This window comes from Procambarus clarkii, chromosome 73, assembly GCF_040958095.1.
Source record: "Procambarus clarkii isolate CNS0578487 chromosome 73, FALCON_Pclarkii_2.0, whole genome shotgun sequence".
Classification (NCBI taxonomy): Eukaryota; Metazoa; Arthropoda; class Malacostraca; order Decapoda; family Cambaridae; genus Procambarus; species Procambarus clarkii.
The window spans coordinates 26098992-26171080 of record NC_091222.1 but is presented as its reverse complement, the minus strand read 5'-3'; the positions used below and the strand labels follow the sequence as shown (position 1 = coordinate 26171080).

Sequence of the window (72089 nt, the reverse complement as noted above, 5' to 3'; positions counted from 1 at the left end):
ACAATTATTAAACAGTTAATGAGCTCCGAAGCACCAGGAGGCTGTTTATAACAATAACAACAGTTGATTGGCAAGTTTTCATGCTTGTAAACTGTTTAATAAATGTAACCAAAGCCGTCAAAGATTGAGGAAAGGTGTACTGGTTCGTAAGTACTTGAGTAACTGCTTCGTGAATCCGGGTCCGAATCCGTGACTGGGGTACGGCAGTTACCATTCTAACCGTGAACAGGACAGACGTGTCGCGTTAACTGTCATCCCTAAATCTTGTTACAGAGTTAAGACAGCACAAATCGACTCCGTCGTTACCAGGGAAGGCGTTATATATTCTTAAAGTATATTAAATGATTTCTTACGAGTTATTCATGCCCGTGCCACCTCTTGGGTGGCTTAATCTTGATCAATCTGATTTATTGAGCAATTATTTCATGATGTAATTTTCTGCTATGGTTACTCTTGTATAATCAGTGAGCAATATTATCATCTTTAATGGAAGATTATTACTAATCTACACGTTAAGATTCTATATTATCATCTATATATAACATAAGAATCTATATTATTATCTATATATAACATAATATATTATTAATCTACATGTGCTGGAAACATTATTGTGTACTCTTGTTGGCAGGTGATTTGAGAAGAGGTCATTAATGAGGAACCAATCAGCGAGGGAGACCGCTAGTTAGTCGCCCAATTGCTACAGTAACCACACGCTTCAGTAATATAATAACGGAACCGTCTTAACAGATAAGGCTTGCCCATGTGTTAACTAATCCATTGTAGTTGTAGATTAACACGTAGTATTGATATTGTAGTTAATGTCTACCAATCTAGGGAGCCGGTCGGCCGATCGGACAGCACGCTCGACTTGTGATCCTGGGTTCGATCCCAGGTGCCGGCGAGAAACAATGGGCAGAGTTTTTCACCCTATGCCCCTGTTACCTAGCAGTAAAATAGGTACCTGGGTGTTAGTCAGCTGTCATATGCTGCTTCCTGGGGGTGGAGGTCTGGTCGAGGACCGGGCCGCGGGGACACTAAAGCCCCGAAATCTCAAGATAACCCCAAGAATCTATGATTGATAGGCTATATATATAATTTAATAAACCCTTAGAATGTGTAGAAAATGATTTGTGGGAATTTAGTCCACTTTAAACATAATACAGTCCGCTATCGAAATTAACGTAAAAAAATAAATCATTAAATTTATATAAATTAAAACCCATGAGTTGATTTTCCTCAAAGCCACTAGTATGCATAAGGGTTTCGGGCTGGTCTTTAATCTTTAGATTTGAATCGACTTGAGAATGGTCCAGGACGGACCGAAACGTCGTCGTCCCTTAACTTTCTAGTGTGGTCTGGTCAACCTTTATCTTAGAATTCCCTGGAATACGACCCGCCAAATTGTTTAACCACCAGGTACCCATTTTACTGCTGGGTGAACAGAGGTGTACAGTTTAAAGATTGGCACCCAGTCAATCCTCCCCGCCCAGGATACGAACCCAGGCCTAAACGCTCGCGAAGCGCCGGGTGAACGCTATACCACTCCGCTATCAATTACTGCAATAACATAAAATATTCAGACATCTTAATCCAAGAAGCTAGTCTAATTTCTAGATATTTCTAGCAAGAAAAAGTACTATTGAGAGACATGAGAGTACTGTGCCCTTGGCAGAGTACTGTGCCCTTGGCAGAGTACTGTGCCCTTGGCAGAGTACTGTGCCCTTGGCAGAGTACTGTGCCCTTGGCAGAGTACTGTGCCCTTGGCAGAGTACTGTGCCCTTGGCAGAGTACTGTGCCCTTGGCAGAGTACTGTGCCCTTGGCAGAGTACTGTGCCCTTGGCAGAGTACTGTGCCCTTGGCAGAGTACTGTGCCCTTGGCAGAGTACTGTGCCCTTGGCAGAGTACTGTGCCCTTGGCAGAGTACTGTGCCCTTGGCAGAGTACTGTGCCCTTGGCAGAGTACTGTGCCCTTGGCAGAGTACTGTGACCATTCCATCATATGATAAATACCGTTAAATGCCTTACACACAGCCTATTGTAATTACATCGCTCTCCTAAACCCAACAGAAAGCTTAAACACCTAACGTTATCAAACCTATATGTAACTATTCAATACACATAATATAACTTTATATGTGAAAAAACACTAAGGACAGAGTCCGTTTAAATTGATGAATACGTAAGAATCACAATAGTCTGATGCATCAATTGAACAATTACACAAGGGCCGTGCCGAGGATTCGAACCTACGTCCGAGAGCATCCCAGAAGTTACCAAGAGTATGAGTTGCAATAGAGTTATGTAGTATATTTTGCATTAAGAAACTGAGGCTTTTGGCGGCTGCATTAACTAGTATTTAGGTAATATTAACATCTTTATTGATAAAAAATGAATTATAATTTTTCCTAATCTGAGAAATTCAATTAGGTCTTATTAAAGTGAGGATAATGCTGGTATAAAATTATCATTCAGGACAGAGGGTCATACACATGACAATAGGCCTAAACTGTAGGCTGAAGCACATGTATATCATGGTTACAATCAACTATATTAGACAATATACATATTTCAATGCACGAATATGTAAATCCAACTTAATATTGTGTACTGCCACACAAGGGCAGGGATGGATTTACAAGATACAGCTTAAAAAATATAACATTGTTCTTCATTCTTTAAAATCGATAAGCAAATTTAGGATAGATTAGGATATCGTCCAGTACATCAGATTCAAAGAAATAGTTACATAGTTGGTGGTACAATAGGCCAGGAAGGGAACTATGGGAAAGCGCCAAGCCATTACGACTATATAGCACTGGGAAGGGGTCAGGATTTGGGATGGGACGGGGGAAAGGAATGGTTGCCCAACCACTTGTTGGGACGGTCGGGGATTGAACGCCGACCTGCATGAAGCCAGACCGTCGCTCTACTGTCCAGCCCATGTTTATAAGGCGGCGTAGAACATGAGATTCAAAGTTAGGTGTAAATCACGCACCGAATTACACATTTTAAATACATTTAAAATCAAAACTCGATATAAAAGTTTTACAGAAAGCTCATAAATCAATATTGTTTCAAATGGACACGAAACAGAAGTGTTATTAAAATTATTTTGTCCATTATCAATTTAAAAGGAAAACAAAATGAAACTAGTACAATAGCCTCTTAAGAGTAGGCTTCATTCTTGCAAAATTAAATATTTTGTTTTGTAATGCAACCTGGCAACTAACTATCTTTCAATAGAGCAAAGTTAAACTACACACATACTCGTTTACGATAGAAGATAGTTAGTCCTTAAATTACCTGAACTATCTCTAAATGATCGTTCCACAACTGAGCTAGTTTTTAGTCACTTGGGAAAAATCTAATTTTTTTAATCATACGAGTTAAAAATTGTTTAAAATGGTGCCACCTTTTGAAGAAATGTGTTCAGGGGAGAGTGATTGTCTCGTTCGCGTCCCTTACCACATGAGGAATGAGTGACTACCTGGAATTGACCGCTGAAGTGTTCGCGGGTTGTATTGAGACATTTGAACTGGCCTGTGTGCTGGGGTGGCCCTCTGTACTGGTGTGACCTCTGTACTGGTGTGACCTCTGTACTGGTGTGACCTCTGTACTGGTGTGACCTCTGTACTGGTGTGACCTCTGTACTGGTGTGACCTCTGTACTGGTGTGACCTCTGTACTGGTGTGACCTCTGTGCTGGTGTGACCTCTGTACTGGTGTGACCTCTGTGCTGGTGTGACCTCTGTGCTGGTGTGACCTCTGTGCCGGTGTGACCTCTGTGCCGGTGTGACCTCTGTGCCGGTGTGACCTCTGTGCCGGTGTGACCTCTGTGCCGGTGTGACCTCTGTGCCGGTGTGACCTCTGTACTGGTGTGAATTGCTTTGAAGACATAATTATGTAGCCATATTAAAGTGAACGCGTCTAATTAGTCCTCTTAGGCTAGTCAAGAAAGACACAATACTGGACAATGCTGAAATTAGTGATATGGAAAGCCGAGTCATGTAATTACCTAAGTGTAGTTACAGGATGAGAGCTACGCTCGTGGTGTCCCGTCTTCCCAGCACTCTTTGTCATATAACGCTTTGAACCTACTGACGGTCTTGGCCTCCACCACCTTCTCATGTGTCAGCCGTCATAAAACTATAATATAGCCGTAATTAATAATCCAGAAAGTCTTAGTGAAATTCAGTTGTTTGTAAAATTAGTTTTGCTTGTGTAAACAGCCTATTCTCCTTTTTTAGTAGTACTTAGAGTAACGATGAGGTCTATAGTACATATACCGACATATTAACGAAATTAAAAAGTAGAAATCTGAACTATTAAGTTGAACAGTGGAAAATAATTTTTTTTGATGGTGCTTTGACAAACTAACCTATCCTAAGGGATCTGGTCGGCCGAGCGGACAGCACGCGGGACTTGTGATCCTGTGGTTCTGGGTTCGATCCCAGGCGCCGGCGAGAAACAATGGGCAGTTTCTTTCACCCTATGCCCCTGTTACCTAGTAGTAAAATAGGTACCTGGGTGTTAGTCAGTTGTCACGGGCTGCTTCCTGGGGGTGGAGGCCTGGTCGAGGACCGGGCCGCGGGGACACTAAAGCCCCGAAATCATCTCAAGATAACCTCAAGATACTATCATTAACCTCTACACTTGTGTTAGGGTTGTGGGAGAACTGAAATCTATTCAGTCCACTAGGCTATCGAAAGAAATAATAAGTCAATTGTATATTATAAATTATAATACATTAAATCAATTAAAATAAAAAAATAAATTCCTAAGAGTCAGAATTCCCCCCCCCCCACAGTTGTCACCTAATTGTGTGAGGGTTGAGCTTCAGCTCTTTGGTCCCACCTCTCAACTTCCAATCAATTACTGTACACAAAGTTATGGATGTCTAAATTAATGTTACTTTTTTCTGGGGTGGGGGTGGGGGGGTCACATGGCTCTTGCTTTAATGTAATTCCCCCTTTCCACTGCATCTCTCCCTCCCCCTTTCCACTGCATCTCTCCCTCCCCCTTTCCACTGCATCTCTCCCTCCCCCTTTCCACTGCATCTCTCCCTCCCCCTTTCCACTGCATCTCTTCCTCCCCCTTTCCACTGCATCTCTCCCTCCCCCCCTTTCCACTGCATCTCTCCCTCCCCCTTTCCACTGCATCTCTCCCTCCCCCTTTCCACTGCATCTCTTCCTCCCCCTTTCCACTGCATCTCTCCCTCCCCCTTTCCACTGCATCTCTTCCTCCCCCTTTCCACTGCATCTCTCCCTCCCCCTTTCCACTGCATCTCTCCCTCCCCCTTTCCACTGCATCTCTTCCTCCCCCTTTCCCGTGCATCTCCCCCCCTTTCCACTGCATCTCTTCCTCCCCCTTTCCCGTGCATCTCCCCCCCCCCCCTTTCCACTGCATCTCTCCCTCCCCCCTTTCCACTGCATCTCTCCCTCCCCCCTTTCCATTGCATCTCCCTCCCCCCCTTTCCATTGCATCTCTCCCCCCTTTCCATTGCATCTCCCCCCCCTTTCCATTGCATCTCCCTCCCCCCCCTTTCCACTGCATCTCTCCCTCCCCCCTTTCCACTGCATCTCTCCCTCCCCCCCTTTCCACTGCATCTCTCCCTCCCCCCTTTCCACTGCATCTCTCCCTCCCCCCTTTCCACTGCATCTCCCCCTCCCCCCCTTTCCACTGCATCTCCCCCTCCCCCCCTTTCCACTGCATCTCCCCCTCCCCCCTTTCCACTGCATCTCCCCCCCCCTTTCCACTGCATCTCCCCCTCCCCCCTTTCCACTGCATCTCCCCCTCCCCCCCTTTCCACTGCATCTCCCCCTCCCCCCCTTTCCACTGCATCTCCCCCTCCCCCCTTTCCACTGCATCTCCCCCTCCCCCCCTTTCCACTGCATCTCCCCCTCCCCCCCCTTTCCACTGCATCTCCCCCTCCCCCCCTTTCCACTGCATCTCCCCCTCCCCCCCTTTCCACTGCATCTCTCCCTCCCCCCCTTTCCATTGCATCTCTCTCTCCCCCCCTTTCCACTGCATCTCTCCCTCTCCCCCTTTCCACTGCATCTCTCCCTCCCCCCCTTTCCACTGCATCTCTCCCTCCCCCCCTTTCCACTGCATCTCCCGTTCCATTCCTCCGCGGAAAGCCATCTCCATATTTAATAATCTTGCTCAGACTAGGAGCAGGGAACAGTACCTGTGGACATTCCATTGTTGTTCAAGATTCGCTACGTGGAACAAAAAGTTCCAAGTAGCACGGGCTATGGTGATCCCGTTTCTGGGTAAAGACATTACAACAGGAATGTAGGAAACATATATTCTTAATTTAAAGGTAGCTGGAGTAGATTTTTGTGTAGCAATCCTATACTGAATAGGCTTTGAAACGTGTGTACCTGAATTCCACTCTAGTGGCTTCGATGGGGACTGAAAGCCGGGTGCTTGTCGAAGATAGTGTGTATGATGGTATATTGGTTGTTTGTGTTAGGGGATAGTGGAGGTGGTTCAATTTATTGTCGAGGGACAGGCAGCCAGTGTGTGTGTATACATGTTAGGCTTATATAGAGCCACCACCACCACCTATCTTGAAGTTATCTTGAGATGATTTCGGGGCTTTTAGTGTCCCCGCGGCCCGGTCCTCGACCAGGCCTCCACCCCCAGGAAGCAGCCCGTGACAGCTGACTAACACCCAGGTACCTATTTTACTGCTAGGTAACAGGGGCATAGGGTGAAAGAAACTTTTGCCCATTGTTTCTCGCCGGCGCCTGGGATCGAACCCAGGACCACAGGAGCACAAGTCCAGTGTGCTGTCCGCTCGGCCGACCGGCTCCCCAGAGGCTGGTCGAATCTCCACCTCCACTAGGGGCCTCGTAGCCTGGTGGATAGCGTGCAGGACTCGTAATTCTGTGGCGCGGGTTCGATTCCCGCACGATGCAGAAACAAATGGGCAAAGTTTCTTTCACCCTGAATGCCCCTGTTACCTAGCAGTAAATAGGTACCTGGGAGTTAGTCAGCTGTCACGGGCTGCTTCCTGGGGGTGGAGGCCTGGTCGAGGACCGGGCCGCGGGGACACTAAAGCCCCGAAATCATCTCAAGATAACCTCAAGGTCGAATTACTATTTCAGGATGCATCCCCTCAGGCTAAATAACTCCTGGGTATCTAGTTACGGTTAGTTAAACTAGACACTAATGAACAAATCCCAACCCGTCCTCGACTCAAGTCCATTACATTCAGCGGTCGACCCCACAGACGCATTAATATATTTTAACATGCTGTTTATTCTAAACGGGAATTTTCTCAAGTATAAATTAATAATATAATGGCATATTGTGTATATATAGGCATAGGATAGGTTAGGTTAGGTGTTTAGGTTCTGTTGGCGATTATTTGTATTTGTAGTACGTGGGTGAAGCATTTATAGCGTTGTGATTCGAATACAAGTCGTCAGTGAAGCACTTGTTCCGGATATGTTCGAACGTCAGCAGTTGTGAGTCGTGTGTAAACCGTTTTTCATTCATAAACAGGGGGTTTGGCGGGTGGATGGAATCACTTTTGGATCTTTGTTTCGAGGACGGGCTGACAAATCCACAAGGGCCGTGACGAGGATTCGAACCTGCGTCCGAGAGCATCCCAGACACTGCCTTAAACACACTAGATGAGGGGAAACGTGCCTTTCCATTTCTGTCTCACCTGGATTCGAACACGGAATTCTAGATTGCGAGTCCAGAACGAACCCAACTAACGACAATTAATCAGAAGAAAGGCCTACGGGCTCACCATAGCCCGTGCTACTTGGAATTTTGCATTCCAGGTAGCGAATCTTTAACATCATCAATTAATCAGAAAATTACGTGTTCGTAAAGGGGGTAGAAATAGCCTAAGATACTCAATCGCTTTGAGATGTATTTCTTATCTCAAACATACTTGAACTTGAATTACGTGTTCTTTCAGTTAGGAAATACTTAAGTAGGTGTATGATGTTGAGCTCAGATGCAATATTTGCACTACAGTAAAATTATACAGCAATTAACAGGAATAGAGTAGATTTTGATTTTCTCAATTTTTTCTTATATTTCTCTTGAAGTAAGTTTACTCTCCAAAACTTCATTTTTACTATTTTATTTGGCCTGATGTGTTGCGTTTCATTGAGTCTTGTTAGCATTGTCAAAGGCAGAGTAGGAATGATTACAAAGTACAGGCGAGGAGTCACAATAACGTGGCTGAAGTATGTTGACCAAACCACACACTAGAAGGTGAAGGGACGACGACGTTTCGGTCCGTCCTGGACCATTCTCAAGTCGATTGTGAGAATGGTCCACGACGGACCGAAACGTCGTCGTCCCTTCACTTACTAGTGTGATTTGGTCAACATGATTACAAAGTGATCGATTGATGAAGATTAAGCCACCAAAGAGGTGGCACGGGCATGAATAGCCCGTAAATGATAGATTTTTTGGAGTGAATGTGTATTGTGTGCTTAGGTCGCCTTCAAATAGTTATTCCTTACTATGTCGCTGCTTTTGCTGGGGAGGAAACTGCATGACAGTATTTGAGAGCCCCCCCCCCCATTCTCCTCACGGGAGACATCTCCTGTCACGCAGGGTGCAGTCGCACCTCCACAGATCTCCAGTATCATCTATTGATACTGGTAATGGCTCAAATGGGCCACCACTTACGGGCTATTCATGCCCGTGCCACCTTTTGGGTGGCTTAATCTTCATCAATCAATCAAATCCATTCTCCTTATCCTGCCTACTCCCCCCCCCCCCATGATAATTTTGACTTAGAATAAAGATACATTTATTTAGTAAATGTACATGAATACAACATGATACAAGTAGAATGTTGTGTTTCTAAATAGAGCAAGTATATATTATCCCTAAAGCCACTAATACACACAGCATTTCGGACAACATGTGAGGGAAAAATTGAAAAACTAAGACTTAAAACAAATTGAGATCAAAAGCAAGAATTGAAATAATTAAAAAAAAATTACAATTACATGTTGAACCGAACAGAAATTGCAACTGAACAACATAGTAATTTTAACTAAATGAACAAACTACAATTTTCTTTTAAATTCATACACGGCAGATATCAGCAGTTTTAAAATTTAGTCATTACTCATTACTGTTTGATAATAGCAAGGCATAGGTTTTAATTTAGTGGGCAAGGTAGGTTACATAGTCGATTACCTTACCTTGAGGTGCTTCCGGGGCTTAGCGTCCCCGCGGCCCGGTCGTCGACCAGGCCTCCAACTTAAGATATTAGTTTTTCTCTTAAACTGTTTGAGGGGGAGGGGGCAGTCTTTGTCGTGATTGAAAGGTCATTCCACATTATTGAACCATTTGATTTGCAAAGCATTTCTACTTTGGTGGAGTCTCACTCTTGGAATATACCATTTTTATTTACTTGGCTAGGCTACGCCATGTTGAAATTTCCGTGTCAATAAACATTACCCGAATGTCCTTGAAGGAAAAATCATTTCACTTCCAGTATTCCTCGGAGCCGGTTGGTGTTGAGCAGTTTGAGTTGTCGATTAGTCAAAGCAGTTTTTGGCGCGAAATGTCGCTGGTATAGAAGGAAAACCCCGCCATTGACATCCCGCGCATTGATACGCCTTCAAATATAGCGGGAAAACGTTCGAATTCGTGAATTTGTTGATCGTGAGGTTTTTCCTCCGTGTTACATGGCTCCTCTATGTTGACATTGCCTTGTTGGAAAATGTTTCATGTACTTGGTATTTTTCTCTGGGAAAAAAGCCTCTTATTTTACTTACTCTTACTTTTCCAGTTTGAGTAACTTTTTTTTAAGCCGGCATCCGAAGCTGACGGGCAGAGTGTAGAACGCACGCCAGGCAGCCATTCAGGCGGGTGCGTGTTCCCGCCTTCCTGTGACTGTTGAAGAAACTAGATCTAAAACCACGTCGCATTTTGACGTATACTCTAAGGGGGCTTATTACCGGTTTCGTAAAAATTGTTCAATTTGTTTATAAATTTATTTATAAAATGGTTATAGAAAGAGCTGCAACTGGTCCAAGTTTCACCATCACACCCTAAACAGAAAAGGAGAAAAAAATACACAACGTATTATGCAACGAATTTTCAACATTTTCAAATAATTTCAGGGAACACATGTGTCAACTAAAATCATTTCTATAACACTCAGATATTAAATTAACACATAATAAAGGATTGTATTGATCAGTTTTATCAAAAAAAGTGTTTAGTGCAATAATTTAATTATTCAAAGTTACCCTTCCAAAAATATGCAATATATGATGTTTATAAATTTTTATAAAATCAACAAATGGACTTTGGACTAAAATGTTTAAATAGGTTTGTAGAAGCACAACCTCTACATATAAGGTGTAATTTGCATGTAAATTGATTAATAAATGAAAGCTAAGAAACACCTTGAAGTTGTAAATTACTTTCCAGAGTAAAATAAAGATCCAAGTTCGGCCACCTGTAGCTGAGCTTGACTTCGACAGATTTCGTTCATAATTGGCACCCTTGCAGATAGGCATCCATTGAGCAAGGTGTGCAAGTTTCATGCAAATCCCTTGATAACAGAGAAAAAAAATTGGGGAAAAAAAAAAAAAAAAAAATTACATATAAATATATTGCACATACATATTACAATTATTACAAGAGTTTGTGCTTCTACAGCACATAGTAGACATTTTAGTTGACACATGTGTTCCCTGAGATTATTTGAGAATGTTGAACATTCGTTGCATAATACGTTGTGTATTTTTTTTCTCCTTTTCTGTTTAGGGTGTGATGGTGAAACTTGGACCAGTTGCAGCCCTTTCTATAACCATTTCATAAAAAAATTTACAAGCAAATTGAACAACTTTTAATTTATACCGATAAGCCCCCTAAGGCTAAAAATTGTCGTACTAGAAAATGGAAGAGACTCACGAAATTGACATGCAGGCGAAGTCACAAAAACTTGGCAATATTAATAGGGTATTAAAAGTATCAACACAAGACAGAACACGAAACAATGGGTATAAATTGTATAAGTTTAGATTTAGGAAAGACTTGGGTAAATACTGGTTCAGTAACAGGGTTGTTGATTTGTGGAACCAATTACCGCGTAACGTGGTGGAGGTGGGGTCCCTCGATTGTTTCAAGTGCGGGTTGGACAAGTATATGAGTAGGATTGGGTGGGTATAGATAGGAGCTGCCTCGTGTGGGCCAATAGGCCTTCTGCAGTTACCTTTGTTCTTATGTTCTTAAATATGTTGTCGTCCCTTCACTTTCTAGTCGACGTTTCGGTCCGTCCTGGACCATTCTAAAGTCGATTTTGGTAATAGTCAATCGACTTGAGAATGGTCCAGGACGGACCGAAACGTCATCCCTTCACTTTCTAGGGTGTGGTCTGGTCGAAATTGACATACTGTCCCGTTTTCTGTTTTGGGTCATCTGGTTGGTTAGGATAAGGGCACTTTAGTACGTCATTTTCTTGACGTTGGGGAACGGGCTGGTTGACGATGGAACTCTTGTGTAGACTTGCATCCTCTTCTTCTGCACCTCATTTTAAAGCCGTATCCATCTTGTTTCCCTAGATCACGATCTGCTAATAGTTTTACATCCCGGGGCCAGATTTACGAAACAGTTAGGCAAGCACTTACGAACCTGGGGTTAGATTCACGGAGTTACGCCAGCACTTACGAACCTGTCCATCTTTTCTCAATCTTTGGCGGCTTTGTTTACAATTATTAAACAGTTAATGAGCTCCGAAGCACCAGGAGGCTGTTTATAACAATAACAACAGTTGATTGGCAAGTTTTCATGCTTGTAAACTGTTTAATAAATGTAACCAAAGCCGTCAAAGATTGAGGAAAGATGTACACGTTCGTAAGTACTTGCGTAACTGCTTCGTGAATCAGGTTCGTAAGTGCTTGCGTAACTGGTTCGTGAATCTGGCCCCAGGTTCTTAAGTGCTTGCGTAACTGCTTTGTGAATCTGGCCCCAGGTTCGTAAGTGCTTGCGTAACTGCTTCGTGAATCTGTCTCCAGGTTCGTCAGTGCTTGCGTAACTGCTTCGTGAATCTGGTCCCAGGTTCCAATTATTTTCGGGTAGATGGAGCTTATCAGTTAAATAGCTGAGCCCAAGTGTCACACCCTACCCAGGGGCCACACTAGGACTCAATTTCATTGAGTCTGGGGCCAGATTCACGAAGCAGTTACGCAAGCACTTACGAACCTGGAGCCAGATTCACGAAGCAGTTACGCAAACACTTACGAACCTGGGGGCCAGATTCACGAAGCAGTTACGCAAGTACTTACGAACGTGTACATCTTTCCTCAATCTTTGACGCCTTTGGTTACATTTATTAAACAGTTTACAAGCATGAAAACTTGCCAATCAACTGTTGTTATTGTTATAAACAGCCTCCTGGTGCTTCGGAGCTCATTAACTGTTTAATAATTGTAAACAAAGCCGCCAAAGATTGAGAAAAGATGTACAGGTTCGTAAGTGCTTGCGTAAGTGCTTTCGTGAATCTGGCCCCTGGTGTCTAAGACGGATGCTTGATAATCTATCATAAATTTGTATATCCACATTTATTTTTTAATTCCTGAATTCTAGATTAACTTTTGTATCAACCACTTCACTGTCTTGTGTGGCAGTGAATATGAGCAGCATCCTCACTGTCCTGTGTGGCAGTGAATATGAGCAGCATCTTCACTGTCCTGTGTGACAGTGAATATGAGCAGCATCCTCACTATCCTGTGTGGCAGTGAATATGAGCAGCATCTTCACTGTCCTGTGTGGCAGTGAATATGAGCAGCATCCTCACTGTCCTGTGTGGCAGTGAATATGAGCAGCATCTTCACTGTCCTGTGTGGCAGTGAATATGAGCAGCATCCTCACTGTCCTGTGTGGCAGTGAATATGAGCAGCATCTTCACTGTCCTGTGGCAGGGAATATGAGCAGTATTCTCACTGTCCTGTGTGGCAGTGAATATGAGCAGCATCCTCACTGTCCTGTGTGGCAGTGAATATGAGCAGCATCCTCACTGTCCTGTGGCAGTGAATATGAGCAGCATCTTCACTGTCCTGTGGCAGTGAATATGAGCAGCATCTTCACTGTCCTGTGTGGCAGTGAATATGAGCAGCATCTTCACTGTCCTGTGTGGCAGTGAATATGAGCAGCATTCTCACTGTCTTGTGTGGCAGTGAATATGAGCAGCATCCTCACTGTCCTGTGTGGCAGTGAATATGAGCAGCATCCTCACTGTCCTGTGTGGCAGTGAATATGAGCAGCATCCTCACTGTCCTGTGGCAGTGAATATGAGCAGCATCCTCACTGTCCTGTGTGGCAGTGAATATGAGCAGCATCCTCACTGTCCTGTGTGGCAGTGAATATGAGCAGCAGCATCACTGTCCTGTGTGGCAGTGAATATGAGCAGCATCCTCACTGTCCTGTGTGGCAGTGAATATGAGCAGCATCCTCACTGTCCTGTGTGGCAGTGAATATGAGCAGCATCTTCACTGTCCTGTGTGGCAGTGAATATGAGCAGCATCTTCACTGTCCTGTGGCAGGGAATATGAGCAGCATCTTCACTGTCCTGTGTGGCAGTGAATATGAGCAGCATCCTCACTGTCCTGTGGCAGGGAATATGAGCAGCATCTTCACTGTCCTGTGTGGCAGTGAATATGAGCAGCATCTTCACTGTCCTGTGTAGCAGTGAATATGAGCAGCATCTTCACTGTCCTGTGTGGCAGTGAATATGAGCAGCATCCTCACTGTCCTGTGTGGCAGTGAATATGAGCAGCATCTTCACTGTCCTGTGTGGCAGTGAATATGAGCAGCATCCTCACTGTCCTGTGTAGCAGTGAATATGAGCAGCATCTTCACTGTCCTGTGTGGCAGTGAATATGAGCAGCATCCTCACTGTCCTGTGGCAGGGAATATGAGCAGTATTCTCACTGTCCTGTGGCAGTGAATATGAGCAGCATCCTCACTTTCAAATCAGGCTGATTAAATTACTATGGCCAAATTGGATAAATAGTTGATAAAAAATTTAATAAACAGCCTAATTACATCTTGAGATATCCATTAGTTATCGCAATATCTTTCAAATAACCCTTTCCACAAACTCTGACGTCAGCATCTCTTGATAACATCTTGTTATCTTAGTTTATCCAAGCTCTGTTATCCAGCATTATTCCTGGCTGTTGCCTTTTCTCATATCTAACCCTCGCCCCCTTCCTGTTGGTATCTTTTTATTCAAGTTTTTCCGTATTTTTTTCATGCAACTTTCCTATACATCATATTTATCTAACCACATTGCTTTCAATAATTGTTTCTGTATGTCTGATAACTTTTCTTTTCACATTTTTCTGCCTTGAAGCCCTTTGCTGCGTCGTTTCTCGTTTAGTGATTTTTTTTTATCTTTAAATGAGGCTTCGGTTTATTCAAAATGTCATTGATATTTCTAATGGAACTGCAAGGTTTGAGGTCTTATTCTACATCAGCTTATCTGAAGCCTGATTCTATAAACGCATTCGATGAGCTTATTTGTTTCCATTAGGAATCAGCTTTATTAAGTGAGGAGTAAATGTTTGTAAGGGGATGAGCTAGATTCTCCTCTGTTCCAGAACCTTCTCGTGGACGGTTGACTGAATTTAAATGAAATCCAGTTGGTGACGGTTGAAATCCAGTTGGTGACGGTTGAAATCCAGTTGGTGACGGTTGAAATCCAGTTGGTGACGCTTGAACTGCAGTTGGTGACGCTTGAACTGCAGTTGGTGACGCTTGAACTGCAGTTGGTGACGCTTGAACTGCAGTTGGTGACGCTTGAACTGCAGTTGGTGACGCTTGAACTGCAGTTGGTGACGCTTGAACTGCAGTTGGTGACGCTTGAACTGCAGTTGGTGACGCTTGAACTGCAGTTGGTGACGCTTGAACTGCAGTTGGTGACGCTTGAACTGCAGTTGGTGACGCTTGAACTGCAGTTGGTGACGCTTGAACTGCAGTTGGTGACGGTTGAACTGCAGTTGGTGACGCTTGAACTGCAGTTGGTGACGCTTGAACTGCAGTTGGTGACGCTTGAACTGCAGTTGGTGACGCTTGAACTGCAGTTGGTGACGCTTGAACTGCAGTTGGTGACGCTTGAACTGCAGTTGGTGACGCTTGAACTGCAGTTGGTGACGCTTGAACTGCAGTTGGTGACGCTTGAACTGCAGTTGGTGTTAGAAATCTGTGTTAAGCGACCATGCTACAAAATCATTGACTAGTAATGATTGAAACCTGATTGAGTGATGCTCTAGATAATACCATAGGCAGTATATGGCTTGTTGATGGTTGAGCCCCCTGATTGCCGCCATCTGATTGGCCACGAAGAATCAGGCGGGAAATCTTGAGAACATTGACCTAATACGCGACAGAAAGATCACCAAGATTGAAGACTCTGGTTCACTCACCAGTCCAAGCATTCTCCAACCATGTTTCTTGATAGTAGGTGCAGTGTGCATGAAGGCTTTGTCCCCCCGATAACGGTATTGGATGTACAATTAACTTGCCACCTCTAGCATCAACAAAATATTCAAATACTCTGGTCCTCTGGCTACTGACTCACAGCAAATGGCACGACTTTCCTAGCAGCATAGTCCTCCCTCTTGGTAAGCTTTCTGTGACAGCCGTGGTTTTCTAAAGAGTAATTTTAACATTCTAGGTGGCTTTATGGACCCAAGAAAGAACGCCAGCCCTGGAAACTGATTGACAAAGTTGCTCGCTCTCCCTTAGACAAATGACCGAGGGGCGCTGCCTGCAGCCACCTCTCCCTCGCAAAAGTTTACGCAGAAATAAAGGAAACTATTACATTTAGTTTGTAATTCAAGAGTTGCGAATTATGTCCTAAATTTAATGTAGTTTATATGGTAACCTCTGACGCTCGTGAGGGGAGACTTGTGTAAAAGTACCAAGCTACGTAATACATTTTACGGGTTATTCATGCCCGTGCCGCCACTTGGGTGGCTTAATCTTTATCAATCAAATCAATCATGATACATTATCATTTAAAGAAAAAATAGCAAATCAGCTGTCAAGCTAAAGCGGAGGGTTTCTATAATATTAACATCTTTAGTCAAAATTTAATTACAATTTTGCCTAATGTAAGGAATTTAATTCGGTTTTCCTTGAGTGAAGATAATGCTATTCACTGTAACTCAGGACAGAGGGTCATACACAATCTTATCTTGAGATGATTTCGGGGCTTTAGTGTCCCCGCGGCCCGGTCCTCGACCAGGCCTCCACCCTCAGGAAGCAGTCCGTGACAGCTGACTAACTCCCAGGTACCTATTTTACTGCTAGGTAACAGGAGCATCAGGATAAAAGAAACTGCCCATCGTTTCTCGCCGGCGGGCGGGACAGAAATGGTTGGGCATATTGCCTTTCACCTAATGCCTCTGTTCACCTAGCAACAAGTAGGTACCCCCCAGGAGTTAGTCAGGGGTCAGTAATTTCACCCTGGGAACGACCTCGATAAAAGCCTAATGTGTTTGAATACACTCTGGCTCCCTGTCCCCGACAGTGACTTGAAACAAAATTATGAGATGCATTAAAAAAAAATGAATAAAATTGGTCTTTATTCTTTAAAATGGACAAGGAAAGTTAGGATAAATTGTTAGGATGTCGTCCAGTACACCAGATTCAATTATGTAGTTGGTGGTTCAATAGATCAGGAGGTCTATTGAATGTATTATACAGGTCTATTATGCCGTTGGTGGTTCAATAGACTAGGAGGTCCATTGAATCTATTATGCAGTTGGTGGTTCAATAGACCAGGGGCCAGATTCACGAAAGCACTTACGCAAGCACTTACGAACGTGTACATCTTTCCTCAATCTTTGACGCCTTTGGTTACATTTATTAAACAGTTTACAAGCATGAAAACTTGCCAATCAACTGTTGTTATTGTTATAAACAGCCTCCTGGTGCTTCGGAGCTCATTAACTGTTTAATAATTGTAAACAAAGCCGCCAAAGATTGAGAAAAGATGTACAGGTTCGTAAGTGCTTGCGTAACTGCTTCGTGAATCTGGCCCCTGGTCTAAAATCTTTTACGGTTTCACAGTCAACTATATAGTGTTCAAGTGAATGCCTTAAAGGTTTGTCACATAGTTTACGAGCTGAATATTCTGGTAGTGACACAGCCTCGCTATCCAAAGAATTATTTCCACCGTTCAAGACTGTTACTGTTTATATTAGATTTATATTAGATTTATATTAGATTTGGATTTAGATTTGGATTTAGATTTGGATTTGGATTTCGATTTGGATTATTTATTCTGGTAAAGGTGCATACATTGAGTAACGTACATAATGTTGGATTTAGAGAGATAGTACATACAATACCTACCTTGACCTTGAGGTTACCTTGAGGTGCTTCCGGGGCTTAGCGTCCCCGCGGCCCGGTCGTCGACCAGGCCTCCTGGTTGCCGGACTGACCAACCAGGCTGTTGGACGCGGCTGCTCGCAGCCTGACGTACGAGTCACAGCCTGGTTGATCAGGTATCCTTTGGAGGTGCTTATCCAGTTCTCTCTTGAACACTGTGAGGGGTCGGCCAGTTATGCCCCTTATGTGTAGTATGTGTTAGACCTAAAGCCTAACGTACGCATAACGTTTCGGGCAATTAGATTCTCTTTACTGTTTCCATATTGTCGTTTGTGATATCCAAAGAACACCAGATAACATCCAGTAGCTCAATCTTGAACAGTTCCTAACAAATTGCTCAAATACGGATTCTAAAAAGGTTTAAAACAGATGCCGCTTGCGCGAAACGCTACGCGTAATAGTGGCTTTAGGTATTGTATGTACTAGCTCTATCTATAAATCCAACAGTATGTTTGTAACTCTGCATTTATGTATACTTTTCCTGAATAAAATATAGATGACGCCCATGAACAGGAAGTACAGAACACATTGAGCTCGCTTACAACCTGGGGCCAGATTCACGAAAGCACTTACGAATCTGTCCATCTTTTCTCAATCTTTGGCGGCTTTGTTTACAATTATTAAACAGTTAATGAGCTCCGAAGCACCAGGAGGCTGTTTATAACAATAACAACAGTTGATTGGCAAGTTTTCATGCTTGTAAACTGTTTAATAAATGTAACCAAAGCCGTTAAAGATTGAGGAAAGGTGTACACGTTCGTAAGTGCTTTCGTGAATCTGGCCCCTGGCTTTTGTCTCGTTCCCGGCGACTTGATATTTAAGTTTACAAGATCAAAAGGTCTTCGAAGTCGTGTGTAGTGGTAATATGATGGAGTATGACCTTGAAATGCTTTTGAAAACATAAGGGGCTCAAGGAGGAAAAGGACTTCAGAGACCTTCTCCAAGTAAGCTCCGTAGGTCGTAAAGTGTCCATTCTTTAAGATTAGTGGCAAGATATACGTTAGTGAACGTTGAAGAATGTTTGTAAATACGGCCTCTGATATAAGCAATAGCCTCGCGCACTGCGTTTGAGGCCTGAGGCTACGAAAGAGTCGAATTGTTCGCGTTTTTTTCCCATATTGGTGAGCGCGAAAACGGGATCTATTTGATATTTGAACACCAGAATTAGTCAATCTGTTAAAATGCAAATGTTGCTGCCCCATTGTCAAAATTAAAAAAGGAGCGGTTGTTTATTAATTACTGTGGGTGCGAATGAACGATGTGTGACCTGACCCTCCCCACAGGCTTTGTTACATATGGTATATTGCCTCCAGCTAACGGGATCACCATAGCCTGTGCTACTTTGAACTTTTTGTTCCAGGTAGCGAATCTTAAGCAGCCTCCAGCTCTTATACCGATATATATATATACCTAGGCTACGATATATAGTATATACTACCCGGGTATGGTTCTTATAACGGGGTGGATTTAGCCTAGTCTGATATATCATTTTCAGACTGTTAACATAACCGGTAGGGGAAAGCGCCAAGCCATTACGACTATATAGCACTGGGAAGGGGGTCAGGATTTGGGATGGGACGGTGGGAAAGGAATGGTGCCCAACCACTTATAGACGGTCGGGGATTGAACGTCGACCTGCATGAAGCCAGACCGTCGCTCTACCGTCCACCACAAGTGGTTGGGCGTGACATATGCGGGCTGTTATGTAGTCTGAATTGTTTGTTTCTACCTTTGTTTTGCTATTTATGTCTGCAGAATCGAGGCGTTAGCTCTTGGACCCCGCCTTTCTGACTGTTGGTTTTCTGATGTACTGACTATCGTCCTATTTTCCCCTCTATTATATCTTCAAATGCATTTCTCTAAACACACTCACACTCACACTCACTCACACACTCACTCACACACTCACACTCACTCTCACACTCACTCTCACACTCACTCTCACACTCACTCTCACACTCACTCTCACACTCACTCTCACACTCACTCTCACACTCACTCTCACACTCACTCTCACACTCACTCTCACACTCACTCTCACACTCACTCTCACACTCACTCTCACACTCACTCTCACACTCACTCTCACACTCACTCTCACACTCTCACACTCACTCTCACACTCACTCTCACACTCACTCTCACTCTCACACTCACTCTCACACTCACTCTCACACTCACTCTCACACTCACTCTCACACTCACTCTCACACTCACTCTCACACTCACTCTCACACTCACTCTCACACTCACTCTCACACTCACTCTCACACTCACTCTCACACTCACTCTCACACTCACTCTCACACTCACTCTCACACTCACTCTCACACTCACTCTCACACTCACTCTCACACTCACTCTCACACTCACTCTCACACTCACTCTCACACTCACTCTCACACTCACTCTCACACTCACTCACTCACTCTCACACTCACTCTCACACTCACTCTCACACTCACTCTCACACTCACTCTCACACTCACTCTCACACTCACTCTCACACTCACTCTCACACTCACTCTCACACTCACTCTCACACTCACTCTCACACTCACTCTCACACTCACTCTCACACTCACTCTCACACTCACTCTCACACTCACTCTCACACTCACTCTCACACTCACTCTCACACTCACTCTCACACTCACTCTCACACTCACTCTCACACTCACTCTCACACTCACTCTCACACTCACTCTCACACTCACTCTCACACTCACTCTCACACTCACTCTCACACTCACTCTCACACTCACTCTCACACTCACTCTCACACTCACTCTCACACTCACTCTCACACTCACACTCACTCTCACACTCACTCTCACACTCACTCTCACACTCACACTCACTCTCACACTCACTCTCACACTCACACTCACTCTCACACTCTCACTCTCACACTCACTCTCACACTCACTCTCACACTCACTCTCACACTCACTCTCACACTCACTCTCACACTCTCTCACTCACTCACTCACTCACACACTCACTCACTCACTCACTCACTCACTCACTCACTCACTCACTCTCACACTCTCACTCTCACACTCACTCACTCACTCACACACACACTCACACACTCACTCACTCACTCACTCACTCACTCACTCACTCACACACTCTCACACTCACTCTCACACTCACTCTCACACTCACTCACTCACTCACTCACTCACTCACTCACTCTGCCTCGCCAGAATGCAGCCCGTAGCAGCTAACTCCCAAGTACGTGTTTACTGCTAGTTGAACAGGGGTATCAGGTGAAAGAAACTGCTCATTTCTTTCGTCCCTGGCCGGAAATCGAACCCTGGCCCTTAGGACTACGACTCCTGGAGAGCTGTCTTACTCAGCCGCCATTTAACACGGAAAAATTGCTTTCTAAGACTTCCGACTTATCTAGGTATTCCACCTGTGTCTCCTTGTGCGTGTATCTCCCGTATTAAAGCTTTTATCTTCCCTATCAATTCCTCTGAGAATCTTGTATGTGGTGGTCATGTCTCCATCAACTCCTGTGTCTTCCAGTGATGTGAGGTTCAGTTCCCGAAGTCTTTCCTCGTAGCTCATGCCCCTCAGCTCGGGTGCCAGTCCGGTGGTATATCTTTGAACTTTCTCCAGTTAAGTTTCATGGTGACGTCATTATACTGTGCCCTGTCCAGGGTGACGTCATTATACTGTGCCCTGTCCAGGGTGACGTCATTATATTGTGCCCTGTCCAGGGTGACGTCATTATACTGTGCCCTGTCCAGGGTGACGTCATTATATTGTGCCCTGTCCAGGGTGACGTCATTATATTGTGCCCTGTCCAGGGTGACGTCATTATATTGTGCCCTGTCCAGGGTGACGTCATTATATTGTGCCCTGTCCAGGGTGACGTCATTATATTGTGCCCTGTCCAGGGTGACGTCATTATATTGTGCCCTGTCCAGGGTGACGTCATTATATTGTGCCCTGTCCAGGGGTGACGTCATTACAATGTACCGTGTCCAGGGGTGACGTCATTATAATGTACAGTGTCCAGGGGTGACGTCATTGTGCCGTGTCATTATTACTATCATTTGCCTTTATTTTATAATAATTATATTCCGGCTATTGTCATTATGACGTCATTTACAGACGTCATATAGACGTCAATATAAAGGAGATAACTGCCTAAACATCCTAAGTATAGAAAGATTTTAAATACATTTTCATTTAGGAATAAAATTCCATAAATTCCTAATTAAATGATTCCTAATAATTTCTAACAATCCTAATAATTTCTAACAATCCTAATAATTTCTAACAATCCTAATAATTTCTAACACTCCTAATAATTTCTAACACTCCTAATAATTTCTAACACTCCTAATAATTTCTAACACTCCTAATAATTTCTAACACTCCTAATAATTTCTAACACTCCTAATAATTTCTAACACTCCTAATAATTTCTAACACTCCTAATAATTTCTAACACTCCTAATAATTTCTAACACTCCTAATAATTTCTAACACTCCTAATAATTTCTAACACTCCTAATAATTTCTAACACTCCTAATAATTTCTAACACTCCTAATAATTTCTAACACTCCTAATAATTTCTAACACTCCTAATAATTTCTAACACTCCTAATAATTTCTAACACTCCTAATAATTTCTAACACTCCTAATAATTTCTAACACTCCTAATAATTTCTAACAATCCTAAAATTCCTAAATTTTTGTTTGCTGAATCGACGAAATCCAAAAAGGTTAAGTTTGGGTTCTGTGGGGAACCAGAGGTATTTTGTCAAAGTTTACTGAGGCGCTGGAGAAAATATGAGAGAGTCGCTGAGCGCGGGAACATGCACGAGGGTCTGAAAGAATAACGAGGGGGAAAGGCGGGGTGTGGGGGCTCCTCCACAGCCTTGTGTGGCCGGGGCTCCTCCACAGCCTTGTGTGGGGGCTCCTCCACAGCCTTGTGTGGGGGCTCTTCCACAGCCTTGTGTGGGGCTCCTCCACAGCCGTGTGTGGGGGCTCTTCCACAGCCTTGTGTGGGGGCTCTTCCACAGCCTTGTGTGGGGGCTCCTCCACAGCCTTGTGTGGGGGCTCCTCCACAGCCGTGTGTGGGGGCTCCTCCACAGCCGTGTGTGGGGGCTCCTCCACAGCCTTGTGTGGGGGGCTCCTCCACAGCCGTGTGGGCCCCCCCCCCCAAACCTTGTGGGGGCGGGGCCCCCCACCACCATAACCTTATGAAAGTGCAATGTTATTTTACTGAAACTCGCATTACAATTTTTGTGGATTCAAATGGGATTTATAAGAACGCTTGCTGTTACTGTACCTGATTTACCTGAGGGGCCACTAACCCTAGCGACCTCGACGAGGACAGGAAGACGGCGACTTGTCAAAGGACCCCTTCATATGCCTTGATTTTCCTAGATTTTAAAACAGTTTGGGCATTTACGGCTTCGGCGGGTAGGCGGTTCCATGGCTTTATAACCCTGAGGATGTATATTAGGATAGACATTTTGAGTGTGAAAGTTGTATATTTGAACTCGGTGACGAGGAAAGGGAACCTATACACATATGCTTTCTATCGGGCCGGTGGTTTTAGGCATGAGCCGGGACCCAAGTGCTGAAGCACGATCCCTGCAAATATAGCCAGGCGAGTACAATTAACCAGATGAATACAAGCAGTCTCCGTGGTGTAGTGGTAAGACACTCGCCTGGCGTTCCGCGAGAGCTATGTCATGGGTTCGAATCCTGGCCGGGGAGGATTTACTGGGCGCAAATCCTTAACTGTAGCCTCTGTTTAACGCAACAGTAAAATGTGTACTTGGATGAAAAAACGATTCTTCGCGGCAGGGGATCGTATTCCAGGGACTTGCCCGAAACGCTACGCGTACTAGTGGCTCTACAAGAATGTAACAACTCTTGTATATCTCTCTCTCTCTAAAAAAAAAAGCCTACTTGTATTCATGCCTACTTGGTCTAGCATTCGCATCCCTGTGACGTGAGAGGCTATTGGTTTGTCGATATTACTGCTCAATAAAGCCTAGTTCTCGCAGCTTGGCTTTCCTAGACACTGAAAGATTGATCAATTATTATTCTACAGTCTACCCTACAGATCTATTCCACTGGAAATGTGATCTTGAGAAACAGCTATCTCCCAAAACCAAAATGTTTCTGATTTCAAGTATTTCTTGTTCTCACCTAGTTTATTAATAAATGTAACTGCATTAGTATAATTCTTGTCATTTATAATGTAGTTACGTAGAATACAAATTGTTAGAAATGTCTAAATTGTTACATTGGTTAGCTTAACCTGTCTGAAACGCTATGCATGTTTGTAGCTTTGCAAGAATCTTGCTCTCTATCCCCCAATGTTACATACTTTCACCACCAGGTGTACATTGTACACAAGTAAATAAACAAACATACATTGAAGGGGGAGACCAAATTGGTCTTCACACGTCTGCAGGAGCCGCCCTTAAGGCTGACCTATGCTGCTGCAGGCCCGTGTGTATCCTGGCAAGGAAATGCTGGGGTGAAAAAAGGGGTCTTGTATGCAACGGTGCGATAAAACTTTCAATGGCAATGAGCTCCACAGTTAAAAAATGCGAGCTTCCCTAGGGAAGAGGTACCCACAATGGCACAAATTCGACCGCTTCCTCACCACTATCACCTCTGGGATTGCCCTGGAGGTGGAGTTCAGTTTACTCAAGGTCAACTGTTATGAACCTTTAAGTAGCTCTAAGGGATTCTGTAATTCGCATATTCCTTGACGCTTTATCAGACTTGAGGCTTCTGTAATTCGTATATGCATGCTTCACCAGATTTGAGGCTTCTGTAATGCATATATTCCTCGCAACCCGTCCTCGACTCAAGTCCATTACATCCAGCGGTCGCCCCCACAGACGCATTCATAAATTTTAACATGCTGTTCATTCAAAGCAAGAATTTTCTCAAATATAAATTAGTATTATAATAGCATATTGTGCATATATAGGCATAGGTTAGGTTAGTTGTTTAGGTTCGGTTGGCGATTATTTGCATTTGTAGTACGTGGGTGAAGCATTTATAGCGTTGTGATTCGAACAAAACTCGTCAGTGAAGCACTTGTTCCGGAAGTGTTCGAACGAAATCAGTTGAGTCGTGTGTAAACCGCTTTTCATTCATAAACAGGGGGGTTGGCGGGTGGATGGAATCACTTTTGGGTCTTTGTTTGGAGGACGGGCTGATGCCTTGATGCTTCACCAGACTTGAGGCTTCTGTAATTCATATATTCCTTGAGGCTTCACCAGACTAGGCTGAGCACTTACCACAAAACCCTAAGACTTCTATACCACGTATAGGCGACCCTTTGGAATATGTATTACATTATACATCCAAAATTTAGCACAAAAATCCTCGCAGACTGCAAAATTTAATTCTATACTTAGACTTTTTGATATAATCAAGTGAATCTGGGCGATGGATTATGATACAACTGGTTCAAAACATGTGATGTACAGGCGCATTCAAACAGCTCAGCTAAAGACGAAAATATTAAAAAGGCGTTTTAAAAAAGATTTGGAGATAGTAGTTTGTGATGCTGCTGTTGTAGATTCGCTACCTGGAACAAAAAGTTCCAAGTAGCACGGGCTATGGTGAGCCCGTTTGGAGTTTGGAGTTTATGATGCGTTTTTGATGTAGAGGGAGAAAGGTAGCTGACGATGTTAAGTATCTACAAGAAGAAAAAAGCTAGAAATGGTTCTCCCGCCAAAATTTTGTGATACGTTACAGCTTGTATAGAAACAGGCTAAAGAAAACAACATAGAGAGAGAGAGAGAGAATCAGAGATAGACAGTTACATAGACACATCTACACGTAGACAGATAAGGAGACAGAGCGCCAAAGATAGAGATAGACAGATATAAAGACAGTGAGACACAGATATACAAATCGTTTTGAATTTTCTTGACCCGTATTCACATAATAAATCGAACTATGACCAACGATAATAAATCGAACGCCCCCCCCCCCCTCCCCCCAGGTCGAACCCCCACAGGATGCAACCCCAAAACAGTTGCCTATACTCCCGGGTACCTATTAACAGCTAGGTGAACATAAGCATTAGGTGATAGAAAAGGCGCCCAACTATTTGTTCCGCCCGGGATCCTAGATTGAGAACGAAGCCAACTGCGCTAAGAGACCCCATACATTTGATTACCGATTGCGGCATTGAATTTAAATACAGTTGCCTATATGAAGAAACACGGAATGTATTATACATTTTTATACAGCGTAATGAGGCTACTGGTTAAATAAAATGCTAATTGAAGCGATAATTGTTAACTATTTTGCCCTGAATACTTCCTAAATCCTCTTGTGATCTAGAGGATTTAGGATTTCACGAATATGTAGGATGAAGTACATATTCTTATCTAAGAAACGCATATAATGAAGTTAATATGCATGTGTATATTAATTCGCAATATATATATATATATATAATATATATATATATATATATATATATATATATATATATATATATATATATATATATATATATATATATATATATTATATATATGTCGTACCTAGTAGCCAGAACGCACTTCTCAGCCTACTATGCAAGGCCCGATTTGCCTAATAAGCCAAGTTTTCCTGAATTAATATATTTTCTCAATTTTTTTTTCTTATGAAATGATAAAGCTCCCCATTTCATTATGTATGAGGTCAATTTTTTTTTATTGGAGTTAAAATTAACGTAGATATATGACCGAACTTAACTAACTCTACCTAACCTATCTTTATAGGTTAGGTTAGGTAGCCGAAAAAGTTAGGTTAGGTTAGGTAGTCGAAAAACAATTAATTCATAAAAACTTGGCTTATTAGGCAAATCGGGCCTTGCATAGTAGGCTGAGAAGTGCGTTCTGGCTACTAGGTACATTATATATATATATATATATATATATATATATATATATATATATATATATATATATATATATATATATATATATATATATAATATATATAATTTTTTTTTTTTTTTGGGGGGGCCAGTAATATGTCAATGTCTCATCGTATTATGGGTTTTCTGCCATTTAATCTATTTTACTTTTTACTTAAACGTGCATATCACCGAGGGAGTTATTAGACATTATACGTAAATAGCTTCGTTGATGTTGAAGGCCTTAAAATGGCCTGGTGTCAGTGGTGGGAGTTAATGTGAGGAGAATGTTACTCGATGTTGATTGTTTTCTGTATTTAACAATAATTTAATGTTTGCTCATTGACAGGAGCCGGCCAGTCTAGGGACAGGTCAGTGTTAGGAGCCGGCCAGTGTTAGGAGCCGGCCAGTGTTAGGAGCCGGCCAGTGTTAGGAGCCGGCCAGTGTTAGGGACAGGCCAGTGTTAGGAACCGGCCAGTGTTGGGAGCCGGCCATTGTTGGGACCGGCCAGTCTAGGGAGCCGGCCAGTGTTAGGAACAGGGTGAAAGAAACTATCCAGTTTTCGTTTCCGCCTCCACCGGGGATCGAACCCGGAACCTCACGAGTCCGAAGCGCTGTCCACTCAGCTATCAGGCGCCCATTGATGTAACGGCTCTAATACTACAGTTACACATCTATTACAGTTAACTACAGCGGTACAAACATCTAGGTGCGGAAGCTGCAGCACTGGAGGCCTCGTAGCCTGGTGGATAGCGCGCAGGACTCGTAATTCTGTGGCGCGGGTTCGATTCCCGCACGAGGCAGAAACAAATGGGCAAAGTTTCTTTCACCTGAATGCCCCCTGTTACCTAGCAGTAAAATAGGTACCTGGGTGTTGGTCAGCTGTCACGGGCTGCTTCCTGGGGGCGGAGGCCTGGTCGAGGACCGGGCCGCGGGGACACTAAAGCCCCGAAATCATCTCAGGATAACCTGTACTATTCTGAAATAAAAACCCCTTTAATTACCCGGGAAAACATTCTCCCACTGTCACTGGGAACTTGCTCTTCTGAATAAATCCTTTCCTTTGCTTTTTATTCTTTCCTACGTGCACCAACTTTTCGGCGGGAAAGGTGGAATGGGGGAAGAAATGTTTGTGGATTGGCCAGGCTGCAACACCGACTCCTGACGTGTTCACCTGAACTTCCTTCGCTTAAGGTGTGAATTATCTAACATGGCCGACCCGGCGCCGACCTCCAAACCTTTATTTTCTGTATGTACGAGTCCTTGGTGACTTGAAAGTGTAAAACTATTTTTATACGAGTGGTTCGCGTAAGGGACAGTTCTTTGCCGGTTGAGGGATATAATTGTGGTAAATATTATCCGAAACTTTAAAAAAAGGACGATAATTGGTGTCTTTTTCATCTTTGCTATGTTTAAGTCGGGTATATTCATGTTATAAGGTGCGCCCTTTTAGGGGGAGATCATCGCACTTTCGGAAGGAAAGTGCAATGATTAGCACAGTCTAAGTGCGCTCTGAGCTGCGTACTTGCCCCTTTCCTGTGTCAGGTAAGTTACGGGCTCGCCATAGCCCGTGCTACTTGCCCCGTTCCTGTGCCAGGTAAGTCCACTACGGGCTCACCATAGCCCGTGCCACTTGCCCCGCTCCAGTGCCAGGTAAGTACACTACGGGCTCACCATAGCCCGTGCTACTTGCCCCTTTCCTGTGTCAGGTAAGTTACGGGCTCGCCATAGCCCGTACTACTTGGAGCTTGTTCAGAGTAGCTGAATCTATAACTACTGAGCTGTCTTGGGGTCCAATTGTTTCGTCCAGGCCCTGTAGTTGTTAACGGGGCGTAGAGTGCAGACCCTGGGTGTGGTTGTTGGCCTGGCCTGTGTTATGGTGGGTACCCTTTCCCCCCTGTTTTGCGGGCTCGTTCGGTGGGCCTGAGGGGCCAGATTCACGAAAGCACTTACGAACGTGTGCATCTTTCCTCAATCTTTGACGTCTTTGGTTACATTTATTAAACAGTTTACAAGCATGAAAACTTGCCAATCAACTGTTGTTGTTGTTATAAACAGCCTCCTGGTGCTTCGGAGCTCATTAACTGTTTAATAATTGTAAACAAAGCCGGCAAAAATTGAGAAAAGATGTACAGGTTCGTAAGTGCTTGCGTAAGTGCTTTCATGAATCCGACCCCTGATGTTTACTGGCCGGACTGATTACCCTGCATTGGAATTGGTGATGTGTGAAATGCTGCGTGTGGTCGTGGCTGCCATCTATGGAGTGGAGGTCATCTCTTACCGGGCTGTGGTGAAGTTTGCTGATGCAGAGGATTGCAAGCTGTTTTTACACTATGAAGGTCGGTCGTTTCAGCTATCAGACGCTGCTGGTTCGGTGGTACGAACCACTTCGTTCGACCGGAGTGGTACCCTACTCTTCGTCAGCGTTCCATGGTGAGCAGCTTAGTTTCCGGAGGAGCTGTTACGGAGGTATTTTGGGCAGTTTGGTATGGTCGTTGTTTAAGATTCAGCTACTGTGAACGAGAAGTTCCAAATAGCACGGGCTATGGTGAGCCCGTAACTTACCTGGCACAGGAGCGGGGCAAGTAGCACGGGCTATGGTGAGCCCGTAGTGTACTTACCTGGCACTGGAGCGGGGCAAGTGGCACGGGCTATGGTGAGCCCGTAGTGGACTTACCTGGCACAGGAACGGGGCAAGTAGCACGGGCTATGGTGAGCCCGTGGTGGACTTACCTGGCACTGGAGCGAGGCTATAACCTTGGTACTGTCGTAAGTGAGGTTAAATATGATTTCCTCTGGGGAAACTCTGGTGTGTATGAACAACTATCCGCACCGTGGCGATGCGGCTGCGTGCGGACACACCTTCCTCGGTGAGGCTTGTGGGCCACCACATCTACTACGTAGACGTAGTAGACGTCCGCGTCTACTACGCAAGGCAGCCGCGGACGTGCTTCTGCTGTGGGGTTGTCGGGCGTGCTGGCTGCTCGACAGATGTCATATAGGTTAATCTTTTTCGTGTCGAGGATTTCCTGCCGCTAGCTGTGGATGGGGGGACCCGGGGTGTGTGTGTAGACGAGCTCATGGTTCCCGTGCTGCGTCCTGTATCTGATGGGGTGCCTGCCGCTGGCGCCGGTGTGGGGGTCTGAGTTGGCCTCTGTATCTCCTGCAGTAGGTTCCCCTCTGTAGGGGGAGGGGGGGTCCTCCTGTGGCAGGTGGTGCGGCCCTCCTGTGGCAGGTGGTGCGGCCCTCCTGTGGCAGGTGGTGCGGCCCGGAGCCTTGGGATGATCCTGAAGGATGTACGACATGGAACTGTTCCAGTGTTCGGACCCGTGGATGTTGTTCCAGATGTGTCTCCTGTGGTGTTGCTCCCCGTTACGAATCTGTGTTTGATTCTAACGATTGATTGATGGATGAAGATTAAGCCACCCAAAAGGTGGCACGGGCATGAGTAGCCCGTAAGTGGTGGCCCTTTTGAGCCATTTCCAGTATCAATAGATGATACTGGAGATCTGTGGAGGTGCGACTGCACCCTGCGTGACGGGAGATGTCTCCCGTTTTGATTCTTTCATTCATGCTAAATATGTATGTCCATTATTTCTTTTCCCCGTTTAGTAAATATAACATGGTATCCAGTTGTATTCCAGTATAATTGATTTAATTGTAGCATGCTGTAGTGTGCCTGTATCGAATATTGTGTTAAGCTTTTCCATGTTTATTCCTGTGAAAGGAGTCCGTGGGCAGCGCCACTCACAAGATGAGTGGCGCTGCCCAATAAACTCGCCCCTCGGGGCAAAATTTAAAATTTAGGAGTCCGTGGCGGCTCACTGGAGGGCTGACCATATTTAGAAGTGCTCCCGTGGCGGGCCGTGTATTCAAGCTAGCGTCAATGTTTCATCATTGAAATTATTCCTGTTATTGATTGTACTTAAATTCTTTTACACCTTAGCAGTGTTATATACACACAAGTTTAATTAGAATTATGTTCTTGAGTACTATTCTCTGATGGCAGAGTATCAGGAGATTTCATGTAGGTTTTCGTTTGGTCTTGTGGTAGACGCCATGTTGGGTTTGATGAAGTCAGTCAGTCGCGTGGGTACAGGTGGCGGGTGGAGACGTGTGCTAAGATAAGTTGGTGGAATTTTTGTTGTTGCTTAGTTTACAAGCTATTTTCCTAGTTAGACTATTATGTGCTTACCCATCTATTCATTTATGTTGTAATGACATGATTTATGATAGTGATATTGTAAGATTAATTACTGGTGTATTAATATTTCTGGCTACCTGCATTTTTCCATGTTTGTATGTTTTTTGTTATCCTTATCTTAAGTATATTGCTTTAAGTTAGTAGTTGCATTATTTCCCCTAGACAATTATTGAGGCAAGGCCGTATATTATATGTTATCATCTGCAACAGAGGAACCATACGCAGAGGTCAAGGGACGTAACAAAATGGGGGCCTGTCCGGGATGTTTAATTACCATAATCTTAATGTAGTAATTAGTGTTGCATGATATTAATTCTTAATGCCTTCCTAGGTACTGTGTGTTTAACTAGTGATATTGTAACCAAGCCGGTGTACCATTTGTGTCATTCGAAACTGCTTCTGGAAGTTTTCTCAACACTTGGCGATTGAGGCGAGTGTACAGCTTGTGCCAGGGGCCAAGCAAAACCTTCAGTGTTGTTGTAATTGCTAATTAAGCTGACAATGGAGGAACAAGTTGGTGGAGCATCCAAACTTTGGTGAAATTAAAGACTTGAAGTCTGGGTTCTTGTACATGGCTGATAAATTAAAGCTGACGGTTTCCAGGAAAATGTTAAAGGCTCAGCTAGTAAGTCAGTCACACACTTGGTGGAGGAGGAGAACCTTGACGAGGAGTGGTTAGAGGAGTTAGAAGTAGTCAAGTGACCCGGTGGCCATTCTAAAGTTAGAGACGGAATCTAAGCTAGAGATGGCTAAGTCAGAAGCAGAGAAACAGTTGTTGGAGATGCAGAACCAGCAAAAACAGCTTCAGATGGACGCTCAGTTGCAACTAGAAGAACAGAAAACTAAACAGTTTAGAAATTCAACAGAGTATAGCAGAAAACAATAACAGATTAGAGGAGCAGAGAATTGCAGCAGGGCATGGTTATCTTGAGGTTATCTTGAGGTTATCTTGAGGTTATCTTGAGGTTATCTTGAGGTTATCTTGAGGTTATCTTGAGGTTATCTTGAGGTTATCTTGAGGTTATCTTGAGGTTATCTTGAGGTTATCTTGAGGTTATCTTGAGGTTATCTTGAGGTTATCTTGAGGTTATCTTGAGGTTATCTTGAGATTTCGGGGCTTTTTAGTGTCCCCGCGGCCCGGTCCTCGACCAGGCCTCCACCCCCAGGAAGCAGCCCATGACAGCTGACTAACACCCAGGTACCTATTTTACTGCTAGGTAACAGGGGCATAGGGTGAAAGAAACTCTGTCCATTGTTTGTCGCCAGCGCCTGGGATCGAACCCAGGACCACAGGATCACAAGTCCAGCGTGCTGTCCGCTCGGCCGACCGGCTCTTGGTAAGACTTAGTAATCATACGAATAGTACTGATCTATCTTGAGATGATTTCGGGGCTTTAGTGTCCCCACGGCCCGGTCCTCGACCAGGCCTCCACCCCCAGGAAGCAGCCCGTGACAGGTGACTAACTCCCAGGTACCTATTTACTGCTAGGTAACAGGGGCATTCAGGGTGAAAGAAACTTTGCCCATTTGTTTCTGCCTCGTGCGGGAATCGAACCCGCGCCACAGAATTACGAGTCCTGCGCGCTATCGACCTTGGAAGAGCTAACCTGATAGCTCTTCAAAGTCTAGGAAAAAATGTAGATTTGCCTAAATTCAATGAGGACCCAGAAATATTCTTTTTAAGTTTCCAGACGTTAGCAGTCAGTATGAACTGGGCTGTGGATCAATGGGATGACATTATACAAGGACAATTTAAGGGGAAAGCCCAGGAAATTTTTGCATCTCTTCCTGATGCTAATTCTTTTGATTTTAATTTTGTCCAACAGAGCGTCTTAAATGTCATACCAGCAGCCCCCAGAGGTCCATAGACAGAAATTTAGAGGTATAAAGAGAGCACATGATCAGACCATTTTTAATTTTGTAAGAGTTAAAATTAACCATTTTGATGGGTAAAAGCACTTTCCATTTCAGATTTTGAAACTTTAAGAAACCTCATAGTGACAGAGGAGATTTTAGGTTGTCTACCAGAGAAATTAGCCTTGTTTACAGCTGAGCATAAACAAACCACTGACATCATGGAACTAGCCAAGCTAGCAGACGAACATGAATTACTAAGTAAGGTGCCTTTTCGAACACAATTAAATAATTATAAGTCTAAGAATAATTATGTTCCTAAATCTCCTGTTTTCCAGGCCAGCTAACTCACCTACTCCCCTGAACTCTTCTCCTGTAATGCCAAAGATTGAGAAACAGCAGACAGGGTTTTGCTCCCGTGGCGGGCCGTGTATTCAAGCTAGCGTCAATGTTTCATCATTGAAATTATTCCTGTTATTGATTGTACTTAAATTCTTTTACACCTTAGCAGTGTTATATACACACAAGTTTAATTAGAATTATGTTCTTGAGTACTATTCTCTGATGGCAGAGTATCAGGAGATTTCATGTAGGTTTTAGTTTGGTCTTGTGGTAGACGCCATGTTGGGTTTGATGAAGTCAGTCAGTCGCGTGGGTACAGGTGGCGGGTGGAGACGTGTGCTAAGATAAGTTGGTGGAATTTTTGTCTTATTGCTTAGTTTACAAGCTATTTTCCTAGTTAGACTATTATGTGCTTACCCATCTATTCATTTATGTTGTAATGACATGATTTATGATAGTGATATTGTAAGATTAATTACTGGTGTATTAATATTTCTGGCTACCTGCATTTTTCCATGTTTGTATGTTTTTTGTTATCCTTATCTTAAGTATATTGCTTTAAGTTAGTAGTTGCATTATTTCCCCTAGACAATTATTGAGGCAAGGCCGTATATTATATGTTATCATCTGCAACAGAGGAACCATACGCAGAGGTCAAGGGACGTAACAAAATGGGGGCCTGTCCGGGATGTTTAATTACCATAATCTTAATGTAGTAATTAGTGTTGCATGATATTAATTCTTAATGCCTTCCTAGGTACTGTGTGTTTAACTAGTGATATTGTAACCAAGCCGGTGTACCATTTGTGTCATTCGAAACTGCTTCTGGAAGTTTTCTCAACACTTGGCGATTGAGGCGAGTGTACAGCTTGTGCCAGGGGCCAAGCAAAACCTTCAGTGTTGTTGTAATTGCTAATTAAGCTGACAATGGAGGAACAAGTTGGTGGAGCATCCAAACTTTGGTGAAATTAAAGACTTGAAGTCTGGGTTCTTGTACATGGCTGATAAATTAAAGCTGACGGTTTCCAGGAAAATGTTAAAGGCTCAGCTAGTAAGTCAGTCACACACTTGGTGGAGGAGGAGAACCTTGACGAGGAGTGGTTAGAGGAGTTAGAAGTAGTCAAGTGACCCGGTGGCCATTCTAAAGTTAGAGACGGAATCTAAGCTAGAGATGGCTAAGTCAGAAGCAGAGAAACAGTTGTTGGAGATGCAGAACCAGCAAAAACAGCTTCAGATGGACGCTCAGTTGCAACTAGAACAGAAAACTAAACAGTTTAGAAATTCAACAGAGTATAGCAGAAAACAATAACAGATTAGAGGAGCAGAGAATTGCAGCAGGGCATGGTTATCTTGAGGTTATCTTGAGGTTATCTTGAGGTTATCTTGAGGTTATCTTGAGGTTATCTTGAGGTTATCTTGAGGTTATCTTGAGATTTCGGGGCTTTTTAGTGTCCCCGCGGCCCGGTCCTCGACCAGGCCTCCACCCCCAGGAAGCAGCCCATGACAGCTGACTAACACCCAGGTACCTATTTTACTGCTAGGTAACAGGGGCATAGGGTGAAAGAAACTCTGTCCATTGTTTGTCGCCAGCGCCTGGGATCGAACCCAGGACCACAGGATCACAAGTCCAGCGTGCTGTCCGCTCGGCCGACCGACTCTTGGTAAGACTTAGTAATCATACGAATAGTACTGATCTATCTTGAGATGATTTCGGGGCTTTAGTGTCCCCACGGCCCGGTCCTCGACCAGGCCTCCACCCCCAGGAAGCAGCCCGTGACAGGTGACTAACTCCCAGGTACCTATTTACTGCTAGGTAACAGGGGCATTCAGGGTGAAAGAAACTTTGCCCATTTGTTTCTGCCTCGTGCGGGAATCGAACCCGCGCCACAGAATTACGAGTCCTGCGCGCTATCGACCTTGGAAGAGCTAACCTGATAGCTCTTCAAAGTCTAGGAAAAAATGTAGATTTGCCTAAATTCAATGAGGACCCAGAAATATTCTTTTTAAGTTTCCAGACGTTAGCAGTCAGTATGAACTGGGCTGTGGATCAATGGGATGACATTATACAAGGACAATTTAAGGGGAAAGCCCAGGAAATTTTTGCATCTCTTCCTGATGCTAATTCTTTTGATTTTAATTTTGTCCAACAGAGCGTCTTAAATGTCATACCAGCAGCCCCCAGAGGTCCATAGACAGAAATTTAGAGGTATAAAGAGAGCACATGATCAGACCATTTTTAATTTTGTAAGAGTTAAAATTAACCATTTTGATGGGTAAAAGCACTTTCCATTTCAGATTTTGAAACTTTAAGAAACCTCATAGTGACAGAGGAGATTTTAGGTTGTCTACCAGAGAAATTAGCCTTGTTTACAGCTGAGCATAAACAAACCACTGACATCATGGAACTAGCCAAGCTAGCAGACGAACATGAATTACTAAGTAAGGTGCCTTTTCGAACACAATTAAATAATTATAATTCTAAGAATAATTATGTTCCTAAATCTCCTGTTTTCCAGGCCAGCTAACTCACCTACTCCCCTGAACTCTTCTCCTGTAATGCCAAAGATTGAGAAACAGCAGACAGGGTTTTCACCCTCAAGTAACGTAGTGTCTACAGTCTACAGTCTCCGTGGTGTAGTGGTAAGACACTAGCCTGGCGTTCAGCGAGCGCTATGTCATGGGTTCGTATCCTGGCCGGGGAGGATTTACTGGGCGCAATTCCTTAACTGTAGCCTCTGTTTAACGCAACAGTAAAATGTGTACTTGGATGTAACAACGATTCTTCGCGGCGGGGATCGTATTCCAGGGACCTTGCCGAAACGCTACGCGTACTAGTGGCTCTACAAGAATGTAACAACAATTGTATATATCTCAAAAAAAAAAAAAATTACAGAAGAGGTCATGTGGTAAATTCCTCTTATTCCTTGCACCTTGAACTCAGGCCTACCGGTCTGATTGAGACGGGGTGTGGAAGCCATTAACTCTAATGTTGTTCCAGCCATGCCAAATTGGATGACTAACTTTAAACCGTGCCTTTATTCGGGTACCTTACTTTGTACCAGTGGAAGCTGGAAGCCAGTGCAGTTATTGAGGGATACTGGTGCTTCCCAATCTCTAATCTCTCACCTCTCACCGTGCCCTTGCTGATGTTAGCACAGAAGACACTGGTGAAGTTGTATTATTGCAAGATATTGGAGGTCATGTCCAGCGTGTACCATTAGTTAAAATTCACCTGAAATCAACTATTACACCATTTTTTTTGGATATATACAAGAGTTGTTACATTCTTGTAGAGCCACTAGTACGCGTAGCGTTTCGGGCAGGTCCCTGGAATACGATCCCCGCCGCGAAGAATCGTTGTTACAACCAAGTACACATTTTACTGTTGAGTTAAACAGAGGCTACAGTTAAGGATTTGCTCCCAGTAAATCCTCCCTGGCCAGGATACGAACCCATGACAAAGCGCTCGTGGAACGCCAGGCGAGTGTCTTACCACTGCACCAAGGAGACTGATGAAGGAGGTTGGTGCACTGTAGCAGTTAGTGAGCAGTTGCCCATCCCTGGGGTTGATGTTATTGTGGGAAATGATTTTGACAAGTGTCAAGTTAGTGGGACAGAGTGTCCTATCATGTTTACTAACCCTAGATGTGTGCTGGCTCAACCGGATGCGGATTACCATCTATCCAGCCTGTGTTGTGACCAGATCCATGGGTAAGCAGGGTGAGGTAAATCCTGTGACTTCCAAGGTGGATGTTGTCGAGGCCAGGACCCCCTTCTGATAGGGAGGTGGAGGTGGACCTTGAGGATACATTCTTAGTTCACGTGGATGTCGAGAGTGAGGCCGGTGCCAAAGCCCTAATTTATTCTGACCCAGAGGATGGTCTGGAAGCGGTGGCCCAGGTATCAGTTCCTTGCCCACTCGCTCCAGATGTTGAGTCCCAGACCTGGAGTGAGTTGCAGAGTACTGATCCCAGTCTAGCTGAATGTTATACAGAAGCAGCTGACACTATTGATACCTTGGAGGAGAGCACGGGGTTGCTACTTCAATGATTGATGTTTGATGAGACGATGGAGACCACCAGGAACTCCCTTATCAGATGATTGTGAGTCTAGGACCCAGCTCGTCGTACCCAAGGAGTATAGGGAGCAGGTATTGCAAGCTGCCCATGATGACCTTATGGAAGGTCACCAAGGGATCTCCAATATGTACCTTAAAATATGTAAGTTTTTCTATTGGCTAAAACTCGGAAAGGATGTGGTCAGATATTGTCACAATTGTGTTGTATGTAAAGCTGTTAGTAAACGTAACCAGACTGTGCCACGAGACCCTTACATCATATTGTAGTGCCAGAGGAGCCTTTTACACATGTGGTATTGGATTATGTCGGGCCCTTACACCGAACTAAATCAGGGAATATATTTGTTTACTATCGTATGTATGACCCCCAGGTTCCCTGAAGCATATGCCTTGCGTAACATTAGGGCTTCTAATGGGCTATTAGGGCTTCACCTCAAGGTTCTACACTCAAAGCACTTGGAATGGTTTTTCTCATTATTTTTATGCCCTGTATCATTCAAACTGGTAATGGGAGCAAGTTTTGTTCCACAACTTTTAAAACTTTTTGTAGTTCCTTTGGAATAAAACATAACTATACTCCTTACCATCCTCAGAGTCAAGGGGGAATCGAGCTGTGTCACCAAACCCTCAAAAGGATGTTGAAAGCAACTGAGGACCATTCACCCAGACATTGGGATGACAATTTACCATTTGTACTATTTGCTGCCAGGGACGGATTGCACACTGCCCTAGGTTGCTCTCCATTTGATCTTGTGTTTGGACATCAGGTGAGAGGACGTTTAAAAATGTTGCAGGAGAAAATGTTGGGAGATGTAACAGCTAGGCAGAGTGAACGTTACCTGAAGGATGTGAAGAACAAGGTGTCTCGAACGAAGGAGTTGGCGTTACGACATCTGGGCAAGGCACAACAGGTAATGAAGAAGCGGCATGATAAGCGGTTCAAGGCCAAAGTCTGAGTTTTTGAACCAGGAGATTTAGTAATGGTTTTGAAGCCTGGTATGGGAACTTCTTTGTCACACAAGTTTCAAGGAGCTTATCAAGTGGTAAAACGTCTCGGTGAACTTACCTATAAAGTCTGTAACCCCCAAACATAATCGTCAGTCAATGATTGTGCATGTGAATCGTTTGAAGGCTTATTGTGGGCCCAGTATTGTGGCTTGTGTTAACGAGGAGGTAAACCCTGAGGAGACAATTGTTGTAGGGGAAGATGGTAATCCTCTTTTATCTAATTCCAGTTCCGGAGAAGAATTGTCATTTGCAGGATGAGCAGAGAGCAGAGTTCCAGGACCTTTTGAAGACGTTCTCCAACTAGTTTGGGGAGGTCCTCACTCCGACGCCTCTCATTACTCGTGATGTTCAGCTGACAGGGCAGGAATGTTTTTCCTGCCCGAAACGCTTTGCGTAATAGTGGCTTTAAGCATTGTATGTACTAGCTCTATCTATAAATCGATCAAATTTTGGAAAATCTCTTGTATGTATGTATGTACCTTACCTGAATAAACATTTTATTTTATTTTACAGAGGTAACTCCAATTCGGCTACACCCTTATCGCGTGACCCCCGAGAAACGACGTATCATCCAGGAGGAAGTTGATTATGTTCTTCACCATGGGATCATTCGACCCAGCCAGAGCTCTTGGAGTTTACCGTGTTTAGTGGTACAAAAATCCAGATGGAAAATGGAGGTTAGTAGTGGACTTTAGGAAGTTAAAGTAACTGTAGTAGATGCAGGCGATGAGTCACAATAACGTTGCTGAAGTATGTTGACCAGACTACACACTAGAAGTTGAAGGGACGACGACGTTTCGGTCCGTCCTGGACCATTCTCAAGTCGATTGTCACAATCGACTTGAGAATGGTCCAGGACGGACCGAAACGTCGTCGTCCCTTCAACTTCTAGTGTGTGTGGTCTGGTGAACTGTAGTAGATGTATACCCACTACCTTTGCTAGAAGACTGCATTGACCAAATTGGTTATGCTAGGTAAGTATCAAAACTAGACTTATTTAAGGGGTATCACCAGATACCACTTACTAACTTTGCTAGGGAAGTGACAGCTTTTATCACCCCTGATAGAGTATTTGAATTTAATGTGATGCCATTTGGACTAAGAAATGCCCCAGCAACCTTTCAAAAGTTGATGAATTCCTTGTTAAAAGATGTGTTAGATTGTAGAGCATACTTAGATGACGTTGTGATATTTAGTAAGTGTTGGAAAGATCATATGTCCAGTTTGAAACAATTGTTTGCAGTGTTACGACATCCTAATCTAACTATAAATGTAAATAAATGTAGCTGGACTAAGGGAACAATAATTTACTTAGGTCATGAGGCCGGACAAGGTAAGATCTTGTCCCGTTGCAAGACAAGATCCATGCAATCGTGGATTACCCAGTACTAACGAGTAAGAAATCTGCGAAGAGGTTTATTGGAATGTGTACATATTATAGAAGATATTGTAAGAATTTTTCCATTGTGGCTGCACCTATAACTAATCTACTTAGAAAGCAGGTAAAGTTCAAGTGGACACAAGAGTGTCATAACTTTTTTTTTTCAGAAGTTGAAATGAATTCTCTCAACGTCACCTGTATTAGCCAGTCCACAATTTGATAAGCCATTTATACTGTACATAGAGGCTTCAGATTTAGGAGCAGGTGGGGTTCTTTTCCAGGTAGGACAAGATGATTTAGAACACCCTCTATGCTATTTTTCTCGTAAATTTGATAAGGCACAAACTAATTATTGTGTGGTAGAGAAGGAAGCACTTTGATTTTGGCGGTTAAGAAGTTTGAAACATACCTGTCAGGTAATCAAGTTGTCATATACACAGATCATAATCCCCTGACATTCATTAACTCCATGAAATGTAAGAACGAAATAAATCTTAGATGGTCTTTGATTTTACAAGAGTTCAACATAGTAATTAGACATATCCCTGGAAGGTAAAATGTAATTGCTGATACCTTATCTAGAGGATTCCCCATTACAGTGCCTTAATGTGAATTGTTCTATACCTAAGGATGTTTACCTTTTGGTTATTTTCATGTCATTTAATGAATTGTTTATACATTATGTGTTGGAGTACTAGATGCTATACTTTCATGCAGTCAAAAAATGAAATCAACCTTCAGTTAATTTCATATTTTTCTTAAGGGCCGGGAGGGATGTTATGAATCTATTTGATTCTAACATTCATTCATGCTAAATATGTTTGTCCATTATTTCTTTTCCCCGTTAAGTAAATATAACATGGTATCCAGTTGTATTCCAGTATAATTGTTTGATTTAATTGTAGCATGCTGTAGTGTGCCTGTTGAATATTGTGTTAGGCTTTTGCATGTTTATTCCTGTGAAAGGAGTCCGTGGCGGCTCACTGGAGGGCTGACCATATTTGAGCTCTCTGGAGGGATGACCATGACCATATTCAACAGTGTCCGTGGTGTAGTGGTAAGACACTCGCCTGGCGTTCCGCGAGCGCTATGTCATGGGTTCGTATCCTGGCCGGGGAGGATTTACTGGGCGCAATTCCTTAACTGTAGCCTCTGTTTAACTCAACAGTAAAATGGGTACTTCGTTGTAACAACGATTCTTCGCGGCGGGGATCGTATTCCAGGGACCTTGCCCGAAACGCTACGCGTACTAGTGGCTCTACAAGAATGTAACAACTCTTGTATATATCTCAAAAAAATAATAATAATAATTGGTAGTGCTTCCGTGGCGGGCCGTGTATTCAAGCTAGCGTCAATGTTTCATCATTGAAATTATTTCTGTTATTGATTGTACTTAAATTCTTTTACACCTTAGCATTGTTGTCTAGTTTTGCGACCGTCCCCCGCCGTCGCTTGTCTCTTGATAGTATTCTCAGTGACTCGGATACTTTTGATATCGTTCGCCTTATGGGTTTCTGTTCTCGTATTGGCTTTCTTGGTGATATTTAGCGCCCTTTGATTATCCCGCACATCACCATTTGGTCCGGGAGACATCTCCCGTCACGCAGGGTGCAGTTGCGCCTCCACAGATCTTCAGTATCATCTTTTGATACTGGTAATGGCTCGAAAGGGCCACCACTTACGGGCTATTCATGCCCGTGCCACCTTTTGGGTGGCTTAATCTTCATCAATCAATCAAATCCCGCACATTTGATGGAGCTACATAACCTTCCCGGTTTGGTGCCTTCTTTTTGAGAATTAATTACTTACTTTAGCAGTGTTACACACAAGTTTAATTAGAATTATGTTCTTGAGTACTATTCTCTGATAGCAGAGTATCGGGAGATTTCATGTAGGTTTTAGTTTGGTCTTGTGGTAGACGCCATGTTGGGTTTGCTGGAGAAAGTCAGACGTGTGGGTACAGCTGGCGGGTTTATCTTGAGATGATTTCGGGGCTTTAGTGTCCCCGCGGCCTGGTCCTCGACCAGGCCTCCACCCCCAGGAAGCAGCCCGTGACAGCTGACTAACTCCCAGGTACCTATTTACTGCTAGGTAACAGGGGCATAGGGTGAAAGAAACTGTGCCCATTGTTTCTCGCCGGCGCCCGGGATCGAACCTGGGACCACAGGATCACGTGTCCAGTGTAATGTCCGCTCGGGCGACCGGCCCCTGAATAGGATAATCATAGGCGGGTCGGGGTTCGAGCCCCATATCCCTCACATTTGCATGAAATGGCAAATTGCACTAATTTCAAATTTTGCGAAATAAAATAAATTCCATCACTAAGATTCATGTAGCATATTAAATGTGGAGTCCGTTCTTACAGTAAATTGATGACCGTGAGAAAGTACTTTTCCCTTGAAATCATCTCGATAGTTATCTAGATGTTTGTGATATGAAAGCATATTACGGTTCCAGTAAGTCAACATGCATACTGGTAAATGAACCTGTCGTAAACAGATTATTCGCAAGTTATAACGATATTGTATTAAAAACCGTTACTTTAAAATAGTGTACCGAAAACGTTTTCTTTGAAAAATTTGGTTTTTTGTTAATAGAATTTTTGGGCACTGAAAAATTTATTATATTATAATACACATTCATTGTGTTGGGGGGGGGGGACAGGCAGCCAGGTTTATACGTACAGTACATGTTAGGCTTATATAGAGGTTTTCCCCAGGGTTGACCCCTGACCCCCAGAATACAACCCCACATATGAGATTCAGAAACAAGTAGTGTATTGTGAGGACTAATAATAAACAGAAGCTCCCCTCTGACTCTGTAATATCCCCATTGGCCAAACTATTATGTATTAGCGATAAGACCTACCATTAATGTATGATGACTTACTGTAAATATGTAGCTCTTGAAATAGCACTTTCTCTAAGTAGCTGACATTGTAACTATAAGGTGTGAAGGATAGATGAAATTGTTTATGTAATAATCTAAGATGAGGTCTGATAAACACCTTTTGTGCCCTCTGTAATGCTTTTGCGCTACCGCTCACAGGATGGGTATGGGGTGCACAATAAACTAGCCACCTTCGGCGGCAACAATCAAATCAAATCAAAACCAGGCAACTCCTGGGTACCTACTTGCTACTAGGTGCATGTATGAACAGCTGTTCCATAAGGGATGATCTAATTCAGTGATCTTTTTCAGATTTCGTTTGTGCGGCTACAAGACCAGGGGCCAGATTCACGAAGCAGTTACGCAAGCACTTAGGAACCTGGGGCTAGATTCACGAAGCAGTTACGCAAGCACTTACGAACCTGGGGCCAGATTCACGAAGCAGTTACGCAAGCACTTACGAACGTGTACATCTTTCCTCAATCTTTGACGGCTTTGGTTACATTTATTAAACAGTTTACAAGCATGAAAACTTGCCAATCAACTGTTGTTATTGTTATAAACAGCCTCCTGGTGCTTCGGAGCTCATTAACTGTTTAATAATTGTAAACAAAGCCGCCAAAGATTGAGAAAAGATGGACAGGTTCGTAAGTGTTTGCGTAACTGCTTTGTGAATCTGGCCCCAAGAGGAGACCACCTCATGCTATGAGGGGCAACAATGAGTAGGTAACGGACGCCATCCACATCCTCATGAGGTAAGAATGAATGAGGCGAGCTATATAAATATGGCATGATATGATTTATATAATAGTGTCCTTTAATGGATGACGCTATGAACATAGGGAGAATGGAGATAATGGTTTAAACGAAAATACTATAATAAGTAAAACACTAAATTTATTTTTATTATTTATTTATTAATTATTAATAATAATTATTAATATTAATTATTAATATTTATTAATAATTAATATTAATTATTAATAATTTAATAATATTATAATAATATAATAATTATTAATAATTATAATTAATATAATATTAATTAATACTGTATACGAGAAGGTACATTGGGATTGTGAGGATACATAGTATAGTAATTATAATCTTGTAAAGCCACTAGTACGCGCAGCGTTTCGGGCAGAACTTAAAAGTTATTTAAATATTTAGTCTAAGGTTATTTAAGAGTACTTGTACATATTGAGTTACAAGCAGAATTTTGGCTTTCTAGATAGCTATTTACTAGCTCTATTTATATCATATATATCTAGCTCATATTTATATCATAAGGGGCATAACTGGCCGACCCCTCACAGTGTTCAAGAGAGAACTGGATAAGCACCTCCAAAGGATACCTGATCAAGCAGGCTGTGACTCATACGTCAGGCTGCGAGCAGCCGCATCTAACAGCCTGGTTGATGAGTCTGACAACCAGGAGGCCTGGTCTACGACCGGGCCGCGGGGACGCTAAGCCCCGGAAGCACCTCAAGGTAACCTCAAGGTATATGGATAGAGCTATTCTTAAAGCCATCAATACGCACCGCGTTCCGGGCAGGATGTCGGGAAACAAAATTAAAACTAAGAGATCAAAAGGATGAATTGAACTGAAGTAGTAGAAAGAATGACAATAATAACATGTTGAATTAACAGCAGCAATTACAACAGAGGAGTAGATAGTAAGGAACAAATCCACAAGGGCTGTGACGAGGATTCGAACCTGCGTTCGGGAGCATCCCAGACACTTCCTTAATCGACTGAGCTACGACAGGGTAAAAAGAGTTGAAACCGAAGTTCTACTGAACTTACTGGATCCTGCAGCCTCTCAGAGACACAAACCAGGGTTTTACATAACTCCCCCCTGCACCCGAGCTATGTCAATAGGCCGTTCTCCCTTTTCGCCCTTACATCATTACACAGAGATTAATGGATGTATGACGTTAGTGTGTAGTAGATTGTAAGTTTGAATAGAGACAGACTACAATATTCTTAAATTTAAACTATTACAGCTCTCACCAGTTTTGAAAGTCAGTCAGTAATGGAAAATGAAAGACTTTCGGGCATGGGAACTATCAGGGGAAAGCACCAAACCATTACGACTATATAGCACTGGGAAGGGGTCAGGATAAGGATTTGGGATGGGACGGGGGGGGGGAAGGAATGGTGCCCAACCACTTAGACGGTTTCCATAAACCAATCAGGTCGTGTTAATTCGTCGCACCAAGTATTTAATTGTGATTTAAAAGTATAATGTGTGTTTAACTGTTGCAGAACGAATCGAGGCGAACGATACTTGGCGTAGTTTTGTCCCAGAACTGTGCGACTGGTGGCGGGAGGTGAGAGCCAGAGTCACCGAACGAAACAACGACACTGGCGACAGAAATGACTGTCGCCTCGGGGCCTCGTAGCCTGGTGGATAGCGCGCAGGACTCGTAATTCTGTGGCGCGGGTTCGATTCCCGCACGAGGCAGAAACAAATGGGCAAAGTTTTTCACCCTGAATGCCCCGGTTACCTAGCAGTAAATAGGTACCTGGGAGTTAGTGAGCTGTCACGGGCTGCTTCCTGGGGATGGAGGCCTGGTCGAGGACCGGGCCGCGGGGACACTAAAAATCCCCGAAATCATCTCAAGATAACCTCAAGATAACCTCGCGTGGTCAATTTGGCGACAGTCAGTGCCCGGCTCAGTCCAGCAACATGAAGTGCTCGGCTCGCGGTCCAGAGGCATAAACGACAGAAAAGTGCTCCATCCACCCCGGCCAGCAGTGTATTAGCTCGGTGTATAGCAGTAGGATAGCATCAGGAGCATATGCCAGGTTGGCCAACATAAGAACTGCCTTTAGAGAACTGTGTAAGTCATCTGTCACGGTAAAATCTCTAGGAAGAGATTCGGGAGTCGACGTGGGAGAATTTGTCCACCTTGGATGGGAAGACTAATTGACACTCAGTACGTGGGGAAACAGCGCTGGATGGTGCAGAAATAGTGTAAGAGTTGGTTGATTGATAAAGATTAAGCCACATACAAAGAGGTGGCACGGGCATGACTAGCCCGTATAAGTCAGTGTTGGTGGGTATGCATATTTCATACAGTACACACGGGAGACATCTCCCGTTACGCAGGGTACAGTTGCATCTCCACAGATCTCCTGTATCATCTATTGATACTGGTAATGGCTCAAAAGAGCCACCACTTACGAGCTATTCATGCCCGTGCCACCTTTTGGGTGGCTTAATCTTCATCAATCTATACGTATTAGTCATTACTGCCAGACTCGTGGTCAGTTAATTGCAACAAAATCTTACTCCCTTTTGTCCAAACTGTGTCGTCTCGTTTGGTGTTCCACCTCCTTAGCAATTGTTCAGATTTTCAGGATATTTGAGTATAGAATCTTTTATGTGGTGATCATGTCATCCCCCCCCCCAAACTTTTCTATCTTCCAGCGACGTGAGATTTAGTTCCTGTAGTCTCTCCTTGTAGCTCATACCCCTTAGGTAATAATCTGGTGGCACACATTTGAACCTTATCCAATTTAGTCTTGTGCTTGATTTGATATGGACTCCATGCTGGGGCTGCATGCTCCAGGATTGGTCTGACATGTGGTAAAATAGGTTCTAAATGATGTGTGACGGTAAACGTTGGTGGTTGAGCAGTCTGTAACGAGTCATAAAATATTAAAAAAAATAAAAAAAAGTAAAGTACAAAAGGAGTATTCACAGTGAGGTAAACTGTATGATAAAACAGAGGGAAAAAACATTTAAAAATACTTTACTTTAAAAAATAAATTTAACAAATTACAAATAATATCCAGGCTTGGCTTTAATACAAAGTGTGCAAAACAAACAAGATGAACAATCAAATTGACGTTACGTTAAGGTGCAAAATAAAATATGGTGCAGAATACTATGAGCCAGTCTGACTAAATCCGCTACCACGCCGATATGTGTGAACGGGTCTACTCAGTTGAGCACACAGGAGTAATGTGAATCTTGGAGAACTTGGACATAGCCTTCCCGGTTTGGTGCCTTCTTTTGATAATTGCTTGCTTGCTTGCTTACTTGGAGAGCTTGGTAGCTCTATTTATACAAAATATCGGCCGAGCAGAGGGCGCTGATGTCTTCTTTAAACTATGAACCGGCTCCTTTAACTGCATGTTACGGAGGGTGTGGTCTCCCAGCGACGCAGGTCGCTGGGAGGCCACACCAGCGACAGTGGAGTGACGGGTCATGGTGCAAGAGGGGGAATGGTAGACTGTCTAGACGTCTGGCAGTAGTTCTTGTTGTTCTTGGCTGCAGTTCTTGATTACATGGACGTGAATGAGTAGAATAGGCGATAATGGAGTAGGCCGAATCTCTTCCTAGAGATTTTACCATTAAAGATGACTTACACAGTTCTCTAAAGGCAGTTCTTATGTTGGCCAACCTGGCATATGCTGCCGATATCCTACTGGTGTAGGGGATAGGTCTGGCATGATATCAACTCCCAGATGTTTTTCTTTCCTGATTCTCGAAGGATTTCATCTCCCAAACGGTACCTTGTATCTGAACTCGTTTCCTAATTATCTCGTGTTCCTTCATTACTTTACATTTGCTTAGGTTAAACTCTAATAGCAATTTGTTGGACTATTCCTTCGGTTTGTCCAGATCATCTTGTAGCCCCATGCTGTGCTATGTTTTGATCCTTAGCATAATTTTGGCATCGTCAGCAAACATTGAGAGGAACTAGTCTGTACCCTCCGGGAGATCATTTTATGTACCGTCGGAAAGAGGATTAGGTCTGAGTACAGAACTCTTTGTAGGATTCCACAGGTGACATGACATCATTCTGAGGTCTCGGGGGGAGGCCCCCCCTTCCTTTCACAGTCAGGGGGGGGCCCCCCCCCTTCCTTTCACAGTAACACACTGCTTCCTATTGCTTATCTGTCGTGCTTTAACTTTTACCCCTCCTGCGGTTCCTGTTCCTCTTCACCACCTCCCTCTTTCTGTCCGGTTATCTCGCTTACAGGATTTTTTTTTTTTTTTTTTTTGAGATATATACAAGAGTTGTTACATTCTTGTACAGCCACTAGTACGCGTAGCGTTTCAGGCAGGTCCCTGGAATACGATCCCTGCCGCGAAGAATCGTTTTTTCATCCAAGTACACATTTTACTGTTGCGTTAAACAGAGGCTACAGTTAAGGAATTGCGCCCAGTAAATCCTCCCCGGCCAGGATACGAACCCATGACATAGCGCTCGCGGAACGCCAGGCGAGTGTCTTACCACTACACCACGGAGACTGTGCAAGAGACTGTGAAAGAGATTCTTTTTCCGTTCGTATTTCTAATGTTTCTCCTCGTGATGTTCCATCTTTGCCCCTGTGGAGAGTCCCCCTTCCGCAGTTTTGTACATCCTTGACCTGCATCAGTAAAGCTTTTACCCCTCCTACGGTTCTAAAAGCACTTGAGTGGTTTCCTTGAGCACTTTTCTTCTCACTACTGCTCCTTTTCTGTCTTCACTGATGGGTCTAAGTCTGCGGACGGTGTTGGGTACTCTGTTGTTTTTCCTGATCGCACTTATATATGTCGCTTGCCTCCGGAGACTAGCACCTTCACAGTGGAGCTTTATGCTATTATCTATGCTCTTCGTCTCCTGCTTTCTCATTGTCAGTCTTCCATTGTAGTTGTTGTTGACTCTCGTAGTGCCCTCATGGCTCTCGGGTCCTTTAATCCGGTTCATCCATTAGTTGTCGAGATCCAGCATTGGCTGTTTCTTGTTCACAGTAAATTAAAGTGGGTTGAGTTTTGTTGGGTTCCCAGCCATATTGCTGTGTCTTTAAATGAGCGTGCGGATGCTGCCACCAAGGAAGCTGTCCGCTGTTGTCCCATCTCTCGTAAAGGTATTCCATATTCCGACTTTTACCCGGTTATCCATTCCTCAGTCGTTACCGTTGGCAGGCTTCTTGGTCGTCTGTTACTGGTAACAAGCTACGTACTCTTAAATGTTGCGTTTCCTCGTGGCCGTCCTCCTTCCACCGTAACCGGGGGTGGGAAATGGCTCTGGCGAGGTTGCGTATTGGCCATACTCGCTTAACCCATGGTCACTTGATGGAGCACCGCCCTGCTCCTTATTGTCCTAGTTGCATTGTCCCTCTTACGGTCGTGCATGTCCTTCTTGAATGTCGTGACTTCCAGGACGAGCATGTGTCTTGCTTTCCGACCGCCCCTCGCGGTCACCTGTCCCTCAATAGAGTTCTTGGTGACTCGGATACTTTTGATATCGTTCGCCTTATGCGTTTTTGTTCTCGTATTGGCATCCTTGGTGATATTTAGCGCCCTCTGATCATTCCGCATATTTGATGGTGCTACATAGCCTTCCCGGTTTGGTGCCTTCTTTTGATAATTACTTGCTTCCTATTGCTTAGGCACTTCCTTATCCACTGGAGCATCTTACCAGTTACTCTTGTCTGTTTCTCTAATGCACCCCCCTCCCCGCTCAGCTCGTCGCCATGTGGGGGCTTAGTGGGCGGCTGTCGGAGTGTGATGCTCCTAGGGACAGTCCTCTGTCCTTTTCTAGCCTTGTGCTCCTGCTGCCGTCCTCTCCAATTCTGCTGGGCATCTTTTCCTTTTCCTTCTGTTTCGTTTTTCTCCCCCCTCTTCTCCTATCTGCTTGCCGTTTCCTGCCGACCTTTTGCTCGTTCAGGTTCTTCCCTTGGACTACTTCTGTTTTGACGCCCGGGTGCTGGAGGAGGCATACTCTTGCACCCGTAGAACTGCAGTACCCGACGTCGAGAGCGAGGGGAACCTTTTATTGTCAATCCCCCTTTCGATACTGAACCCGATCTCGACGGACTGTCGGTTTGTTAAGGTGGCGTTTGTGGGGCGTATACTCACGACGCACCCCTAGGAGGTCCCGGCAAGATCGGCGATAGCTTCTTGTTGGGTGTCGTGCCTCTAATTGTGGCTTCATGGTGGGTGTTGGGGCACATTCGTGAATGAATTCTTCTTTTCGTAATGATGATAACCCCTGTTTCGGCTGCTTCTGGTTTACCTTCTCAGGCTCGTGGGGTGGGCGACCAAGCCCCCGAGTTGGTCCATATTGGAAGACAGGGCTCTGTAGCCTCCGCTGCATTGGGCCCCGACCTTGCTCCTCCTTTGGCCTCTCTGACTCCTTCCCCTGGCTCCCCTCCCTCCTCTGTGGTTGGGTCGAGCCCCAAGCCCCCAGTGGTGACTACCTCGTCCCCTGGCGCGGGTCCTTCTCTAGTTGTAAGTACTGTGCCTTTTAACCCCTCTCTCTCTGGGGGTTCTCACTGCCGTCCTCGTCACGGCCGCCCTCGCTCGATTCCTTCCAGTTCTGCTACCTATCAAGCCTTGTTTGGTCCCGCTTCGTGGGCCAAATATTTTGATCTCCTCCCTCTTGATTCTGCGCCTCCTGACGATTTCTCCCTCCATCGTCATCTCGTTGATTCCGTGGATGCCTCCATTACTTTTAACCCCACTCGTCTCGGTACACGTGTCGTTGCTGCTCCTTCTCAGGATGCTACTTCCCGCTTGGCTGCCTTATCCTGCCTTGGCGAGACCCCTGTTCGGGTCTCGAAAAACGCTCAGTTGAATGCCAGTGTTGGCACTATTTTGCTCCCGCCCCATGTTGCGACCGGTGTTCGGGACCTGCGCGACTGCCACGACGATATTCGACATATCCTCGCTGCCCAGGGCCATTCTATTCTCCAGGTGGACACGTTTACTCGTCCCCCTCGTGGTAGTCGCCGTCAACCCCTCCGGGTTGTGAAGATTACCTTTGATGGTAGGACCCTTCCACCCTCTGTCATTCTTGCTGGTGCCAGGTGGTCTGTCCAGGAGTACATTCCTTCTCCTCGGCTCTGTAACAAGTGCTGGAGGTTTGGGCATGGTGCCCTCCGCTGCTCCGGGACTGTCTGTCTCTGTCCTTTGTGTGGTGGCGAAGGTCACTCAAAGTCGGAGTGCACTTCTCCCCAGGCTCGTTGCCTCAACTGCGGTGAGGCCCATCCTGCCTTCTCCCGTGCGTGTGTCCATTACAAGCTTGAGGCAGCCGTCCTCAACTTGAAGCACCGGGAGCGTTTATCTTTTCCTGAGGCGAGATGCCAGGTTCGCCAGCTCCTGCCTTATGCTAATATCTCTTATGCTCGTGTTGCGCTCTTCCTCTCCTCGTCCTTCCCGCCTTCCTCAGACTCACAACCGTTTCCGGGCCTTGGACCCTGATGCAGCTCTGCCCCCTCCTCTGTTCCTTTGGGTTCTCTCCCGAAGGATCCTCCTCCTGGTCCTCTGTCTGGGGTTCCCCTTCCTTCTACCGGGTCTGTCGTGTCTCCTGTGTCTTCTTCCTCGTCTCCCTCCGTTCCTTCTTCCCATTCTTCTCCTCCGTCTCTTGACTCTCCCCGCCGCCTGTCGGTGCGGGCTGATGTCCATCACTCTCCAAACGGCCGTCATGTGTGCTCTCGTTCAGCTTCTCCTGTTGAGACGCTAGAATCCGTTGGCCAGTACGTAGTTGCTGGGACACCGGTCTCTTTACGTCAGAAGCGTAAACCTGGCTCCTCTCCTTCCTCCTCCCCGGCGGGTAAGAAGGTTTCGCTTTCTTCCTCGGCCCCTACTTCTGCCTCTCTCGCTCCTTCCCCTCCCATTTCGGTGGTTGCGCCCCCGTTCCTGCTATGGAGGTTTCTTTAGCCCCCGCTTCCCTCTCAGTTGCTGCCCTTGCTGAGGTACGCTCCCCTCTTTCTACCCCTCCTCTTCCTGCTGCTGTCCTTGCCTGCTCCTCTCCGTTGTCTCCTCCTCTTCCTCCTCCTCCTCCGGACCCCACCCGCCACCTCTGATCTGTTCTCCCGTTTCCTTCCCTCCGTCTTTGCTCAGTTTACCCATGCCCCCTAACCCTTACTTTGCTGACCCTGATATTCTTTAACGTGCTCTGTTGCTCTTTCGCCTTTGTTTCTTCCTTGTTCTCTGTTTTTGTCCTTTCTCTTCTCGTCGTTGTCCATTCTTCAATGGAACGTTCGAGGTTATTACGCTAATTTCCTCGAACTCCAACTTCTGATTTCGCGGTTTTCGCCCCTTTGTGTCTGTCTCCAGGAGCCGATGCTTGGTGCTCGTCCTGGTCGTTTTCGTGGCTATTCCTTTCTCTCCCCCCCCCAGCTGTTGCTGGGGCTTCTAATTCTTCTGCTCTTTTGATTCGTGCTGATGTTCCCTTTGTTCCTTTACTTTTTCCTTCACCTCTCCATTGTTCTGCTGCTCGTGTCTTTGTGGGGAAATGGTACACAGTTTGTTCCATTTATCTCCCCCCGAGTGTCCCGCTCTCTCTTCCTGATTTGAAACACCTCCTAGACTCCTTGCCGGAGCCTGTGCTCCTGCTGGGTGACTTCAATTGTCGTCATTCTCTTTGGGGTGACGTTCTGACGAATACCCGGGGTCGCCTCCTTGAGCCGTTTCTCCTCTTCTTCCCTGTCTCTTCTGAATTCTGGTGAGCCCACTCATTTGGACTCTCGGACTCGCACCCTTTGTTGTCTTGATCTTTCTCTCTGCTCTTCTCTTTACTTAGATTTCACATGGCAGGTTCTTGATGACCTCCATGGAAGTGATCATTTCCCCATCCTTGTTTCCTTTTTCTCTTTTCGCCCTTCCCTCTCTTTCCCTAGGTGGCAGTTTGCTAAGGCAGACTGGACCCTATTTACCCTCAGTGCTACTCTCTCTGACCTCTCCCTTCTGCCCCTCTCTCGCACTCTCCTCCTTTTTCATGACACTGTCTTCAACGCTGCCCTCCGCTCTATTCCTCGCTCTTCCTCTCGGGGTCCACGGAAGTTTGGTGCCTTCTTTTGATAATTACTTACTTAGTTTCCCAGTTCCTGCGTGCTCCGGTGTATGTTGTAGGTTTTGTTTGTATGGCTGGTGGGTGGGAGTCCTGTTCCTGTGTATTTGTGTGTTCGGTTGTGGATGTCGTATGCGCTTGTGTATGTCATAGTGTGTGCCCTTCAGGCTGTTGGCGAGTGCTCTTGTTCGGTTGTGGATGTCGTATGCGCTTGTGTATGTCATATTGTGTGCCCTTCAGTGCTTTGGCGAGTGCTCATTGTTGGCGAGTGCTCTTGTTCGGTTGTGCCATTTTGTTTTGCCTTCCGTTTGTTATGGCGTGCTTTACCTGTTGTACGTGTTTGTTCTTTATGTTTTGTGATTGTACTGTTATGTTCCCTGTTGTGCCTTTGATGTATGTATTGTTTATGACGGCTTTGTTTTGTGATGTTACTGTGCTTGCCAGTGTATTGTACTTTGTGCCTTGTTTTAAGCTGTATTTTTCTATGCATTTATCATGTTTGTGGTTTATTGTGAAATGCTGTCGGCCCTTCTGGCCGGTGGTCTATTGTTTTCTGTTGTTCTGTTTTGTATTCTGTGTGTGTTTATTGTATTTAAGTTGCATGGTTTGCATGTAAATAAATAAAAATAAAAAAAACTTGTTCCCCAACACACCCATGTGTGGTAATAAGTAGTTATCGTATCAACGAGATCTCAGGAGAAGGCTTGTACATTCATTATTGTGTAATCTTGATACCATTTTGATATACCAATAATAAAGTGTTCATGGAAGCCATATGGAATATTCATTTTCTGTATGGCATTTTCTGTTGCGAACTCGTTGGAAAAAGTGGTTAGAGGTGTTTGGGTTTAAACTGTTAGTAGATAGAGGTATGGGAATTGATTTGGAGGAAGGCGATAATAAAAGTATGTGTTTGTGGGAGAAATGAATTGGCAAAATGATCAGGGAAAGAGAAGGGCCTCAAAATAAGACTTCTACTGTTAGTGTAATATACCCTAAGTGATAAGAAATAAAAATAACGAATTAAATGCTCTTGTCTGTACAGAAAAAATAGATATTATTGCACTTACCGAAACGTGGATGAATGTAGAAAATAGAGAACTATTAGCTGAATATCAAATAAATGGATTTAAAGTATTTAACACAGATATATTAGACGAGGAGGGGGAGTAGCCATATATGTTAGGGACAATTTGAAATGTAGTCTCAAAGAGGGAATCAAAACTGAGCCATACACAGAAACTATTTGGATAGAATAATACGAAAAACAAATATTATAATAGGAGTTATATATAGGGCACCAAATTTAGACAGAATGGAAGCAAAGCATCTATGGGATGCAATATCTAGGGCATCTAGATCTAACAGTATTTACGTCGTGGGTGACTTTAATTTTAGTGGAATAAACTGGTTGAACAAAACATGGAATAGTGAAGCAGAAGATTTTCTAGAATTGACGATTGCTTTCTTACGCAACACATTAGGGAACCAACACGGGAAAATAATATTTTAGATTTAGTGTTAACTAACAGGGAAACACAAATTAATGACATCGAAATAGGGAGTGAGCTAGGGAACAGTGATCACAAAGAAATCAGATTTAGCATAGAATGGAATAGACCTGTAGGAGAAAAATCTGTTAAAGTGGCAGATTTCCGAAAAGCTGATTTTAATAGGCTACGACATTTTTTGGGTCAATTGATTGGAAAGTCTTGGGTATAGGGTGTGGGCCGGTCTTGGAGCGAGACATGAACCCAGCGATAGGTGACTTAAATGGGGATTTCGATGTGGATTGAATATATAACTTATTTAAGAATATTCTAAACAAAGCACAGGAACGTAGTATACCATAGAAATTGAATAGATCGAATTCTAATGACCCAAAGTGGATAACAAAGAATTTGAAGAACCTTATAGGTAAAAAGAGAGCTTGGTACAAAAGCATTAAAAATGGGGAGGTCACTTTAGAACAGGAATTCGTACAACTGGTTAGAAATGTTAAAAAAGAGATAAGGAAAGCAAAAAGAAACTATGAAGTTCGCATAGCAGGGCAAGCAAAGACAAATCCTAAAGGGTTTTTTCAGTTATATCGTACTAAGACTAGGGAAAGGATAGGTCCATTAAAAACTGAGACAGGTCAAATAACAGATAGTGATGAAGAGATGAGTCGTATTTTTAATAAATATTTTGTATCTGTATTTACTAAAGAGGAACTTAACAATATGCCTTCAGCCGAACAAGTCTATGTAGGTGGGGACGAGGACAGGTTGACGAGTTTAACAGTTACCAGGGAGGATGTTCTTAAACAAATAGTAAAACTCAAACCAAACAAATCCCCAGGGCCGGATGAAGTGTTTGCCAGGGTGCTTAAAGAATGCAAAGAGGAGCTTTGTGACCCACTGACAAGCATATTTAATAAATCAATAGAGTCAGGCAGAGTGCCAGAGTTTTGGAAATTTGCTAATGTGATACCAGTGTTTAAGAAAGGAGATAGATCACTTGCGTCTAACTATCGACCAATTAGCCTAACGTCTATTGGTGGAAAGTTACTCGAATCTATAATAGCAAATAAAAATCGTCTTCATCTTGAAAAACAAATTAATAATTGAGTCGCAACATGGTTTTATCAATGGGCGTTCATGTTTAACAAATTTGTTATCTTTTTATTCTAGCATTGGTGAGGCAGTTGATAGTGGTAAGGATTGCGATGTTGTGTACCTTGACTTTAGCAAAGCTTTTGATACAGTGCCAAATGAAAGACTGATTAAAAAGATAGTGTCATGGTATTGTGGGTGCTATATTAAGCTGGATTAGGGCATGGCTATTCCAAAGGAAACAGAGTTAGCATAAATGTGGTTAAGTCAGAGTGGGATAATGTTGTTAGTGGAGTACCTCAGGGCTCTGTCCTGGGACCTCTGTTGTTTATAATATATATAAATGATTTAGATTCAGGTTTGAGTAGCAACATTTGCAATTTTGCCGATGATCCGAAAATCGGTAGGGAAATTAATTCGTAGGACTCGCTATCACTTCAAGTTGATCTAGATAGGGTTTTGAAATGGTCAAAGGATTGGCAAATGCAGTTTAATGCTGATAAATGTAAAGTTCTGAAGAACTACACCAGGTGTCTTGTTACTGGCACTTCGATTAATGAATGCGAGTGTCCTGTTTACCTTATTGCGAACATTCATACATTGGTCCTTTTGTTTTAAATTCTTACTAATCATGGCTCCCTGATCCCTTTCGCGGTCCGACTTCGCAATCTCAGCACCACCTGGCTCGTATCTTGTAACTATCATCATTACCTAGCCTCAGAACTTTGCATTTGTCTGCGTTAGGCTGCATCTGCCAATCTTTTGATCATTTCGAAACTATTTGGATCAACCTGCAGTGATAGAGAGTCTTCTTCAGAGTCAATTTCCCAACCGATTTTTGTCATCTTCAAATTTGCGGATGTTGGTGCTCGAACCCGAGTGTAAATCATTTATGTATGTTGTAAAGAATAGAGGTCCCAGGACAGAGCCTTGAGGCGCTCAACTGACAACATTATGCCACTGTGACTTAACCCCATTTATGCTAGCTCTGTTTCTTTTGGAGTAGACATGCCCTGGTCCAACTTTATATAGCACCCCCTATACCATGAGGCTCTATTTGTGATTTTTTTTATCAGTCTTTCATGTGGTACTTTATCAAAAGCTTTGCTAGAGTCGGTGTGCACAGCTTCGCAATCCTTGCCACTGTCAAGTTGGCTGGAATGAAGGGATAGCAAATTTGTTATATATGAACGGCCATTTGCAGAAGCATGTTGGGAGTCATTTATGTTAAAGATGAAGTTAGTTTAGTTCCTTTATTATGCACCCCATACCCATCTTGTGGGCGGTAGTGGAAAGTGTTAGAGGCACATAATGGGCTCAGGTACTGAACCCCACAATTCATTTAGCTAAGCAAGTTACAATCTTGATGAGCTAGTTACAAAATTCAATGTAAGTCGTCACATCAACAATGGGTTCGAGATCGACCTCAAGTACAGGTTCTAAATTAAGCAACTGACATGTGGAGAGCTAGTGTCACAATTTATATGTTTGTCCTGCACACGGCCTCTCCCCCCCCCATCCAGGGGGCAGCGGTGGATAGGTTACAATCACTTAGTTACTACCTACAGTTAGCCAACGGGATATTTGGCTAAAATGTCTGGTAGCAGATCATTTTTAATGAAATATTGACACATCGCTGGAACATTGTTTATAAAATTGTCTCTTAAGACGAATTGTATTTGCAATTGTCGATTTGGGTAGCTTTCCAGCAATGGACGTTGAAATTGAAATAAGTTTATTGAGGTAAAATACACACAAAGGGATGAGGTTGCTCAAGTTATTCTCACCCCGTTCAGTACAACGTGTTAATATTTACATAGACACACATCACAAATAAACATTACCAAACATTCTGAGAGGTAAACATATACATTTCCTCCTTCACAAGTAGTATGGTATCAGACGTACACACATACTTTTATGACCTAGGTATACTGTATAGACAATTTGCAAGACAGATGCAGATAATTCAACAAAATATTACAATCTTGGTGCAAAATTTCTTATATCTCTCCAGAATAACATCAACGTTTCCGTTGTGACACATCCTGGGTATTTGTTGACCAGACCACACTAGAAATTGAATCACAATCGACTTGAGAATGGTCCAGGAGGGACCGAAACGTCGTCGTCCCTTCAATTTCTAGTGTGTGGTCTGGTCAACATACTTCAGGCACGTTATTGTGACTCATTGCCTGCATCCAGGGTATTTGTTCAGGAGCAATGGACGTTGGGCTGATTGGCCGATAGTTTGACGCGGGTGATCAATCTCCTTTTTACAGAAATGGTACCACATTAGCTACCTTCCATGACTCTGCCATCATATTGGTATTCTTCCAAGAAAGTGAGTTGGAAATGAAAAGTAGTCGAGGGCACTTGGTGTCAATTGGTGGCTGGAAAAACATTGCACATGAATTGCAATATCTTTCATAGATATTTGAAAGATATCGTCCGTCGATTGTTTCAAGCACGGGTTAGACAAGTATATGAGTGGGATTGGGTGGTTATAGATAGGAGCTGCCTCGTATGGGCCAATAGGCCTTCTGCAGTTGGCTTTATTTTTATGATTCAAGTAACTTTCCCACAATAGACGTTAGGCTAATTGGCCGATAGTTTGACGCAAGTGATCTATTTCCTTTCCTAAAAATTGGTACCACATGAGCTACGTTCCATGACTCTGGCACTCTGCCTGACTATTGATTTATTAAATATGGTAGAGAGTGGGTCGGAAAGCTCCTCTTTGCATTCTTTACTCACCCTGGCAAACACTTCATCCGGCCCTGGTGATTTGTTTGGTTTTAGTTTTACGAATTGTTTAATTACATCCTGCCTGGTAACTGGTAAACTAGTCAACCTGTCCTCATCCCCACCCACAGACTTGTTGGACCGAAGGCACATTGTTAAGTTCCTCTTTATTAAATACAGATATCAAATATTTGTTAAAAATACTACTCATCTTGTCATTATTCGTTATTTGACCTGTGTCAGATTTTACTGGACCTATCCTTTCCCTAGTGTTAGTTCGATATAACTGAAAAAAACCTTTAGGATTTGACTTTGCTTGCCCTGCTATGCGAAGTTCATAGTTTGTTTGCTTTCGTAATCTCTTTTTTAACATTTCTAACCAGTTGTATGAATTCGTGTTGTAAACTGACTTCTCCATTCTTAATCCTTTTGTACCAAGCTCTCTTTTGACCTATAAGGTTCTTTAAATTATTTGTTATCCACTTTGGGTCATTAGTATTCGATCTATTCAATTTGTATGGTATACTATGTTCGTGTGCTTTGTTTAGAATATTGTGAAATAAGTTATATATTAAATCCACATTGAAATCCCCTTTTACATCACCTATCGCTGGGTTCAAGTGTCGCTCTAAGACCGGCCCAGCCCCTATACCCAAGACTTTCAAATCTATTTGAGGCAAAAAATTTCTTAGGCTATTAAAATCAGCTTTCGAAAATGTTGCACTTTAACAGAATATTCTCCTACAGGTCTATTGCATTCTATGCTAAATGTGATTACTTTGTGATCACTGTTCCGTAGCTCACTGCCTATTTCGATGTCATTAATTTGTGTTTCCCTGTTATTTAACACTAAATCTAAAATATTATTTAGCCGCGTTGGTTCCTTAATGTGTTGCGTAAGAAAGCAATCGTCAATTAATTCTAGAAAATCTTCTGCTTCACTATTCCGTGTTTTGTTTAGGTAGCCGGGTGACGTGGCAAACTTCACCGGCACACGCATATACGTAAGTTTCTCCAGGCCTAGAAGATCGGCGACCTTCACATCCAAAACGTCCAGTAACGCCACTAATACGAGAGGCCAATCCACAGGAGGTGAGAAAGCAAGCCCCACAGTATCTACACGGCGAATCGGCCTACTCCCAGCCGCCGCCATGCCGGGAGCCAAGACGTCGGTCAGCGGGCGCACTACCAGCCCCTCGCAGCGCCCAAGAACTACTGGGAACGCGAGACGTGGCGACGACTACCCCCCTCCCCCCTCCAGTGGCGAGGGCTGGGGTCCGAATCACGAAGCAGTTACGCAAGTAGTTACGAACCTGTCCATCTTTTCTCAATCTTTGTCGGGTTTGTTTACAACTGTTAAACAGTTAATGAGCTCCGAAGCACTAGGAGGCTGTTTATAACATGAACAACAGTTGATTGGCAAGTTTTCATGCCGGTAAAGTGTTGAATAAATGTAACCAAAGCCGTCAAAGATTGAGGAAAGATGGACCCATTCGTAATTAGTTGCGTAACTGCTTCGTGAATCTGGCCCCTGAACTCCACGGTACTGTACCTTGTACTGTAGTGTACTGTAGGGTACTGTAATGTTCTGCATTGTACTGTACAGTACAATACAGAATGTGAAGGTACTAATGTTTTGGATGTGAAGGTACTAATGTTCTGTATTGTACTGTACAGTACTGTGGCCTTGACTGTACTGTATGGTACGGTACTGTACTGTTTTGTAATGTATACAGTATAGTATACTGTAGTGCATCGTACCGTACGGAACTGCACTGTACGGTAGTGTACTATGGTGTACTGTACATAGAGTTTGAATAAGTAATGATATGATATAATAATTATAATAATACTTATTTAATAATGAATCGAAAATCATCATTTGTGAGTGTAATGTAAAACAGTAAATGTATATATTTATTTATATACAAGAAGGTACATTGGGTTTGTGGGAATACATAGCATAGTACAGTAATTACAATCTTGTAAAGCCACTAGTACGCGCAGCGTTTCGGTCAGGTCCTTAATGTAACAGAGAAATTTAAGTAGGTAAATTCTATCAAAATCAATAAATTCTCATCCATTTGGTACATGTATGTTTCTCATAGTTTGGGTATACATTTGAGTTGATAGATTTCAGTTTAAAAAAATAAATATAATTAATTACTGAGGTATCCAATTACGTCGAGCCGACCAATGACAGTAGAGCTTGCGACATTGTGACGTCAACTGAAAATGAGAAACGTGATTGGGTATTGAGTATGTGACGTCAACTGAAAATGAGAAACGTGATTGGCTATTGAGTCCACCTGGTCATTGAGGCGCAACGGAACGTTATTTTGCCCCTAGAATTAGCCGAGTAGAGGTGTACAAGTTAGTGTTAGGGCGTGATGTTACTCTGAGCTGGTACCCCGTTACCCTTTGGGGTCGCTAGGGCTGACAGACCCCTAGGTTACACTGTCACTCTGTACACCGTCAAAACGCACATAGGGGCAAAAATCTGTATTATTTTTAGCTATCGTATATACCCCCTGTTTGGGTGTATATATAGTGCGATATTTTTTAGTGCTGACCCATAATCAGTATTAAAAGATATTTAATAATGTTTAGGTACTGTATTGATTTGTAACATTGTATTGTATTTTGTTTGCACAGGAGTCTTGAAGGACCGATGATTTGAATCATACGCTGCCGAGCAGAAAGTGGTGGCAGATGTTCCAGTTGTACGAGATGTGCTACTTGAGTTAGCAAGGTATGATGGGCCTATCCGGCACAAGGGAAATAGTTAGGCATAGTAATATTGTATTATGATTAGCGTAATTTGGAGCCTAGTTTGGGCAATGGAAGTTTGACGAGTCATTACTCCAAGCATATCAGGACCGCCATAAGTTTTGTTTTAAATATGAAAATCTATGAGTTACGGTAATTAACATTGTTTTAAATAATTTGTCAACTATTCCAAAGTTTTAGTCTTGGAGGATGGTGGTGTTGCTTGCGGTAACTGGTGATTAAGATTAGTGATAAGTTGGTGGATAGGCTTTGGCCGCTCTCGCTCGTGGTGGAGTGTAGTGTTGTATCCACTTTGAAAGTGCTGTTGTCCCTCCCTCCCCAATACTTGAAAGTGTTCGTGTTACCTGGGTACATAATTTGACGTATGGGGGGAAACCGTTGGCACTACGTATCCTTCCTGTCCTCGTCGAAGGACGTAGACATAAGTTTAGGCCGAGTCGTTTGACGTACATAGGTGATAAGTAACTGTTTAATGTCAGTAACATGTTAATGTAATTTGGTTATAATGTAAAATATACAGGATGAAATAAGCGCGACCTCTTTCGTAGGACAAAAGGCTGATAAAAACTAAAGGTGAACAATATAATTTATACGTGTAGGGGATGTGAAGGTTCCGGTTGACTTGCGACCAATGGCTGAAGAAATGAAACTCGAGATGTGAGGCTCGTGACAGTATGTCTTTTTTAGTGTAGGTGGCTGGCGAGGGTACACGTGGGAGTGTGTAGGTGGTGGTTATGTTGATATTGGTGTAATTGTGTAGTGAGCGGGATAGCGTGCGCTCCACCATTAGTGGAGATGGAGGCAAAAGTAAAAAAAACATGTCAAGTCACAAAAGTGACATGGTTGAGCTTGAGCTATTGGTCCACGAGGTGTTGGTTATCATTGTGTAGCAGTATGTGGTGTGGAGTTTATTTTTTAGTGTTAATTGAGAAATGTGTACTAGGAACATAGTCTCCTTTCGCTGGAGGATTATCGGGCAATCTGTGGTGATATAGGTACCCCAATGACTAGTGGTAGGTAATTATTGGGGAGTTAATGTTGTGTAGCCAGAAGTGTAAGATAGACGCTGATTGGGGTAAGGTAGGATGATTATGCGCGATCACGAAACGCGAAGATTTATAAATAGCGTGTTTAACATCGGATTGTAGGTATACCCGACCTGGTGTTTTGAGTATGGTGAATGGTATTGTCATGGGTGCGCTTTGATGGTATTGTAAAGCACATTAGCTCTCGTCAGAGGTGCAATACATGTTTTGCTATGTATTATAGTTTTCCCTCATCTAAATTGAGTTAGACGTTGATAGACATATCAGAAAGTAATATACAAATTGTTAGAGGTTGAATTATAGTATGATACTATAGTAAATGAAATCGCATGGAAGAAAAAATGTTGTAAGGAGTTTTGACTAGAGTATTCATAAATAGATGGTTTTAGCCCTTAAGAAATGTTAAGGTTAAATGGATGCATATTATGCATTATATTTCCTGCAGATCAGCGTGTGGAGATGTGGGGGCTGGGCGAAACAGAGCAATGTTGAAGTATGCAATTGTGCTGAAAGGAACATTGGTGGAGGCGAAGGAAGGAGACACTGCAGAGTAATGGAAGAGGCTGTGACCTGCAGGTGAGTGTGATGTGTTGATTTCAACACATCTTCGTCCATGAATTGAGTTACGTAGTCCATAAGTGAAATTGCAACTAGTACTAAATATAAAAATTCCTGGATTAATGATGTGTACTTTGAGCATTAGACGTCATGAGACCCATCCTTACTAGAAGGAAAACTTTTATTATATAAAAAGAAATTGCTGGAAGTGAACATAACGTGTGGAAGGTTTGGTGTGTATGTATGAATGCTACGCGGTATGCCTCTATTCGTGTATAGATGGTGAAATAGACCTGAAGAAGAGCTCACACTCGCTGCTCGCAGATAAGAGATTCAGCTTAGTTGATAAACGGCCCCCCCCCCCCCCCCCCATTGTCGGGAAGGTTGACTGGCGCTTGGAATCATAACTGGGTGCATGTCCCATTGCCAAAGTGGCCCATGAGGCACCCCCCCCCTCCCAAGCTGTGTTGTTTTTTGAACAGTGCATGGCCGTGTATTTGAGATAGTACTGGTGATAAGGAATGTTTATCGTATATGAGTGTTCACAATCCTGAATACAATATAGTTTTTCAGGTGACACGTTTGAGGACCCTGGACGTGGATGAGGTTGATACCATCGTGTGTAGTTACTGTAGGGACACAACCTCCAGCTGTTGAAGGATCAAGTTTCTCTTCCATTCAAGGTACGAACGAATGAAATGTCAATGTTTATAGTTCAGAATCGTCTTTCAGTTAGAATGTGTTATGGCTCACAATTGAATTATGTTGAATTTATTGATGTTGGAGCCGCATTACGGGTCGAAGTCTCTTGCTGTTAGTTTCGTTGGGTTTGCAATTAGGATTTGTCTGTAGAATTTATTAATACAATAAAAGATGCATGAGGGCAATGGATAAATGAAGTAATTAAAACTGTTGCTTATTGTATTTAGTTACTTTACTTAATAACGTAGGTTGTGCTAGTTCGTGAGTTACAAGGCTCATGCGTTTGAGTTTAAGAATATCTTAGTATTTTGTACCATTATCCTAAATTTACTAATGGAATTTATGGGGGTAAAGGTGCAGGTTCTTTATTGATAGTGAATTTTTGATTGTTTAAGTTGTTAGCCTACCTCAGTTACTTGATAACTTAATGGCAGTGATAGGCGCGGAGTAGGCCCCCCCCCCCCCCCTTTGCCTCCAGATTACTGGCCCTGCATTTACGTTTAGTTAGATGAGGTAAGTATTGCCGCCAATTATGGAGCGTGTTGCTGGATGTGTAGTTATTGATTACAGGTTTACTCATGTTAATCATTTTGGTTATGGTTTTTAAGTTAATAGGTAAAGTCAGGTAGGTTAGGGAAGGTGGTGTGTCACAGGCCTCGTGGCCCTAGCTTGAAGTTTTCATGGAGTTGTAATGTCCATAAGTTTGCTTAATTTATGAATGATGTTTATGCAGTGTCAAGCTTCATGTTTGCTTGCTGGTTTTAGAATTGTTTCACCTTTAAGGGGCATATCATTATAAATAGTTATAAATGAAAAATAGTTAAATTTGGTTATAAATGTTTGTATGAAATTGTTATAGAAAGGGCTGCAACTGGTCCAATTTTCACGATGACACCCTAAACAGAAAATGAGAAAAAAATACAAAACGTATTATGCAAGGAATGTTCAACATTCTCAAATAATCTCGGAAGACATGTGTCAAGTAAAATGTGTAGTATGTGGTGTAGAAGCACAAAGTCTTGTAATATGTATGTGGAATATATGTGTTAAAATTGTTATTTGTTATTGATTTGTATTAGTTTGGCAAATTAGTTTTGTCGTTTGTTATTAAGGGATTTGCATGAAACTTGCACACCTTGCTCAATGGATGGCTATCTGCAAGGGTGGCAATTATGAAGTAAATCTGAATTCGAGCTCAGGTACAGTTTTGCGAACTTTGATCTTGATTTTACTCTGGAAAGTAATTTACACCTTTAAAGTACTTCAGAGGTTTCATTTAGTAATAAATTTTCATTGAAATTACAGGTTATATGTAGGGTTTGTGCTTGTAGAGACTGTAGTAGACATTTTAGTCGAAAGTGTAATTGTTGATTTTATAAAGTTAAAAATGAGATATTTCATATTATTTCGAAGGGTAACTTTGAATAATTATATTATTGCACTAAACACTTTTGTGATAATAAAGGATTGTAGTGATCCGTGTTATGTGGTTAATTTAATGTGTGTTATAGAACTGAATTTAGTTGAGACATGTGTTCCGTGAAACTATTTGAAAAATCGTTGCGTAAATCGTTGTTAATTTATCATCTCCTTTTCTGTTTATGGTGTGATGATGAAACTTGGACCAGCTGCAGCCCTTTCTAGAACCATTTCATAAAGAAAATTGTAAGCAAATTGAAGCACTTTTAATTTTACATTTATATGCCCCCTTAAGTTAAGTTAGTCATGTAGGATGTCCTAGACGCTGTGTTGTGGCGTCATGCGTCTCCCTTGAAGTTTATCTTGGACTAGTATTATGATTAGTTGGTTCAGCAATTTATTGGTAGCTATGCATTGCTTCAGTGCATGTCATTTGACTTACCGTTTTACACATAGTTTTGTTTGTTACTTTGTCATAAAGTACTGACAAGTAGGAAGTACCAGTTTCGTTTACCAGTACCAGTAAACGTTTCTAGTCGTTTTGTGTGGCCGGTGTAGGCCGAAAGAATCTGGATGCTTCCGGCTGCTGGTTTATCCAGACATGTGTGTCCTCCCAGGCCGCTGGTTATCCGACGTGTTGTCTGCTGGGTGTAGGCCGGATACTGATGCTTGCCAGGCCGGTTGTTAATCCAGAGGTTATTGTGTGGGCAATGTAGTCAGGAAAGTTATCATAGCCACTGCCGTGTTAGTTGACTGCGTTCAGGGGCTGCTCTGCAGCCAACGTTGTTCGTGTGATGAATTAAGCCGGCGATGTTATTGAGGTATTATATTGATCATATAAATATGCGGCCTTCCAGGCGTCGTTTTTATGGAGACGCTTTACAAATAGGGATCCGTAGCGTTCGTGGTGTTCATTTCACTTTGCGTGAGATCCCCAGATTGTGAATTTGTTGGGGTACTGCTGGTCGCAGATGCTCATTGAGAGTGAGACTAAACTCATTTACGGCTCTTAAGGGAGTTTGTTAGGGTAACTCTTCAGCTGTAACATGCTTTCGGAGGGCAACATACACTGGAGATCAGTGTAACTGACTCGGGTACCATCGTTATAATTTTGTCACTCTGGATGCAAGCATGTTGTGCGTTAAGACGTGCTTATTATATTAGAAATAATGAATTGTTTATATTTTGAAATATATACATAGTGGTCATAAAAATATTTGATTTGTTGTTTTATAATGTATTTGAATAGTTTGAAATGAAATATTGGTTGCTAGATCCCTCCCCCTTGAATACGTTTTGTCGTTGACTGAGATACGGTAACTGTTCCCCATCCCACCCCCCCCCCATCCCCCCACCCCCCCCCCTCCCATCCCCCCCCCCATCCCCCCACCCCCACATGTTTGAAAAAATTGGTTTGACTTGTGTTTTTCCCGATAAAGTTGTGCTGTGGTTGGTAGTTACGTTAGTTCGTTACCGACTAGTTTCCTGGAAGGAATTTTTTTCCTTTCCCCTGTAGTCACTCCTTTGCCCTGTGGCAGTGTTCCTTGTCAGAGTTCTCCCCACAGGGTATCACCCAGGCTTTATCCATTAATGACACTTGGCCAGTTATCTTCCGGAAATGTCCCCCCCCCCCCCCCCCCCTCTTTGAAAGTAAATCCAGTAGTACCCTTAATTGGTAGGTTCCTTGCCCGTCACGTTGATACCGCATGCCCGTTTCTGCCCACCCTTACTGCGTTAATATTTCCAGAAGCGACTACGGAAGGAGCACCATTGATGAACAATGAAAGTTGATGGAGGCCGAGGGGAGACTACTGCGCCCATGAGGTCGACACACATTCCTAGTTACAGGGTCGAGGCGGCGAGTTCGCCGTTGGTGGTTCCGGGCCGCTGTCCCTCGCGGGATTGTTGGTGCTCCGGCGGAACCCCGAAAGTGATAAGCTTGCAGATAGTTCGGAAATATTCGCATGAATTGTAATTAGTGTAATGAAAATAGTGCAAATTTCATTTAGTACGTATAGATGTTGTTATAATTATAAAGTCGAAATGAAATACAAATTGTAACGAATAATGCTTATAATGAATGGTTAATATTTTGTTATGCACTAGTGAATAATTTTGATCGTAATGAGGAAATATTGTTAATGAATGAAATAGGTAATTAATATATAATAAAAGGACAAATATATAATTATATTATTTAGCAATAGAAAAGTAAATAATTGGGGAATATGAGCACGTTTTCTCGGAACCTGAGAAAAGTTTCTATTAGTGTTAGCGTTCAACGTTGTGTAGTGACAAAATTTGAAACAAAGGTTAAAGTAAAACGGTATAGGGAAATACAATAGATATGAATAATAGTTTTGATGTTTGTAACATTTTTTGTTTATCCTCAGTTGCACAATAGTTACTGTGTTGGGAGAGTGTGTGAGAAATGTCGTATCTCTAGGAATGTGACGGACAGGGCAAAGATGGTTTTATTATTAATCGTGGAAGAAAGTAGAGTGAGAATATTATCTATGAGCGTTAATGTGTTTAAATTGAGGGTGGCTGATGTAGACTAATATAGTACTATGTAAGAGTATATTAACGTGAATTGATGAATGGTATTGTTGTAATTTTAAGGCGTGAAGGGGTAGAAATACCCTAAGGTACTCGTGAGTTTTTGTTAATATTATTTTGTTAACTTGTCTGAAATAAGATCCTTGAAGTTCAATACATAATGTTGTTTGGAGTGTGAATGTATTTAAGTTTGTATAGTTATCAATAACTAGTGTAGCAGTTGAAATAGTTTTGATGTGTGATAACATTGATAGACAGTATACCTGTGAGCTACAAGAAATGTGGTCCAAGAGTTGAACATTTATATGCTGTGCTTACTATATTAAACAGGATTGTGTAATTGTAGTCAATGAATTTGTGCGCCCCCCCCCCCTTGAGGGTCTGCAAGTAGAGGGTAGTAGACATACCCTAAACAACTGTATTCGTTTGAGATTTAATGATTGTCAATAAACATAATTGAATTTAAGGTTGTTTTTTGTTTATTTTTGTTAACAACCTGTTGCTTTGTCTTGTCTTAGTCACCTGTAGGTATGTATATTATATATAAACGTGGTTTGATGGAAATGGAGAAATGTGTGAAAATAGAAAATTAGTGATGACTTATCGTCGAATATATATTGCGAAAAAGAAGGAAGCATTTGTAAACTATTATTTATTTTTGTTTATATAATATTTAATGTTGAATAATGAATAAATATTCTTCAATATCGAAGATTATTCTTCAATATCGAAGATTATTCTTCAATATTGAAGAATATTGTTCAATATTGAAGAATATTATTCGTCAATATTTGAGAATATTCTTCAATATTGCAGAATATTCTTCAATATTATTCTCCAATATTGAAGAATAATCTTCAATATTGAAGAATATTATTCGTCAATATTTGAGAATATTCTTCAATATTGCAGAATATTCTTCAATATTGAAGAATATTCTTGAATATTGAAGAATATTCTTCAATATTGAAGAATATTCTTCAATATTGAAGAATATTCTTCAATATTGAAGAATAATATTGAATATTCTCCAATATTGAAGATTAATCTTCAATATTGAAGATTAATCTTCAATATTGAAGAATAATCTTCAATATTGAAGAATATTCTGCAATATTGAAGAATATTCTTCAATATTATTCTCCAATATTGAAGAATAATCTTCAATATTGAAGAATAATCTTCAATATTGAAGAATATTATTCGTCAATATTTGAGAATATTCTTCAATATTGCAGAATATTCTTCAATATTTGAGAATATTCTTCAATATTGAAGAATATTCTTCAATATTGAATATTATTCTTCAATATTGGAGAATATTCTTCAATATTGAAGAATATTCTTCAATATTATTCTCCAATATTGAAGAATAATCTTCAATATTGAAGAATATTATTCGTCAATATTTGAGAATATTCTTCAATATTGAAGAATATTGAAGAATATTCTTCAATATTGAAGAATATTCTTCACTATTGAAGAATATTCTCCAATATTGAAGAATAATATTGAAGAATATTGTCCAATATTGAGGAATATTATCCAATATTGAAGAATATTCTTCAATATTGAAGAATATTCTTCAATATTGAAGAATATTCTTCAATATTGAAGAATATTCTTCAATATTGAAGAATATTCTTCAATATTGAAGAATATTCTTCAATATTGAAGAATATTCTTCAATATTGAAGAATATTCTTCAATATTGAAGAATATTCTGCAATATTGAAGAATATTCTTCAATATTGAAGAATATTCTTCAATATTGAAGAATATTCTTCAATATTGAAGAATATTCTTCAATATTGAAGAATATTCTTCAATATTGAAGAATATTCTTCAATATTGAAGAATATTCTGCAATATTGAAGAATATTCTTCAATATTCTTCAATATTGAAGATTATTCTTCAATATTGAAGAATATTCTTCAATATTGAAGATTATTCTTCAATATTGAAGAATATTCTTCAATATTGAAGAATAATATTGAAGAATATTCTCCAATATTGAAGATTAATCTTCAATATTGAAGAATAATCTTCAATATTGAAGAATAATCTTCAATATTGAAGAATATTCTTCAATATTGAAGAATATTCTTCAATATTGAAGAATATTCTGCAATATTGAAGAATATTCTCAAATATTGACGAATAATATTCTTCAATATTGAAGATTATTCTTCAATATTGGAGAATATTCTTCAATATTGAAGAATATTCTCCAATATATTGAAGAATATTCTTGAATATTGAAGAATATTCTTCAATATTGGAGAATAATATTGAAGAATATTCTTCAATATTGAAGAATATTCTTCAATATTGAAGAATATTCTCCAATATTGAAGAATATTCTTCAATATTGAAGAATATTCTTCAATATTGGAGAATATTCTTCAATATTGAAGATGAAGAATAATCTCCAATATTGAAGAATATTGTCCAATATTGAAGAATATTCTTCATTATTGAAGATTATTCTTCAATATTGGAGAATATTCTTCATTATTGAAGATTATTCTTCAATATTGAAGAATATTCTTCAATATTGGAGAAGATTATTCTTCAATATTGAAGAATATTCTTCAATATTGAAGATTATTCTTCAATATTGAAGATTAATCTTCAATATTGAAGATTATTCTTCAATATTGAAGATTAATCTTCAATATTGAAGATTAATCTTCAATATTGAAGAATATTCTTCAATATTGAGGAATATTCTTGAATATTCAAGAATATTCTTCAATATTGAAGAATATTCTTGAATATTCTTCAATATTGAAGAATATTCTTCAATATTGAAGAATATTCTTGAATATTCTTCAATATTGAAGAATATTCTTCAATATTGAAGATTAATCTTCAATATTGAAGATTAATCTTCAATATTGAAGATTATTCTTCAATATTGAAGATTAATCTTCAATATTGAAGAATATTCTCCAATATTGAAGAATATTCTTCAATATTGAAGAATATTCTTCAATATTGAGGAATATTCTTGAATATTCTTCAATATTGAAGAATATTCTTCAATATTGAAGAATATTCTTGAATATATTGAAGAATATTCTTCAATATATTGAAGATTATTCTTCAATATTGAAGATTAATCTTCAATATTGAAGAATATTCTTCAATATTGAAGAATATTCTTCAATATTGAAGAATATTCTCCAATATTGAAGAATATTCTTCAATATTGAAGAATATTCTCCAATATTGAAGAATATTCTCCAATATTGAAGAATAATCTTCAATATTGAAGAATATTCTTCAATATTGAAGAATATTCTTCAATATTGAAGAATATTCTCCAATATTGAAGAATATTCTTCAATATTGAAGAATATTCTCCAATATTGAAGAATATTCTTCAATATTGAAGAATATTCTTCAATATTGAAGAATATTCTCCAATATTGAAGAATAATCTTCAATATTGAAGAATATTCTTCAATATTGAAGAATATTCTTCAATATTGAAGAATATTCTTCAATATTGAAGAATATTCTTCAATAATATTCTCCAATATTGAAGATTATTCTTCAATATTGAAGAATATTCTTCAATATTGGAGAAGATTATTCTTCAATATTGAAGAATATTCTTCAATATTGAAGAATATTCTTGAATATTCTTCAATATTGAAGAATATTCTTCAATATTGAAGAATATTCTTCAATATTGTAGAAGATTATTCTTCAATATTGAAGAATATTCTTCAATATTGAAGAATATTCTTCAATATTGAAGAATATTCTTCAATATTGAAGAATATTCTTCAATATTGAAGATTATTCTTCAATATTGAAGAATATTCTTCAATATTGGAGAAGATTATTCTTCAATATTGAAGAATATTCTTCAATATTGAAGAATATTCTTCAATATTGAAGACTATTCTTCAATATTGAGGAATATTCTTGAATATTCTTCAATATTGAAGAATATTCTTCAATATTGAAGAATATTCTTGAATATTCTTCAATATTGAAGAATATTCTTCAATATTGAAGAATATTCTTCAATATTGAAGATTATTCTTCAATATTGAAGATTAATCTTCAATATTGAAGATTAATCTTCAATATTGAAGAATATTCTTCAATATTGAGGAATATTCTTGAATATTCTTCAATATTGAAGAATATTCTTGAATATTCTTCAATATTGAAGAATATTCTTCAATATTGAAGAATAATCTTCAATATTGAAGAATATTCTTCAATATTGAAGATTATTCTTCAATATTGAAGATTATTCTTCAATATTGAAGATTAATCTTCAATATTGAAGATTATTCTTCAATATTGAAGATTAATCTTCAATATTGAAGATTAATCTTCAATATTGAAGAATATTGTCCAATATTGAAGAATATTCTTCATTATTGAAGATTATTCTTCAATATTGAAGATTATTCTTCAATATTGAAGATTAATCTTCAATATTGAAGAATATTCTTCAATATATTGAAGAATATTCTTCAATATATTGAAGATTATTCTTCAATATTGAAGATTATTCTTCAATATTGAAGATTAATCTTCAATATTGAAGAATATTCTTCAATATTGAAGAATATTCTCCAATATTGAAGAATATTCTTCAATATTGAAGAATATTCTTCAATATATTGAAGAATATTCTTCAATATATTGAAGAATATTCTTCAATATATTGAAGAATATTCTTCAATATTGAAGAATATTCTCCAATATTGAAGAATATTCTCCAATATTGAAGAATAATCTTCAATATTGAAGAATATTCTTCAATATTGAAGAATATTCTTCAATATTGAAGAATATTCTTCAATATTGAAGAATATTCTTCAATATTGGAGAATATTCTTCAATATTGAAGAATATTCTTCAATATTGAGGAATATTCTTGAATATTCTTCAATATTGAAGAATATTCTTCAATATTGAAGAATATTCTTCAATATATTGAAGAATATTCTTCAATATATTGAAGATTATTCTTCAATATTGAAGATTATTCTTCAATATTGAAGATTAATCTTCAATATTGAAGAATATTCTTCAATATTGAAGAATATTCTCCAATATTGAAGAATATTCTTCAATATTGAAGAATATTCTCCAATATTGAAGAATATTCTCCAATATTGAAGAATAATCTTCAATATTGAAGAATATTCTTCAATATTGAAGAATATTCTTCAATATTGAAGAATATTCTTCAATATTGAAGATTATTCTTCAATATTGAAGAATATTCTTCAATATTGAAGATTATTCTTCAATATTGAAGATTATTCTTCAATATTGGAGAATATTCTTCAATATTGAAGAATATTCTTCAATATTGAAGAATAATCTTCTCCAATATTGAAGAATATTCTTCAATATTGAAGAATATTCTTCAATATTGAAGATTAATCTTCAATATTGAAGAATAATCTTCAATATTGAAGAATAATCTTCAATATTGAAGAATAATCTTCAATATTGAAGAATATTCTTCAATATTGAAGAATATTCTTCAATATTGGAGATTAATCTTCAATATTGAAGAATATTCTTGAATATTGAAGAATATTCTTCAATATATTGAAGAATATTCTTCAATATATTGAAGAATATTCTTCAATATATTGAAGAATATTCTTCAATATTGAAGAATAATCTTGAATATTCTTCAATATTGAAGAATATTCTTCAATATTGAAGAATATTCTTCAATATTGGAGAATATTCTTCAATATTGAAGATGAAGAATAATCTCCAATATTGAAGAATATTGTCCAATATTGAAGAAT

At 41.7% G+C, this 72089-nt stretch overlaps 2 protein-coding genes and 1 long non-coding RNA gene across 5 annotated transcripts; 2 read left to right on the top strand and 1 right to left on the bottom strand.

The window, feature by feature from the left end:
• The first annotated feature begins 10900 nt into the window (after positions 1–10900).
• Positions 10901–15243, top strand: LOC138356675 (fibrinogen- and Ig-binding protein-like). The gene is made up of 2 exons (XM_069312868.1): positions 10901–10963; positions 14647–15243. Exons 1-2 carry the CDS (start codon positions 10901–10903, stop codon positions 15241–15243), a joined length of 660 nt encoding a protein of 219 aa, XP_069168969.1.
• Positions 15244–20985: 5742 nt separating this feature from the next.
• LOC138356674 (uncharacterized protein in mobD 3'region-like) lies at positions 20986–21384 on the bottom strand. Its single transcript, XM_069312867.1, has one exon. The coding sequence runs from the start codon at positions 21382–21384 to the stop codon at positions 20986–20988; it is 399 nt and encodes a 132-aa protein (XP_069168968.1).
• Positions 21385–36289: 14905 nt separating this feature from the next.
• On the top strand, positions 36290–66227 carry LOC123774168 (uncharacterized). Of its 3 annotated transcripts, XR_011224509.1 has the most exons (6): positions 36290–38481; positions 42387–42829; positions 59866–59962; positions 61492–61622; positions 62170–62287; positions 65473–66227. It is a non-coding gene; the product is annotated as an uncharacterized lncRNA (long non-coding RNA). The 3 variants fall into 3 exon arrangements; XR_006774902.2 differs by lacking the exons at positions 36290–38481; positions 42387–42829 and adding an exon at positions 59538–59583; XR_011224508.1 differs by lacking the exons at positions 36290–38481; positions 42387–42829 and having other exon boundaries at positions 59545–59962.
• Positions 66228–72089: the final 5862 nt, after the last annotated feature.

What these genes read in the sequence shown, in the direction of transcription:
- LOC138356675 (XM_069312868.1), top strand. Translation starts at nt 10,901, where the DNA reads ATGGAAGAGACTCACGAAATTGACATGCAGGCGAAGTCACAAAAACTT. An exon ending in AACTTGGCAATATTAATAGG is followed by an intron (nt 10,964 to 14,646) that starts GTATTAAAAGTA and finishes AATGAAATCCAG; the next exon opens with TTGGTGACGGTTGAAATCCA.
- LOC138356674 (XM_069312867.1), bottom strand. Translation starts at nt 21,384, where the DNA reads ATGACGTCACCCCTGGACAGGGCACAATATAATGACGTCACCCTGGAC.